This window comes from Petromyzon marinus, chromosome 8 (assembly GCF_048934315.1).
Source record: "Petromyzon marinus isolate PM22_M1 ecotype Great Lakes invasive population chromosome 8, UKy_Petmar_22M1.pri1.0, whole genome shotgun sequence".
NCBI classification, from domain to species: Eukaryota; Metazoa; Chordata; class Hyperoartia; order Petromyzontiformes; family Petromyzontidae; genus Petromyzon; species Petromyzon marinus.
Genome location: NC_133674.1, coordinates 302848 through 374494, shown reverse-complemented (window position 1 = coordinate 374494; position 71647 = coordinate 302848). Strand labels below are relative to the sequence as shown.

The 71647-nt window shown below is 51.8% G+C and overlaps 1 protein-coding gene across 3 annotated transcripts; it reads right to left on the bottom strand.

Annotated features, from left to right (window-relative positions):
• Window positions 1-11034: 11034 nt before the first annotated feature.
• LOC142924059 (fructosamine-3-kinase-like) lies at window positions 11035-71273 on the bottom strand. Of its 3 annotated transcripts, XR_012941195.1 has the most exons (5): window positions 28940-29350; window positions 18226-18317; window positions 13964-14086; window positions 12952-13109; window positions 11035-12211 (listed from the first exon to the last, which is right to left on the bottom strand). XR_012941195.1 is itself a non-coding variant. In XM_076065508.1 (4 exons), exons 2-4 carry the CDS (start codon window positions 14018-14020, stop codon window positions 12193-12195), a joined length of 234 nt encoding a protein of 77 aa, XP_075921623.1. In that variant the 5' UTR covers window positions 14021-14086; window positions 71069-71273; the 3' UTR covers window positions 11035-12192. The 3 variants fall into 3 exon arrangements, 1 of the variants encoding a protein (XP_075921623.1); XR_012941196.1 differs by lacking the exon at window positions 18226-18317 and having other exon boundaries at window positions 28940-29341; XM_076065508.1 differs by lacking the exons at window positions 18226-18317; window positions 28940-29350 and adding an exon at window positions 71069-71273.
• Between the last annotated feature and the right edge of the window lie 374 nt (window positions 71274-71647).

Genomic DNA, 71647 nt, shown 5'->3' with positions numbered 1-71647 from the left:
TTTTGCATGCCGTTTCTATTTGAAACTAATTTTTACATCAATAATCAGTCACATAAAACGACGATGTCAGAAATATCCACATCAATATTAATTCTACCGTCAAGAATCCAAGAATCACAATATCCACGACATTGCAGTTTGATTTTCTGATAACATATGCTAAAATTGTATATTCAAAAGTATTTGTTACAACACGTTACCTTAAGCTAAGCTAAACCCCCAAACCCCTCATGCTCATGTAGTGAGTGAGACCCCCACACCCTTGAAAGCTTCAATAATAAACCCGATTAACACGCAAACAATCCTTAAACCAGCCCTTTCAGTTTGATTTTCTAATAACATTTGCTAAAATTATATATTTAAACGTATTTGTTACAACACGTTACCATAAGCTGAGCGAAACCCCCAAACCCCTCATGCTCATGTAGTGAGTGAGACTCCCACACCCTTGAAAGCCTCAATAATAAACCCCATTAACACGCAAACAATCCTTAAACCACCCCTTTCAGGCTCACTGGTTAAATGATGTGCAGGCTGACAACTGCTGAGATTAATTTCAGTTTCATCAACAGTAGTGGAGGCTTTAATAACCACGAGGCTAAATAATCTCACGTTTATTTTAGCTGAGACAAGAAACACAGCGACCAATAAACACAGCTCTTCCAATATGAATGACACGTGGTACATGACGTCATAGACATCATGATGTCAAAGGTACCACCCACATGACTGTGACACAGACTGGAGACAACTATGTCATCAGCCAGGATCTGACCTGAACAGCAGACCCCTTCCTAATGTTAAATGTAATGTAACTCAGATTATTTCGGGCACAATTGTCCCAGTAATAAGAAAATGATGATTGTGTACATTTTATTTGTAATCTAGATGACTTAAACAGGCTCGTTATCAACGTTTTGAATGGTTACACGGTTACGGTCTAAACAATGTTAGAAACAGCATAATATGAAGTGATATTCCAAGTTACGAATCTAATTGTCTTAATTTGATGGCAGACAATCCAATTACCACAATATTATGAATATTTGAGTCTAGTTTGAGGTGACAATGTAAAATTATATTTTTAAAATGGCACCTTATGAAAAAAACTATTGTAACATTTACAATATTATAGAAATTAAAGAGAAAATCATAAATTGTGTCAAGCAGATGATCATACACTGCTACACAAATTAACAATTGGGAATTGTTTAATGATTAATGTTCACCTTTTGCATGCCGTTTCTATTTGAAACTAATTTTTACATCAATAATCAGTCACATAAAACGACAATGTCAGAAATATCCACATCAATATTAATTCTACCGTCAAGAATCCAAGAATCACAATATCCACGACATTGCAGTTTGATTTTCTGATAACATATGCTAAAATTGTATATTCAAAAGTATTTGTTACAACACGTTACCTTAAGCTAAGCTAAACCCCCAAACCCCTCATGCTCATGTAGTGAGTGAGACCCCCACACCCTTGAAAGCTTCAATAATAAACCGGATTAACACGCAAACAATCCTTAAACCACCCCTTTCAGTTTGATTTTCTGATAACATATGCTAAAATTGTATATGTAAGAGTATTTGTTACAACACGTTACCTTAAGCTAAGCTAAACCCCCAAACCCCTCATGCTCATGTAGTGAGTGAGACCCCCACACCCTTGAAAGCTTCAATAATAAACCCCATTAACACGCAAACAATCCTTAAACCACCCCTTTCAGGCTCACCGGTTAAATGATGTGCAGGCTGACAACTGCTGAGATTAATTTCAGTTTCATCAACAGTAGTGGAGGCTTTAATAACCACGAGGCTAAATAATATCACGCATATTTTAGCTGAGACAAGAAACACAGCGACCAATAAACACAGCTCTTCCAATATGAATGACACGTGGTACATGACGTCATAGACATCATGATGTCAAAGGTACCACCCACATGACTGTGACATCACAGACTGGAGTCAACTACGTCATCAGCCAGGATCTGAATGTAATGCAACTCCTATTATTTAGGGCACAATTGTCCCAGAAATAAGAAAACGATGATGGTGAAAATTGTATTCATTTTCTAGATGACATAAACAAGCTAGTTAGCAAAAGTTTAAATAGATACACGCTTGCGGTCTAAACAAAATATCAGGGAATATGCGAAGCAACGAATCTAATTGTAATTTGGTGGCAGAAAATCAAATTATCACAATATCATAACCATTGTAGCCTAGTTTGTGGTGAAAATCAAATTATCACAATATCATAACCATTGTAGCCTTGTTTGTGGTGAAAATCTAATTATCACAATATCATAACCATTGTAATATAACCATAACCGTTGTTTCTCTTCAACGTGAATTTACCGAAAAAACTAAGAATATGAATTACTGCAGTCACGAAAGCTTTAAATCAAAATTCATTGTAGCCTAGTTTGTGGTGAAAATCTCACATAATTTTTTTTTCATTTTATTTTTATAGCACTACTGTAAAATGTACAATAATATAGAAATAAACGTGAGATCCTCAGAAATTGAGTCGAGCAGACAATCATACACTACAACACATAAATCAACAGTTGCAAATTGTTTCATAATTAACTGTAACCTTCTTTGCATGCCGTTTAAATTTGAACCTTTTTTTACATCAATAATCAGTGGCATGAAACGAGAATATAATAAATATTCGCAATAATATGAATTCTACCGTCAATAATCCAAACATCACAATATCCACGACATTGGAATTCGATTTTTTTAAAATAAAATATGCCAAAAAATAACCCGTACCCATGACCCAAGCCGAAACCTACAACCCCTCACTCTTATGTACTGAGAGAGGCCTTCACTTCTTTGAAACACTCAGCAACAGACCTCATAAATATCCATGAAATCATATTCTTTGGGTCTTTCGGTAGTCACGTAGATAAGTTGAAAGAAAATAATTTTTAAAAATAACAAAAAAACTACGACGTTTTGATCGTCATCAGGAGGAGAAAAGAGGAAAGCTGCTGAGGCAAAACAGTCTGCGACAATTCTGTAAGCAGCCAGGCACTTAAACGAAGGGCAGACCCCTTCCCAATGTTGAATGGAATGCAACTCGTATTATTTCTGGCACAATTATTCCAGAAATCAGAAAACGATGACTGTGGACATTTAATTCATATTCTAGATGCGAGTGGGGACCGGTGGCGCAGCGGTGAGCGCAGTGTGAGAATGTGGAGATTGGTGGCGTAGTGGTTTGCACATTGTGTGAGGGGGGAGTGGTGGCACCGCGGTTAGCACACCGAGTGAGTGGGGAGCGGTGGGCACGGTGGTTAGCTATAAATGCTCCGATACGTGTGGCATTGCCTTTGTACTGTTCGCCTTTTGGCGATCTCTGGTCTGACACTGGTGGTGAGACTGGGTCATAAAGAAGGCTGTCTCTGGTGTAGGCCAATCAGTTTCAAAGACAATGCAAATATTATCAGAGCATGTTTGTTTGCATATTCACCACAAGTACCGTGTGTGGTTAATGCAGACTTGATTCATTACAACAGGTTTCTAATTGGTTGTTTGAACATTTTAACACCACTTCCTGTTTTACTGCCAGAAAGGGTAAAACCTTTTGTTATTTTTCACACTGATTCTGGAAAAAGGTCCCATGATACAGCTTGTTTGGCTGGATGGGGCTAAATGGATGTGTCATAGGCTAGAAGAGAGATGGAATGATGTGGTACAGAAGGATGTGGATGGAGCTAATTGGACTTTGATGACTTGTACCAACAGTGTCTAAATCGGCCTCTGTGGAGGAGGTTTTCATATAAAGTCTTATAACTGTTTTCACAAGATCCCTAATCTCAAGCAAAAAGCCACCAGACACGAACATGTGACACATTTCAATGTTTATTTACCCGATTGCTACTAAGCATGCATCAATTTCCAATTGCAGTCCACAGACACATTATGGTTTGATGTGGAAAATAGACTGTTGCAGAGTGTGAATACGATCTTCAAATATATATATTTTTGAGAGCAGCTTACAGTCTTTTACATGATGAAGGATCATTGCCATTTATCATCCCGACCAGTAAACCATCTTAACCAATCAAATATGCTATGATTTTTGGAATACCATGAAACACTATTAAAGTGTTCATTTTTGTACATATTTTCATGAAATGTTTCCAATAGATGTTTATATAGTTTTCTTACACGCGTCATGTAGTTCACTATGATAATGGTTTTGATATCACGCCATTTACACAGGAGCGTCTCAGATAAGGGGCGTCTCAGATAAGTGCCATGCAGCACATTTCATGAGGTTATCTAAATTAAATTTTTTGCAGGCTCCTTGTGCAAACCAGTCTTGTTTTCACGTCGTTAGTAAAGCAAAACTCACAAACTCATGGACTGTGTTGACCGGGGGAGGTGAAGATAATCACCAATAACCTTGCCATGGACATACTCTAAGACAACCTCTGTAAAGGACGTTCTCCCTGTGGAACTCATCATCCCTTCTGGATGCCCCGATCATTGCAGTGGTCCCCTAGAAGGCCAATAGACCCCCTCTGAGTACCCCGACTGCTCAACATCCATGGCAATTAATGTATGGGAGATGCGAGTTGATGACCCAGGTGAAAATAAAACAAGAATATAAATGTATCATACGTAGTTTGGACAACACTCACTTTGCTATCATGTATAATCAGGTTGGGCCAAATATTTAGACAGTGCATTCATTGTCCATTGTGTCAGTTTTGAAAGAATTAAGCAACATTGAAAAATAGCAAGCTCTGTCTTCATCTTCTGCCAATGCCAACATCATGCTCATGTTTGCTTTGCCAGGCCCGTTGACATGTGTGGCAAACCCAAAAGTTAAAAACGCTATTGACAACGCATGTAAAAAAAAGACTTTCCTGATTTGACCCAAAATCCGTGTTCACTTGGAAATCATTTTTGCATTATGGTGCAGTTAAAATATAGTATTCAGCTCATTAAATTAACCTTTAAACATTAACTTTAAATCAGTTTTTGAAAAATATATTTATTGCCTTAATTAATTATTTTGATGTATAGTTCCCATAATATTTATATCCCTGGTCTATAGTATTCTGCTTGTGCAGAAATGTGTAAGAGACTACTGCATGTTCTGGTGAATCCAGTCCATGAACTTGGCGACGGTGCGCTAGACACCTGGCTGGTAAGCCCGTGCACAGCCAACGCCCCAGCTGGCGATTCCAGAAAGGAACCAGCGGCCGTTTGAGTCCTGGCAAACAAAGGGCCCCCCAGAGTATCCCTGCAACAGACACACACGACACCAATGTTAGAAGTTTACTGACTGACAAGGAGGCATGATGGAGCGCTGATTACAATGACCCAGTATAGGAAATGGCATGTCATGATACCAAAGAAGGCATATCAGAAGGTCCAATAAGTAGGTTTAAATGTTCAGTGCAAAGAGCAGTAGAACTGAGAGGCAGGCTTGAAATGTTGTGGGACTGGGATCCTGAATGAGGACTTTGTTGTGGAAGGCCCATTCAGGACATGGCATTAAAACTCCGCTCTCCTCTTACTTAAAAACAAACAAATGTCACAAAGGGTGATTAATGCACTCAGCAGTGACTTATCTGTGTGCTCCAGTTTCCTTCCACATATATACACTCACTAATTGGCTGGCAACATCTGGACATATATAGAAATGCAGGGCAATTGTTGGCGCAGGCTCACCTCCCTTGCAATATTCCAGCTTGGTCTTTGGCTTCTCAGCAATTCTGAGATGCAATTATCATGAACGACGCTATATAAAATGAATCGCTATATATACTTTTAAATAGCTTAGCAAATGTGCTAAATTATCAGTGACAATTTGCTTCATTCGGAAAAGCCACATAGATCAGAAGGCTGGGAATGCGTTCACGTCATGCTGAACAGGGAGCTGTGCGAGTGACTCGAAGCGTGGCTGCCCCTGTGGCGCCCCAGCTGATGCCCGCATCGCTCGTGCCACTCTCCTGGACCACCGAGTCGTGGAACTACCCGCGGGACCCTGAGTCAATGCGACTCGTGTCATTGAGGGAGTGGCCGCAGGGCAAGTGAATGTCGGGTGCCCACAACTTGATCGGCATTATTTTCTATTGGCAAGCTTTAGGCAACCCTGTGATGAATTTGTATGTTTGTCTATAGGATACATTCATCATAGTAACAGGACTTTTCTTACCAAAATTTGTTCTTAATTATCATGGGAACTCAACACGTTCGTAAATAACAATGACCTTAAAATTAAATAAAAATGGAAAAATGTAGACTTTTGGGCAATGGCCCTTTTTCATTGTACAAATGGGAGACGGACCATTGCCCGAAACGTTGCATATAATGTTGTGTCTATTGAGGCCACAACATTACTGACTAATGTGTTGAGCTTTTTAGTTAATTGTTCTTGGGCACCACTGCCAACGCAGCAACAGCATTGCCAAATAATAATGTATCATCGGGTTAACTTATTAGCACTCTATACTGCTCAGTCTGGGTCAGCGAAGCATTGAACCAGTTCAGATTTTGCTTTCCACTGATACTAGCCATGACTGGTTATCAAACTCATGTGGCTGGCTTCCACAGCAGAGCACGCTGAACAACACTGCCATTGCCGTGAATATTACATGTTTATATTATTATTATAACATACGATACTTGTTTCCTACCACGTGTGTTGATTTCGATTTAAAGCTTTCGTGACTGCAGGGATTAATCTTCTTGGTTTTTTCGGTAAAGTCACGTAAAAGGGAAATAATAAAATAATAATAAAAAACATAATAAAATAAAATTATCACGACGTTTTGACCACAACACAAGCAGCCGTCCTCAGGGGAAGAAACAGAGCTGTCGGAAAGACAGTGCTCCAATGAACACTGCTAAGCTTGGCAGCGTATTTTAAGCTGGATGGGAGGAGCAGAGCGCCTTGACAAAGGAGTTTACATATCAACAGAATAATTTTGCATTGAAGTAGCTATGTTAATGTGAGAGATTAGCAGGATGTTAAAGTCAGAAATTAGCATGTAACCGGGAGATTAGCATAATGTTAATGTGACGAATTAGCATGTAACTGGTCACGGAAGTGGCTATGTTAAAGTCAGAGTTTACATATCAACAGAAGAATTTAGTATACATTGAGGGAAAAAAGTATTTGATCCCCTGCTGATTTTGTACGTTTGCCCACTGACAAAGAAATTATCAGTCTATAATTTTAATGGTAGGTTTTTTTGAACAGTGAGAGACAGAATAACAACAACAAAAATCCAGAAAAACGCATGTCAAAAATGTTATAAATTGATTTGCATTTTAAGAGGGAAATAAGTATTTGACCCCCTCTCAATCAGAAAGATTTCTGGCTCCCAGGTGTCTTTTATACAGGTAACGAGCTGAGATTAGGAGCACACTCTTAAAGGGAGTGCTCCTAATCTAAACTTGTTACCTGTATAAAAGACACCTGTCCACAGATGCAATCAATCAATCAGATTCCAAACTCTCCACCATGGCCAAGACCAAAGAGCTCTCCAAGGAAGTCAGGGACAAGATTGTAGACCTACACAAGGCTGGAATGGGCTACAATACCATTGCCAAGCAGCTTGGTGAGAAGGTGACAACAGTTGGTTTGATTATTCGCAAATGGAAGAAACACAAAAGAACTGTAAATCTCCCTCGGCCTGGGGCTCCATGCAAGATCTCACCTCGTGGAGTTGCAATGATCATGAGAACCGTGAGGAATCAGCCCAGAACTACACGGGAGGATCTTGTCAATGATCTCAAGGCAGCTGGGGCCACAGTCACCAAGAAAACAACTGGTAACACACTACGCCGTGAAGGACTGAAATCCTGCAACGCCCGCAAGGTCCCCCTGCTCAAGAAAGCACATATACATGCCCGTCTGAAGTTTGCCAATGAACATCTGAATGATTCAACTCGCCGTGTTTGGAGGAGGAATGCTGCCTATGACCCCAAGAACACCATCCCCACCGTCAAACATGGAGGTGGAAACATAATGCTTTGGGGGTGTTTTTCTGCTAAGGGGACAGGACAACTTCACCGCATCAAAGGGACGATGGACAGAGCAATGTACCGCCAAATCTTGGGTGAGAACCTCCTTCCCTCAGCCAGGGCATTGAAAATGGGTCGTGGATGGGTATTCCAGCATGACAATGACCCAAAACACACGGCCAAGGCAACAAAGGGGTGGCTCAAGAAGAAGCCCATTAAGGTCCTGGAGTGGCCTAGCCAGTCTCCAGACCTTAATCCCATAGAAAATCTCTGGAGGGAGCTGAAGGTTCGAGTTGCCAAAAGTCAGCCTCAAAACCTTAATGACTTGGAGAAGATCTGCAAAGTAGAGTGGGACAAAATCCCTCCTGAGATGTGTGCAAATCTGGTGGCCAACTACAAGAAACGTCTGACCTCTGTGATTGCCAACAAAGGTTTTGCCACCAAATACTAAGTCATGTTTTGCAGAGGGGTCAAATACTTTTTTCACTCATTAAAATGCAAATCAATTTATAACATTTTTGACATGCGTTTTTCCGGATTTTGTTGTTGTTATTCTGTCTCTCACTGTTCACATAAACCTACCATTAAAATTATAGACTGATAATTTCTTTGTCAGTGGGCAAGCGTACAAAATCAGCAGGGGATCAAATACTTTTTTGCCTCACTGTATATATAAATAAATAGTGCATATTTAGTGTATCATTGAGTGCATGTTTACGTGCTCTAACCCAAAAATCTCGATTATGGACTCAAAAAACCGCTGGGAGACTTCTCACTCAGACCCATAGCAAGACGATATCTCCCCAATATTCAAATTGTTCAAATATCCCCCGAACCAGCCCAGGATAAATTAAAAGATCATACTCGGCATTCTGAAGGTCCACCGTGTCCTGACAATGATCACGTTGCCATGTTTACGCTTCTTACAAATATTTTTGCCCTGTTGAATCGATCACCAAACCCAAGTGACGGTAATGTTACGGTAAAAAAAACTCAGTGGGTGACCTCTGGGCACAGCATGACCTTGCAAACAGACGACCAATCGAGTGAAATAAACATGGGAAACGCACCTCGATGAACAGGCTGACTTCCCTGTGTGTTCGGACAAACTCGCAGGCAAAACGAACATGTCCCGGATGCCCACGTCCTTCAGGAACTGCATCTGGAGGTGTTGGCACACCAATTGCATCACCTAGCAAAAGAGGAAAACAGCAGGAACGACGTGAATACATCATCGCCATGCAGCAGTCTACGCCCGTCAATTTCTCACAGCGGTAGTAAGGTCCTTAGGTGTCTGGGAGCACAAGGCAGGTGCAGGTGGGTGAGTCATAATTTCCATCCCTGACGCCAAAACTTATTTCAGGCTGTGCAAGAGATAATGACATGGGTTAATTGTCACACAAGCCAATTAGAAAGCTGCCATGATGTTAATGGTTAGTAAACTGAACTCACAGACCAGAGGTCGCTAAATGGGTACACCACAGTTAGCTGATCGGCAAGTCGTGTGTGATGCAGCAAAGTGTGGCTTTCAGCCGGCTCTTCCAACACATCTGGTCAACGTGGAAAAGGAATATGGGACCTTCCTGGTGTGGACTAATCAGTTTCAAAGACAATGCATATATTATCAGAGCATGTTTCCATGTTCACCACAAGTACGTGTGGTTAATGCAGACAGGATTCCTTGAATAAGGATTCTGTTTGGTGTTTTAACATCTTGACACCTGTTGTATTGCCAGAAAGGGTAAACCCTATTGTTATATGGAAAAGTAGACCAAATACTCGTAAAGAGTTCGCTCTCATGAAGGTCTTTTCACCAGTGGTGGTGTGACCAAGCAATTGCAGAGCTGCACTTTTATATAAGTCAGGTCAGAGCCAGATACACATTGGAGGATAAACATCCCACGGTGGCTGGGCAATTGTTGTGCAATAATGTCAGGTCAAACTTACTTAGAATATTTACAGGTGCATTTTATTCATACCGTATATATTAATGCACACATTGTGTAGTGGTATTATTATTAAACTCACCTTTAATGACGATGACCATAAACATGATTAAGAGTGTGACTATTAATGAATGTGCAACTGTACGATGTGGACGTAGCGGAGGGGCCCCCCACGGTGAGCGGTGACGCAACGCGCGCAGTGGCCCGCGTCACGTGGTTGACACCTCACGTGCACAGAGCGAGGCAGGCAGAGCCAGAGGGGGGGGGGCATTGCCTAGGCGACGTTGGCGTCCTCGCGATCTACTCCACGGTCAAGCTGCGTGTCACTTGGTGACCCCCCCACCGCCTCACTGCGCAGTCAGAATTGGGTTACAAACAACTTGAGGGGACGCCGCCGCGTTACCGTCTCGTCTCGCTCAACCGCGCAGTTCAAGAAAGTAGTTCGGCGTCGACCGCTCACAAGTCGCCTTATGGCGGTGCGCGTTCCCTAAATGAAGGCAACCGCGTTATAGCGTGAACACGCGGGACAGACCCAGTTGTCGTGTGCGGGTCAACTCCCTGAGATAAACTTGCTGCCGACTTCATGCGTTGTATACGCCCAGTGCTCAGCCAATTGTTGTGAGTGTCGCTCCTCTGCCCTCTGTTGTTAATGGAGGGAGACTGCACCCAACTGCCAAGTATCATCCTTCGCGAGCCTCTTCAAAACGCTCATCTTGACACCGCTGCAAGCAGACATCGGCCTTGACCTCACCCCACAACAGTGCAAGTTTAACTGCTCAACATTAAAACACAACGATGGGGTCGCTTGCACCAATCGCACAACATCACAGCATTGACTCTCAACTGTTACTTGTGTAGAGGGGGTCACATGTGTCACCATAATTGTCCTAATCGTGCTGCGAAATATTTTCCTTGCCATATTACCTGTGACAAACAGAATGAGTACAACTGGTAAGTTAAATAAAACCAGAGGTGGGCAACCTGTACTTTAAAATATTATTCATAGCAGGCAATTTGAATACGACTTATAGAAACACCGATGCAGCTATACACAGGCCAGATTGTCCGGATATTCGGTTGACACTAATAGGGTTTATTTGCCAGTATTGTAGATTATTTGAATTACATTTGTTTGGGCGTCAGGGTGGTGCAGTGGTCACGCCCGTGCATGGCATCTTCTGAAGGAGTGCCTGGTTTCGCTTTCCTAATTCTGGTCCCTTTCTCTGCATGGGTTTACTCCCATAGCAAAACAACAACAAAAACATACACTGTAACTGGTACTAGCCAAACATCTGGGATTGTTTTTGTTATACTGCATTGCCCAAAATGGCATTTGGTGATAAAAAAATTTGGCAGGAATTGATGCACTAATGCAATTTGAACTCTTACATATTTTTATTTCATGACTTGCTTAGCGTTCATATTCTTGGTAAAGTCACGTAAATAAAGTCACGTAAATAGAAAACAAGAAATCAAATTCAAATTAAATAATTAAATACATAAACCAAATAAAAAATAAATTGAAAATAATAAAAGCAAAAAACCCAGGACGTTTCAATCGCAACACAAGCGGTCTTTATTTTATTGTTTTTTGTTTTCTATTTACGTGACTTTACCGAAAGAACCAAGAATATGAATTCCTGCAGTCACGAAAGTTTTAAGTCAAAATTTGCTTCGCGTTCCTTTACTTTGCCCTCCTATCTGTTTGTACTGTTGTTTGTTGTTGTAACTTTCTGACTCGCCCCGACTGGACATCTGTGAAAAAAAGAGCTTCATAGCTCATCAGATTCGTCCAGCCTAATTAAAGATTCTGATTCGGACATTAACTGACCCAGTTTTCGCGTGGAGATCACGGCCAGGATGTGGAACAAAGGGACCCCCGGTCACACTCACGTGGAATGCCTAGGGCATTGCACAGCATTTAAATGGACTAGTTTTGTGAGATTGAGTGGTGGCTTAGGGAAGGCCTTTATTCAACAATGTATATCATGGCCGATAATAATTTTTATAGTCATACACCATAGCCCACGATTTCCTGCACCGTTCATTCACTTGAGGAGACTGCGCATGGTGGAGATGGATGACCCTCGGTATCCTGTCCCAAAGTGATTCCAGTGGTTCAGGTAGTGGAAGAGTTGCTAGAGCTTCTGGCTCTTGCCGAAGCCTTGTGACTTTGGGATGAGAGCGTGGTAGGATGAGTGAAGCGTGGTAGGATGAGTGAAGCGTGAAGCTAAAGCTCCTGGAACATCCTGTACCCAAACAACACCAAACATTCAAAATCTTACAATGCTGCTGTTCCAGTATGAACAACATAACAATGAACAACATTTTCACAAATTCAACGTAATGCAGGACATTGAGTGGCTCGAGGTTAATTTCAATGTCAGAGCACCGAGCCAATGCCATTGAGGTCCTCCGTTCAAAATTCAGTGAGCCATCTATCAACAAACGTTCCTGCGAATTGAGGGCAGGAATGCTGTGGTCTCAACTTAGTCACCAATGGCTGCACAGTAAACATCATGTCAAATGTGTTTTTGTTCACTGAAGCATATCCCAGCTCTGAGGGTTTGAATTCCATTTGACGTGTAATGAATTATCTTCAGCTTGGATTTCTGGTAAAGCACATCAGTGGCAACTTGTCTTCCTTGTTCGACAAACTGTGTTTCTGGAACATTCAAGCATCCTCAAGTGCCGTGGATAAGTAAGAGTTTTATCGTTCCACTAGTGTTTTGTGCACCGTATCAGCTTTAACAGGATTTGCCCAAAAAGCCTTAGCAAGGAAGGATGAGTCTTTGTAAGTTAGCAAATAGAGAGGGTGGAGACCTCAGCATGTAGACATCTCAACCACAACTCTACCTGGTCTCTGTTATTTATTTAATGAGCCAGCCCTTGCCACACTGAGGTTATACGAATGAACCTTGCATGCCACAGACAGGGCAGTGAACGGCAGTTGCTGCTATTGTTTTGGTTGTTTGTAGTTTTTTCTTACCCAGCGATGGCAAGCTCGTACTCCGAGTGCCCATAGAAGGAGGCTGGGTCAAAGATGACGGGCCCTTCATTAATCTCTGCAGCGTTCCCAGTCCATAGGTCACCGTGGAGCAGTGCCGGAACCACCTCTACGTCCCGGAAAAATTCCCCCAACCGAAGCTGCACACCACGCAAAAAACAACACCACTTTATTCATGATAACGTTTTTTTAGAGTTAGATCGCATAAATTTACATGCGTCGTACACCCACTCCAATTGCCATTAGGCAATTGCCAGAAGTCAGAACGCTTCTGGCAATTGCTTGATGATGCTGGGTGTAATCACCAGCGAAAGGTCGTACTCGTTTGAAAATGTTCTGCGTTTCATCTCTAACACACCAGAGTGCCGAAGCAATAACATAAATGGCACGTTCTGTTCATGTCAGAAACATTACTAATGGGCTGTGTTGGGTGGATGTGGGTGTACGACGCATTTACACTTACGCGATCTAAGCCAAAAAAACTTTATCATGAATAATATTGGTCGCGAAAGCCTGCGTGTGAAACACGTTACCTTTAAAGTCCCCTCGAAAACCCACTGCGATCAAATGGGTTTCCCATATGGCTGTGCACATGATGAGCTACACTGCTGCATGTATTAACTCTTTCCTGTTCCGAGATGACTGCAAGTTGCGGGGTGCATCCCGTTCACCGCTGAATCTCGTGTACGTCATCGGAACGTAATAGGAAGTAAATATTAAATAACTTTATCGGTACCGAGGATCCCACAAGGCCGTGCGGGAAAGTGTGTAGCACAGTTTGGTACCAGCTATAATAGAGTGCTGTCCTGTCGCTACGGTGCTCTGCGGCTAGTACAATGTCTTTAAAAACAACGGCGCTATGCCTCTCTAAATAAAATTACCGCTGAACCGCTTGCGCGTTCCGAGATTCGGTGGTGAACGAGACCCATTCTGAAATGAGCAGTCGTCTCGGAACGGGAAAGGATTAAGGGCGAGAGTGAAACAGCTTACGAACCTGAAGCCGAGACCAGAGCTCGTGGGTTTCCCGTTCACCGTAGTCCTTCTCTATCATGTCCAGCTGAAGCTGCAGTCGCTGCCGTGAGAAGAACGTCACCCAGTCCTCCTGCCACTCATTCAGCTGGTGGCATTAATATAGTTTTATTACGGACATTTAAAAACATAAGCAAATAATACCTACTTTATTTGGCCAATCCTTGACCTAAAACAGTGATATTCACTCATTTTCGGAGGGGGGCCACTTTCGCGAATAAGACATTATCAGTGAAAGAGCCATCTCACATTTGAAACCATTGGGGGGTTTGACAGCATGATGGGGTGTTTTCACTTGTGTGTATTGTCGGGGACTGCACGTCAGAGGTCGCAGTAAAAAGGACACCAGGGACTGCCACCGGCCCGCGGGCCTTGCAATGAAGAACACGGACTTAAGATGTCACCCAGAAACGTTGAATTGTACGTACAAATGGCTGGGTAATTCTTAAGACATAATTCGACACTCATGTTATGTACCGATTATCATGCTGTAGTCTTTGAACATCTCATTTCAGCCACCAATTGATATCCTCATAAAAAAAGACAACAGCATTGATCCTAACGATAGGTTCTGCGCTTAATTCCCGCAACTCCGCTTAGCACGGTTGGCTATGTACGGTGGAAAGGAAGTTCAACATACATTCATACAAGTCTGTCAAACCCGGCTCTGAGTGTAATTGGTAATTAGCGAAAACATAACTAATTATGTGAACACTGGTTATGCAAGATCGATCTCTGAGGGAACTTCAGTGACATCTGGTGGTGTCAGTTGTAACTGTGTGCCCTGTTATCAATGGTACAACTGTGTGCAATGGAAGAAAATATATGCATTTTTTTATCAGATATATTGTTTTATAAATTTGTGTACTTATGCAAAATTCGTGATCTGATCCCATCCGTGAAGGATGTCATTCCTGATTTACAGTACCCCGGGGTTTACAAATTGAGTTGTACCTGCGGTTATTGCTACATCGGTGAGACAAAGCGACATGTCTCTGACCGAATTCGCGAGCACAAATCAGATTTGAAACACGGCAAAACGAATTCTTCTGCCGTAGCTGATCACTGTTACAACGCTGTGGGGGATCACGATATATTTTTTTCCGATACCAAGGTTCTTTGCAAACCCACGGGCTTTTATCAGAGATTTGTTCATGAAGCAATTCAGATCTACAAACACAGACACAATTTCAACCGAGAGGATGGTTTCAAATTAAGCAACCATTGGAAAGATGTTCTAAATCGAACTAAACATTAAACTAATTTCAATGGTACAGTATATTTTTCGAGTAGTGGTACCCCAAACTTTCGCAGCTCTTATAAATTCCCATTTTCACACCATCAACGGGTAAAATCCCCCTCCCTCCTTTCCCCCCCCCCCCTCGCCAAACTGCAAGTCCACCGGCACGTACACCACCTCTTTGCTCGCACACAGGTCCGATGTCTGAGCGTGGTTGTGTTTCGCTAAATTCTCCTGTTTGATGAGTACTAGGTGCCTCGGTGAATGTATATACTCTGACTTTAACATAGCTATTTCTGTGACCAGTTACTAGCTAATCACTAAACTATTTAAATGCTAAATTCTATGCTAATTTCCTTTGTCAAGGGGCACCTCTGCGGATGTGTATACTTTAACTTAGCTATTTCAATGAGCCATTTCAATGCTAATTTATATGCTAATTCCTTTGTCAAAGCCCGTGGTCTTCTTCTTCTTCTCACACAGCTTAAATGTCGTGATCTAAGCGTGGCTTCTTCCACTCCAGCGCTGTCCTCCAGACAGGCTCGTCCCTTCACCTGATGAAGGCCGCTTGTGTTGTGGCCGAAACGTCGTGATTATTGTTGTTTTATTATTTACCTACATGACTTTACCGAACAGAACCAAAGAGTATAAAATGTACGCCAATCTAGTTCTTCTTAAAATGTAACCTTAAACCAATGTTACCATCATCAGTGGTTAATAGACTATTACACAAAGGACTCTCATATTTCTACGATGTAATACTAATTAGACTGACATCTGAACAACAGCTGATTTCACCGCTCCATGATAAAACTAATTTAATCAAGTAAACATTATTGCCGTTCCTATAAAACTTTGGTCACCTAGGCTGTCCTTCAACAAAAGGGTATATTAAATCTATAATATAGTTTTTCTGGGTTAGATCGCATAAAAATAAATGAGCCGTTAAACCCACCACCACCTAACAGCCAATTAGTAAGGTTGTCACGTAAACGGAACATGCCAATCCGCTACTTGTACAGCAAACCGAAGTGATGGAGAGAAAATCCACAACATTTACAATCTGAGTATGACGTTTCGCCAGTAATTACAACTATCATCATTAGGTGGACAGCCAAATTCGTAGAGAAATCCTCCTGTTTCATTCCTTGGAGGGATAGATGTGATGACGTCACTTGTGAGCCCTTCACGAATTGGAATGTTCTGTTTACGTGACAAACCTTACGAATTGGCTGTGTCGGTGGTGGCGGGTTTAACGACAGATTTATATTTCAACGATCTAACCCAAAAAAAACGATATTATGGATGATATTGGCCGCGAAAGCCTACGTGTTCAACGGGTATATTAAAATTTAAATGGGCTACAACCAGTTTCATGACTTTAAAGCGGAGATCACATGTGGGATGTAACCACAGCATATAGCCGTATGAAACCCACATACTCTACACCTCCTGCCCAGGGTCCATACCTGTTGGGAGAAATTAAAGACTGAAATTTTTATCAAAATCTGTAAAGCACATGAGAACCTTAATTTAGCAGTCTCAAACTGACTGGGAGCCCTGTCGTGACGGAGCAGCTGAACAATGCACAAAATCATCAACGCATATACAGATATATACCAAGGGTGACCAACTTTCCTGACCCTACCAGCAGCATATCATAATCTTCAGATGGCCGCGGGAGCCACAAGAGATAAAGATTAGCCATACAGAAGTTGACTCGTGTCGACTGGCTGTGGAATTTTGAGTTTAGAAATCTCAGTGCCCTGGGAGTACTCATGGCCTGCCTCCGATACCAGATTGTTCTCACTTCATATAAAGTTAAATTGAAGAGTTACAAATTAGCAGCACCTCTACAGAGCCACACTTGAACTGCCCAGGAGCCACATGCAGAAGCCGAGCAATGGTCTGGCCAACCATGGTATTTTCTGTACATTATAGACTTGTAAATCTAGCGTATATAAAAAATTAGCTGAAAACATTTATTTGAGCATTTACTCTATTGCCCTTTAATGAATGAATAGCAAAACTACATGAACTCTCTCCTAAAGCCTTCTTTTGGCTAGCAGACCTTGACATTTATCTCCTGAACATATTGCGATTATATTCTTGGTTGTTTCAGCAAAGTCACGTAGAAGGGAAATAATACAAATAAAACATATAATAACATTTTCACGACGTTTCGGCCACAACGCAAGCAGACGTCCTCAGATGAAGAAACAGAGCTGTCGGAAAGACAGCGTCTTAATGAACACTGGGCAGTGAACACTGGGCAGTGTTCATTAAGACGCTGTCTTTCCGACAGCTCTGTTTCTTCACCTGAGGACCGCTGCTTGCGTTGTGGCCGAAACGTCGTGAAAATTTTATTATATGTTTTATTTGTATTATTTTATTATTTCCCTTCCACGTGACTTTACCGAAAGAACCAAGAATATGAATCCCTGCAGTCACGAAAGCTTTAAATCGAAAAATAATGCGATTAGCAAAAATATAAAGGGACGCAATGTTGAATGCTCTAAGTCTCCTTTGCAGAAGAGTTTGCCCTGATGGACTTAAATACAGATACTTTTAATAGCCATAATTCATATATTACCCAACATAATTCATATTCTGAAAAGTACATTGCACACACATGAACAATACAGTTCCCTTCATCACAAAGATGGCTAAAACAAAGAGATGAATGTGATTAGGTGTGGAAAATCATGACCGCTGGCTGGTTGGCTGTGTTCATGTATGAAATAATGACAGCATGTGTCTATCTCATTCACTAGCTCAATCACTTGATTTTTACGATTAATAAACAGCTGTATGAAATGTGTGTTTGTTTACACACACATCGCCTGTTTACACATATTCATTCGATCCGATTAGCATGCCTACTCTCAGTGCGAAGGAATGTCAACATAATACATAGTTGACATGATGCTAGGGTTGGATCGGTGGGCCTAGTTTTCCACATGTTTTACATTTTCATGATTCAATACCGATAGTTTTCTCTTCCTTGTGAAGCCTCTCTCCAATCTTCCTGTTGTGAAAGTGCATTTCAGCCAGATGCTGCCCCAACAAGCCTGAGCCCCTGTCAGAGTGTACAACACAATAGACCTGTCAAAGAAAACATTAACTTTATCATGCCAACAAACCCCAAGTATCGATTTAAAGCTTTCGTGACTGCAATGATTCATCTTCTTTGGTTCTTTCGGTAAAGTCACGTAGAATGAGAATAAAATAATAAATTGATAAAATAAAATAACACAATAATATTCTCACGACGTTTCGGCCACAACACAAGCGGCCTTCATCAGGTGAAGGGAGCGAGACTGTCTGGTAGGACAGCGCTGGAGTGAGAGAGCCACGTTCAGATCACGGCTTTTTAAGCTGTGTGAGAGGAACAAAGAGCCTTGGCGAAGGAATTAGCATAAAATTTAGCATTGAAATGGCTGAATGATTAGCTTGTGACTGGTCACAGAAATAGCTATGTTAAAAGTTAAAGCATACACATCCGCAGAGGCACCCATTGTTAAAAGGAATTAGCATAGAATTTAGCATTGAAATAGCTAAATTAAGGCATACACATCCGCAGAGGCACCCCTTGATAATGGGATTAGCATAGAATTTAGCATTGAAATGGCTGAGTGATTCGCTTGTAACTGCTACAGAAATAGTTACGTTGAAGTCAGAGCATACACATTCACCGAGGCACTTAGTACAAATCAAACAGGAGAATTTAGCATTGAAATAACTAGGCGAATTTAGCATTGAAATAACTGGGTGATTTGCTAGTGACTGGTCACAGAAATGACTACACATCTGAGCTATTCACAGTACTATATAGTGAACCAATAAAAACTAAAATATAAATTACCTTCATGTTATCAATAAACTCTATATTCTCCAATCAGCTAAGCTACCAACCATAAGTCGTTATATATCACAATGCTATATGGCGAAAAAATGGGTGGATTCTTACCCTCAAATTTCCGTACCACGGATAGCTACGGGCCCCGTTCAGACGGACGAGTTCGTCCATGGTCGGAACAGAGGAGGGGGAGAGAGACAGCTGCGAAGCCCTAGTATACTCCATGTTGTAAACCATACCATTAACCGTGGTGTGAGAGGTATTAAGAGGCAATGCTGGCGAAAGAGCTGCGGTCTGAAGGTCATCGTAAAATTACAATTAATTAAGAACAGAAATGATTTAACACATCTTTCCAGTGGTTACTAAGCCTGAATCCATCTTCTCGGTTGAAATTGTCTCTGTGCTTGTATATGTGAATGGCCTCATGAACGAATCTCTCATGGTAGCCAGTTGGTTTGCAAAGAACCTCCGTCTTGGAGAAGTCAATGTCATGTGAGCCCACTGAATTGTAACAGTGATCTGCCACGGCAGAGGAGTTCGTCTTACCGTGTTTCAAGTCTGCTTTATGTTCGCGGATGCGGTCCGAGATATGTCTTTTGGTTTCTCCAATGTAGCTACTACCACAGAGGCACTTTAGTTTGTAAACGCCCGGGTACTGTATGTCTGGAAGAGCATCTTTTACAGATGGAACTAAATCACGGATTTTGTGTACTGTGTTGAATCGGACCTGGATCTTGTGTTTATTCAGGATTTTGGAGATCTTTTTAGTGACCCCTGCAATGTAGGGTAAGGTGATGGTTTTGAGTGGCTCAACAAGAGGATCCTTCTTCATGACTGGAGTGATGGCTTTGCGGATTGTGTAGTCGGAGTAGCCATTAGCCCTGAGAGCCTGGTGTACGTGCTTGAGTTCACTGGTAATGTGTTCCTGGTCGGAAATACATTGGGCTCTATGGTATAGAGTCTTGATGAGGCAGTTCTTCTGGGATGGATGGTGGTGGGAATCCGGTTTCAAGTAAGCATCTGTATGGGTAGCTTTCCTGTAGACAGAGTGGCTCATTGAACCATCATGTCTCCTTTTAATTAAGACATCCAGAAAGGGTAGTTTGCCATCTTTTTCGACCTCCATGGTAAATCTGATGGCTGGGTGTATGGAATTGATGTGGTCGCGGAATTGGTCTAGAGCAGGCTGGCCATGTGGCCAGATGACAAAGGTGTCATCAACGTACCTCTTCCATAAGGTCGGGCGTAGAGTGGCAGTCTGGATGACGCCATCCAGACTGCCACTCTACGCCCGACCTTATGGAAGAGGTACGTTGATGACACCTTTGTCATCTGGCCACATGGCCAGCCTGCTCTAGACCAATTCCGCGACCACATCAATTCCATACACCCAGCCATCAGATTTACCATGGAGGTCGAAAAAGATGGCAAACTACCCTTTCTGGATGTCTTAATTAAAAGGAGACATGATGGTTCAATGAGCCACTCTGTCTACAGGAAAGCTACCCATACAGATGCTTACTTGAAACCGGATTCCCACCACCATCCATCCCAGAAGAACTGCCTCATCAAGACTCTATACCATAGAGCCCAATGTATTTCCGACCAGGAACACATTACCAGTGAACTCAAGCACGTACACCAGGCTCTCAGGGCTAATGGCTACTCCGACTACACAATCCGCAAAGCCATCACTCCAGTCATGAAGAAGGATCCTCTTGTGGAGCCACTCAAAACCATCACCTTACCCTACATTGCAGGGGTCACTAAAAAGATCTCCAAAATCCTGAATAAACACAAGATCCAGGTCCGATTCAACACAGTACACAAAATCCGTGATTTAGTTCCATCTGTAAAAGATGCTCTTCCAGACATACAGTACCCGGGCGTTTACAAACTAAAGTGCCTCTGTGGTAGTAGCTACATTGGAGAAACCAAAAGACATATCTCGGACCGCATCCGCGAACATAAAGCAGACTTGAAACACGGTAAGACGAACTCCTCTGCCGTGGCAGATCACTGTTACAATTCAGTGGGCTCACATGACATTGACTTCTCCAAGACGGAGGTTCTTTGCAAACCAACTGGCTACCATGAGAGATTCGTTCATGAGGCCATTCACATATACAAGCACAGAGACAATTTCAACCGAGAAGATGGATTCAGGCTTAGTAACCACTGGAAAGATGTGTTAAATCATTTCTGTTCTTAATTAATTGTAATTTTACGATGACCTTCAGACCGCAGCTCTTTCGCCAGCATTGCCTCTTAATACCTCTCACACCACGGTTAATGGTATGGTTTACAACATGGAGTATACTAGGGCTTCGCAGCTGTCTCTCTCCCCCTCCTCTGTTCCGACCATGGACGAACTCGTCCGTCTGAACGGGGCCCGTAGCTATCCGTGGTACGGAAATTTGAGGGTAAGAATCCACCCATTTTTTTGCCATATAGCATTGTGATATATAACGACTTATGGTTGGTAGCTTAGCTGATTGGAGAATATAGAGTTTATTGATAACATGAAGGTAATTTATATTTTAGTTTTTATTGGTTCACTATATAGTACTGTGAATAGCTCAGATGTGTAGTCATTTCTGTGACCAGTCACTAGCAAATCACCCAGTTATTTCAATGCTAAATTCGCCTAGTTATTTCAATGCTAAATTCTCCTGTTTGATTTGTACTAAGTGCCTCGGTGAATGTGTATGCTCTGACTTCAACGTAACTATTTCTGTAGCAGTTACAAGCGAATCACTCAGCCATTTCAATGCTAAATTCTATGCTAATCCCATTATCAAGGGGTGCCTCTGCGGATGTGTATGCCTTAATTTAGCTATTTCAATGCTAAATTCTATGCTAATTCCTTTTAACAATGGGTGCCTCTGCGGATGTGTATGCTTTAACTTTTAACATAGCTATTTCTGTGACCAGTCACAAGCTAATCATTCAGCCATTTCAATGCTAAATTTTATGCTAATTCCTTCGCCAAGGCTCTTTGTTCCTCTCACACAGCTTAAAAAGCCGTGATCTGAACGTGGCTCTCTCACTCCAGCGCTGTCCTACCAGACAGTCTCGCTCCCTTCACCTGATGAAGGCCGCTTGTGTTGTGGCCGAAACGTCGTGAGAATATTATTGTGTTATTTTATTTTATCAATTTATTATTTTATTCTCATTCTACGTGACTTTACCGAAAGAACCAAAGAAGATAAACCCCAAGTAATAATTCATATGCAAACTAAAGTACATCATATTTGTCCAGGTGGTCTGTGGCCGAGAACCTCGCTTGAAAATACGAATATATCAGTTCACATTCTGGTTTGGGTGACTCAAAACAATATTCTTCTGGGGTTTATACAATGAGTGTTACTTCCTGGGAAGTCAATCCTATGTAGACTATAAATGAAACCATTTTTTATTTTACCAGAGCTATTTTTCAGAACCGACCTGGCCACAAATGATAGCCTAACGAAGTGGCTTATCACAGGGAAATTTATAGCAGCCAAATGCTCAAAATACTCATGTTTCTAAATGTGCAGGGAAAAACTAGAGAAACTGGAGAAAAACCTGCACGACCACGGGGAAAACATGCAAACTTCAAAAATACAGCAGGCGTCAAGGTCGGGATCGAACCTACGAAGTTCAATATACCAGGCGAGGTAGTTAACATCTCCTAGCCACCATGGCGCCCCATTCTCTGACTTATCCACCCACCCACCCACTCGTAAAGCCACCCACCCACTCACTCACCCTGCCACGTACCGAATCTCTAAACCAACAACTCAACCACCCACCCACTCATCCAACCTCTCACTTACTAAACCAGCCACTCACCAACCCACCGACCCACTCATCCACCTATTCACTTAAAATAGTTCAACTACAATTGAATTATTTAAAATTCACCAGGTAAGGCCCACTGAGCTATATAGATCCTTGTCGGAAACGACGTGGCAAACAAATGATAGCTCAAAGAAGTGGCTTATCACGTGGACATTTATAGCAGCCAAAGCCTCTAAATGTATATTTCTAAATATGCATGAAAAACTCGGAGGTCCCAGAGAAAAATCCATGCAACCACAGGGAGAACATGCAAACTCCAAATATACAGGCGTCACGATCGGGATCGAACCCACGATGTCTTATACAAATGGCGAGGGAGTTAACATTCCGCTACCCTGGCGCTCCACTCTGACTCAGCCTCCCACCCACCCACTCAAACACCCAGCCAAGCACTCATGAACCCAATCACCGTGGCACCCACTCAATCGCGAAACCCACTCACTCATCAACACACCCAGCCACTCACTTAACCACTTACCTACGAACCCACCTGCATACCCCCCACTCACTAACTCAACGACCCACTCACTCAACACTCCACTAACCCACCCAATCACCTATTCATGCCCCAAATCACACACTGACCCATTCACCCACTTAATCTATAACTCATGCACTCACCCACCTACCTGCTCACCAGCCACTTATCTACTCACCCACCCACTCATCCTGCCACCTACTCAACCTCTAACCCACCCACGCACCGAACTACCCACCTACCCAATCACCCATCCAATAAACTACAACTAAACTATTTTGTATTTTACCAGGTAAGCCCCACAGAGCTATATAAAACATTTTAGAAGTGATCTGGTTACAACTGATACGTGAACGAAGTGGCTTATCAAGCTGACATTTCTTCTAAACAAATCTTGACTCTAAATGCGGAGGGATAAATCTGGAGGACCCGGAGAAAGATCTACGAGGACACAGGCAAAACATTAAAACTCATAATATACAGGCAGCAGGGTCAGAATCGAATACACGATTTCCTGTATACTCAGTGAGGTAGTTAATATCTCACCATAGTGGCACCCCGCTCTCTGACCCACTCACCCAATTACACACTAACTCACCCACTCAACCTCCCACATTAACTTACCCACCCACCAGTCACTCCCCCATTCACCCAACCACCCCCTCACTCACCCAACCACGCACCAACTCACCTACCCACTAACTCACCCACCCATCTTCTCCCGCACTCAGCCAGCCACCCGCTCAATCACGTGCCGACTAACTTACTCACACACTCACAGACCAATACACCCATTCACTTACCCACCCACAATCTCACTAGCCAAGCCAACCACCCAGCCCCTCACTCACCCACTTATTCAATCACTCACTACCCCACACACTCACCCAACCACTTGCTCACTTACCCATACGCTAACCCAACCACTCACTCACCGAATCACCCACCCACTAACTCATCAAAATTAATTCTCAACCACTCACCCAACCACCCACGCAATCTCATACCCACTAACTCACTCACCTACCCATTTATGCACTCACGCACCCACTAACTCACTCACTCACGCACCCACCAACCAACCCACCTACCCATCTCTTCACTCACTCACCCACCCACACAGTCAATCACTCACCTACATACCTACCCACTAATACTCACCCACTCATCCAACAACGAACTCACCAACCCACCCGCCGACTCACTCACTCAGGTACTAACCCACTCAACTTCTAACCCACACACTAACCACCTAACCACCTACCCACACACTCACTCACTCACCCAAACACTCACTCACTCATCCACCCACCCAAACATCCACTCACCCACCCACTAATTCACCCACCCACTCACTCCCTCATCCATCCACTCACCTACTCGCCCATCCACTCACTTACTCAATGAGCCACTCACCTTCTCACCCAGTACTTACACATCAACTGACCCTGCCACCCACTCAATTTCTAACCCACCCACTCACCCAACCAGCTGCCCACTCCCTCAGCCACTCACCTACTTACCCACCCCACTTACACATCCACTTACCCTGCAATCCACTCAATTTCTAATCCCCCACTCACCCAACCACCCGCCCACTCATCTACTCACCCATTACCACGGAATTATTCACCCACCCATCAGTCAACCACCCAATAATTCAACCACTCACAAACTAAATCGCCTATTAATTAAACCACCCACTACCTCAACCACCCACTAACTTAACCACAGAGCCACTCACCCACTCAGCAAGCCATCCACTACTATATCTCTAACCCAATATCTCACTCACCCACCGCCCACTCACCTACACACGTATGCACTCACTCACACGCCGCTCACTCACCTACACAATAAATTATGTTTATTTTACCAGGTTAGGCCCAATGAGCTACATAGCTCGTTTTCAAAACAACCTTCACCACAAATAAACCGACCATTAAAATTATAGACTGATCATTTCTTTGTCAGTGGGCAAACGTATAAAATCAGCAGAGGATCAAATACTTTTTTCCCCTCACTGTACATTGCGGGGGTCACAAAAATATCTCCAAAATCCTGAATAAACACAAGATCCAGGTCCGATTCAACACAGTACAAAAAATCCGTGATCTGGTTCCATCTGTAAAGGATGTGGTTCCAGACATACAGTACCTGGGCGTTTACAAACTAAAGTGCCTCTGTGGTAGCAGCTACATTGGAGAAACCATACGACATATATCGGATCCCATCCGCAAACATAAAGCAGACTTGAAACACGGTAGGACGAACGCCTCTGCCGTGGCAGATCACTGTTATAATTCAGTGGGCTCACATGACATTGACTTCTCCAAGACAGAGGTTCGTTGCAAGCCAACCAGCTACCATGAGAGATTCGTTCATGAGGCCATCCACATATACAAGCACAGAGACAATTTCAACCGAGAAGATGGATTCTGGCTTAGTAACCATTGGAAAGATGTTTTAAACCATTTCGGTTCTTAATTGATTGTATTTTATGGTGATTTTCAGACCGCAGCCCTTTCGCTGGCACTGCCTCTTAATACTTCTCACACCACGGTCAATGGTATGGTTTACAACATGTAGTATAATAATTAATAGTATAACATTGTAATGTTTAACATAACTCATAAGGCAATATATAGCATCGTAATTGCATAATGAATATACATCAGTGTGGTATATAGTTGGGTTCATAGAATAAGACAGTGTAATATCACAAGTCTAATAGTTTATAATCTAAAGTATAGGGTAGTGTAAAGTAACGCATTGTATAATTCAAAAGTGGAATTTGTCTATGATGTGATGTTATACCATGTAGTTTAGATTGGAAGGTATAATATTGTATTATATAGTAGTCCAGTTTACAGCATAGTCATAAGGCAACTCAGGAAACAACAGCGCACCTTGGCTGTTGCACTTGCCCCTTTTCTTGTTTCCTCTCTGCCTGTGTTCCCAGCCCCCTCCCTCCTCCTCTCCGGAGGTGATGCAGGTAACATGCAAATTCATATTTTTACTCCGCCCACACAGCTTAATAGACGCGGTCCTTGCATGTCAGCGTTCATTCAAGCTCTGTCTTCCGGACAGACCTGTCTCTTCACTTGAAGAAGGCCACTTGTGTTGTGGCCAAAACGTCGTGATAATTTTATTGTCTTATTTTATTTTATTATTTTATTCCCATTCTACGTGACTTTACCGAAAGAACCAAGAAGATGAATCCTTGCAGTCATGAAAGCTTTAAACTGAAATTTACTTTTTATTTCACCAGGCAAGGCCCATTAAGCTATATAGATCCTTTTCAGAATAGACCTGGCTACAAATGAAAGATATACGAGTGGCTTATCACAGATACATTTATTGCAGCCAAATCCTCTAAACGCATGTTGCTTCTAAATGCAGAGGGAAAACCCTGAGGATCTAGAACAAAATCCAGGCGACCACGGGTGAGAACTTGCAAACTCCAAATATACAGGCGACAGGGTCAGGATCGAATCTACCACCTCCTGTATACAAGGCAAAATAGTGAACATCTCACCACCTTGGCGCCTCACTCTCTGACTCAACCATCCACTCACTTACACGCTAACTTACCCACTCAATTTCCCATGTTAAATTTCGATTTAAAGCTTTCGTGACTGCAATGATTCATCTTCTTTGGTTCTTTCGGTAAAGTCACGTAGAATGAGAATAAAATAATAAATTGATAAAATAAAATAACATAACACAATAATATTCTCACGACGTTTCGGCCACAACACAAGCGGCCTTCATCAGGTGAAGGGACGAGACTGTCTGGTAGGACAGCGCCACTCCAGCGCTGTCCTACCAGACAGTCTCGTCCCTTCACCTGATGAAGGCCGCTTGTGTTGTGGCCGAAACGTCGTGAGAATATTATTGTGTTATGTTATTTTATTTTATCAATTTATTATTTTATTCTCATTCTACGTGACTTTACCGAAAGAACCAAAGAAGATTCCCATGTTAAATTACCCACCCAGCCGTCACTCACCCATTCACTCACTCACCCAACCCGTCACTCACCCCTCCGCTTACCCACCCACTCACTCATTAACTTGCCCACCTATCTTCTCAACCACTCACCCAGCATCCCACTCAATCTCATACCAAACTAATCTACACACACACAGCCACACACCCACTCACTGACCCACTCACCCAGCCACCCACTCAATCTCGTACCCACCAATTCAATCACTCACCCCCCATCCAAGCATTCAATCACCCATTCACTCACCATTTAAATCTCCCACTCATCCAATTACCCTCCCACTCATCCAATCACCCACCCACTAACTCAAACATAAACATCTATTCACTCACCCAATCCTCCGCTCACCTACTCAATCACATAACCACCAACTCAATATCTAACTCAAACACTCACCAACGAACTCTCAACCTCCCACACTCATGCACTCACCCACCTAACCAGTAACTCAACCACACAAATCCACTAATTCACCCCTTTGCTCAGCCAATCAATCACACAACCACCCACTCAATCTATAACCCATTCACTCACTCAACGACCCATCTTCTCACCCACTCAGACAACCACCCACTCAACCACACACTAACTGATCAATCCACTCATTTACCCACCCACCAACTCACCCAACCTCTCACCTCCACCCACCCAACCACCCACTCTCACCCTACTACTCAATCACCCACTCAATTTACAAACTCAATCACCGACTCCATCACCCATCCACCCATATTGACCCACCCCCTAACTCACCCGGACACCCACTCAGCCACCCAATAATTCACCCACTCACTCACCCCAATTATCCAACAACCTACCCACTCAACTCCCCCACCCCTTCACTCATTCACACACCCACTTAACTTCCCACGCTCACCCACCCATACAACCATTAAATTACACATCCACTCACCCCCTCAACCTCCCACAATCATCCACTCACCCACCCACTAACTCATACACACTCACTAAACCACAAACACTCATTCACCTACCCCTCCGTTCAACCATTCAATCACACGATGATTGATTAAATCACTAACCCGCCCACTCGCTCCCCCACTCACTCCCCCACCCACTTACGCACTCCCCAACCCACTCACGCACTCCCCAACCCACTCATCCTCTCACTTACCACCCATGCACGCACTCACTGACTCACCGAGCCATTTACACAATTAACAATGCACTTACCAAATCACCCACGCATCCACTCACCCACTCAAACTCCCCCACCCACTCACCATCCGTCTCACTCACCCAATCGACCCCCCTCACTCACCCACTCGACCTCCCACACTCACCCACCTACTCACCAACCCACTCTCTCATCCAACCATTCATTCACCCCCTCAACCTCCCACATTCACCCACTCGGCCACCTACCAACTAACTCAACCACATACACCCGCTCACTCAACATTACCCACTCACCCTCTACCCACGCAATCAATCAATGCCTCCTTCACTCACCCAACCTGTCACTCACCCAACCCCTCAGCCACCTACCTCCGTCTCAAGCCTCGTGCAGTCCAAGCTCCAGGAGGGCCTCCTCCTCGATCCCGCCGAGGTTGGGTCCCGTGTACGTGCCCTCGTGGCCCCGCACGCTCACGCGCACACGGGGTCGCGCGTTTGTTCTCGCCACGCGAACCTCGGCCGTTATCTCCCACCCGAGTCCCCGCCCACTGGGGCCCCATTAGGGTCCCCGTCGGGGGGAACAATGAGGTGTCCATCCGCTGTGTCTCCTCCCCTCTCGACCCCTCTAGGACCCCCTGCGCCGCTCACGATATCCCCCCAGGAGGACCCTGTCCCTCCTGTTTCCATCTCGCGGGGTCGCCTCTCCGCACTCCCGCGCTTCAGCAGGCTCAGTGCTTGCACCACCATGCGGCGCTCCTCAGAACCTGCGGGGGTGGACGAGGGTGGGGGGGATCATCATCGTCAGCAGCAGATGCAGCATCATTATTATTATAAGCAGCTACAGCAAGTCGCAGTATCATAATCATCATCTGAATTACCACCACCACCAGCAGGAGCACTATCATCACCATCTTCAACTTGCCAAGCCATCATCATTACATCATCACCAGATTAATAGATCTCTACCATCACCATGCATAAAGACATTAGCATTATATTCACTATCTCCTGCATATGCTAATCTCAACATAATTATCGTTAACATTATAATCAAGATCATATCGATCAACGCACCGGTGTAAATTGTTCTAGTTGTATTCAATACAAATCAGTTAATATTTGCATCACTCGAACGTGCCACACCACTGCTCCACTCCCCACTGCCCTTCTCCATCCTCCCCCTTGCTCCTTGGCCCCTTACCATCTGCCAACTGCCCCCTTGCTGCCCGGGCTCGTGGGTACCCTCAGAGGATTTGTATTCAGCTGTAATATCGAGGCTAGAATACATTTCCGCGTGATAAGCCACTTCGTTGAGTTATCATTTGTGATAGCCAGGTCGCTTCAGAGAAACATCTATGTAGCTCAGTGAGCTTTACCGGGTAAAATACAAAATTGTTTAGTTTTTTGTCTGATGGTAAGGTACCACGCAAACCACCACCATCATGACTGCTGTCAGGCTCCGTAGAGCAGGGTGCGTGTTTGTTGTCATCGTCTACAAGAGCTGCACGTGGCAAACCGGGGGTGCTGTCGCATGGCTCGGCGATTGCGCATTTGCAGAATTAATCTGGCAAGGGTCACATGATCAGAAAAGGGGCAGTCCAGCAACATGAACCCTTGCACTGTGCCGCTCCCCACACCTGCAACCAACCAGCGTGGTGAAGTATGGTCAAATACACCGCAACGATCCGCTAGGTTGTGGCGGTCCCCATACAGCAGCGGAATCGTGAAAGGGCCATAGCGTGGTCGCACATCCATCGTCCCACGTGATACCACCTGCGGGGCACGCCTCGCAACGCTCAGGTGAGCGTTACCTGCACTCGCTTCCTGCCGGATAGCTTCAACCACCTGCCAGCCATCGTATCCCGAGGGGAGGTCGGGTCGCTTCATTTGCTCGTCGCTCCACAATTGGAAGTTCCTGGCAAAGGTGCGCGAGGTGGATGAGCTGGAGTCCTGTCTGTGAGCGTGTGGGTTTAGCACGCTGCGCTACAATGAATCCGACGACCCGAGCTCGATTCACGCTTACAGCCACCATCACCAGTACGTCCTGGATCTCGAGAGGTCGGTTCAGCCTTAAATTAGTATCTGGTACGATGTGTACACATCGCAACTCGGGAGAAAAAGGCAGCTGAGGGTGGTCCCGGCCACCCACACAGAACATTTGTGAAACCCAGAGATTATGCGTGAAAAACGTGCAGATCATTAGAAAAACAGGCAAATATCTTGCGTGATATCAAATATGGATCATGCGTAAAACACATACCGATCATACGCAAGAAACACACACTCAGGCAATGTATGAAAACACACTCATATGCTGCTGTAGGATACGTTGGTTCAGCAGATGTACAGGGTGATGGATTACAATGTTAAGTTTTTTTAAAATGGCGATGAAGAATATTGTCCATTCATTTGCAGTCCAGCCGTACACTCATTCATTCACGTGCTATCTTTTCGTCTATGCATCGGTCAATCCGCAAGTCAATTATGCAAGAGGACTCAGTCCCCCCCTGCCCCGCCCCCCTCTGCAAGTAGTAGCAGCTCCCTGCACCACCCAGCTAACCCCACACTGCATGCCGCGTTCTGCGCGATGCCTCAAGTTCAAGGTCGTGTGGGTGACACATTACCGTGGTGATTATTTGAAATGTAACTTTTTATTTTACCAGGTAAGTGAGCCATATAGCTCTTTTTAAGAAGCGATCTGGTCACAAATGTTAGTTTTAACGGAGTGGCTCATCTTGTGGAAATTTATAGCAGTAAAATACTCTAAACCAGGGGTCTCAAACTCGCGGCCCGCAGGCCAATTATGGCCCGCGGAACGATATTTTGTGGCCCACTATTTGGCATCATTTTTTTAATTATATTTTTTTACCGTAGCTCAGGCTCGTGACAGCTTCCGGTGTTTGTTGACAAGTTAGCCAACGCGAATTAGCAACGTTAGTCACTTGGTTGAAACGTGATTCCGGAGTGACACCAAGTGGAAGGAAAATATATCCTGTCACCCTGTGCAAGGTACAGAAGACTCAGGAAGTGAGCGGACTCAACAAGTGTAATCAGTGACCTAATAAAGACAACAGAGTGTTGCAATAGGAAAGGGAAAATAATTACATGGATAGCAAATAGCATGAGATGGGTGGCAAGAACAAAAGCCAAATGTTGGTTAGAACCTGAATATTATAAAGAAGTTATAGATTATTATTACAAGAGAAACAAAGAAAAGGAAAAAGGACAGATATGTGCAATCGCAAAAGAAAATAATTTACCAAGAACAATTTAATCAAAAAGAGCAAGAAATTAAAAGATATAAAACATGAGACAATGCACTTGATGTTAAGAATTAAGACAGGTGGAGTAACATGGACACCAGAGTTAGCTCAATGGCATCCAGAGAGATTCGGTAGAGCAGAAGGATATGTAGGATGTGAACAAAAAGAAGAAAATCTAGATCACTTTATTTATGAATGTGAAAGGTATAAACACCTGAGAGAGAACACGATTGATGAATTTAATAATGATAAGAAAAACGAAGTGCTCAAAAAAAGCATGAACAATGATAAAGTTTTCAAATACCTCTCAGAATATATAGAAAGGGCATGCTAAATAAGATCCCAAATACTCAGGTATTGGGATAAAAACATGTAAATATATCACCCCCACCTTCCCTGAGCTTTCCAGGATGTTCAAGCGGACCATGTGCCTTTTTGGGAGCACATATCTGTGTGAAAAGCTCTTTTGCACCATGAACTTTAATAAGTCAAAGTACAGGTCCAAACTTACTGATGAGCATTTCAAGCCATACTGAGGGTCTCAATTGCTTCCTCCCTCAAGCCAAATGTGGCTCAGCTGTGTAAGAAGAGGAAGCGCTGCCAGGTCTCTGGAAGCATGGAGTAGGTAAGAGAAGCCTATGTTCTGAAGAACCGTTCATGTTCTGAACTGTTATTAATAAAGATTGAGAAGATTGGATCAGTTGCACTTTTTTTTGGAATACTTGATGCGGCCCAGCCTCACCCAGACTCTACCTCCAGCGGCCCCCAGGTAAGTTGAGTTTGAGACTCCTGCTCTGAACGCATGTTTCTAAATATGGAGGGAAAAACTGGAAGACCTGGAGAACAATCCACGCGACCACGGGAGAGAGAGAGACATGCAAACTCCAAATATACAGGCGTCAGGGTCCGGATCGAACCCACGACCTCTTGCATACCAGGTGAAGGAGTTAACATCCCACCACCGCGGCACCCTTATGTACCAGGTTACACAGTCACGGACTCAAATGAAGACACAGTCCCTTCATTAAACAGTCTGTTCGATAAATAAGTGCTGTTAGCGAGCACCTATTAAGGCTAGCATGCCACACGAGGGGGTGGGTGGTCAGTTTTACCCAGGATAGCCCTACTGGCTCTTTTCAGGAGGGTTCTACCACATTTCCCAGCAATGATTACTAGGCACAGTATATTCCAACTGGGTAATTTGCGGGCAATTGTATTTAATTCGGTTAATCTGGTCCATGACGCTGGGATCTTCAACGTCCACTGAAGCAGACGGCACATGGTGTCTTTGCGGTGAACACGCCTGTAGCATTAAACAGGGCGGCCGCTGGATTCAAACCGCGAACATCTACGACAAGCGGCACACGTACAACTGCTACAGACACACGCCGAGTGTGTAATCACTCAATATGTGAGTGATTACACGCAACATTGTTGCGTGATTAAACACAACGTTGTTGTGTGTGTAATCACACACAAAAATATTGATGAAACGCAACGACGTTGTGTTGAGTGTAATCACAAACAACAACGTTGTGTTGAGTGTAATCACTCAAAACGACGTTGTGTTGAGTGTAATTACACACAACGACGTTGTGTTGAGTGTAATTACACACAACGACGTTGTGTTGAGTGTAATCACTAACAACGACGTTGTGTTTAGTGTAATCACTAACAACGACGTTGTGTTGAGTGAATCACTCACAACGACGTTGTGTTTAGTGTAATCACTAACAACGACGTTGTGTTTAGTGTAATCACAAACAACAACGTTGTGTTGAGTGTAATCACACACAACGACGTTGTGTTGAGTGTAATCACACACAACGACGTTGTGTTTAGTGTAATCACTAACAACGACGTTGTGTTTAGTGTAATCACTAACAACGACGTTGTGTTTAGTGTAATCACTAACAACGACGTTGTGCTGAGTGTAATCACAACAACAACAACGTTGTGTTGAGTGTAATCACAGGCAACAATGTTGATGACACACAGCGTCCAACAGAGGGCGTCGTAGTCGTGCCATGGGGAGGCGGCGAGTGATGAACGCCACTGCGGCGCCGCAAAGAGATCAGAGCCGTGATATTTATTTATTTGTACACTGGAGGAGGAATCCGATGAGCTACGAAGTTCTTTATCACAAACGTCCAGCGTCTTGGCCGTCACGATAGAACGAGGCCGAAAACGTGGAGATATAAATGAGGGTGATGCTAAGTCGGTGTGCCGTGCCCTAAGTGAGGTTGCCATGGGCGTGTGTGTTGGCCGTGTCAGGAGCGGGTGAGGAGGACGAGGCAAGGGGTGAGGAGGACGAGGTGAAGGGTAAGAAGAACGAGGTCAGGAGGTGAGGGGTGAGGACGAGATGAGGTGTGAGGAGGACGAGGAGAGGGGTGAGGAGGACGAGGGGTGAGGAGGACGAGCTGAGGGGTAAAGCGGATGAGGTGAGGGGTGAGGAAGACGAGGTGATGGGTGAGGATGAGGTGAGGGGTGTGGACGAGGTGAAAGGTCAAGCGGACGATGTGAGGGGTGAGGACGAGGTGAGGAGGACGAGGTGAGGAGGACGAGGGGTGAAGAGGACGAGCTGAGGAGGACGAGGTGAGGGGTGAGGAGGACGAGGTGAGGGTGAGGAGGATGAGCTGAGGGGTAAAGATGACGAGGCAAGGGGTGAGGAGGACGAGGCGAGGACGAGGTGAGGGGTGAGGAGGACGAGGGGTGAGGAGGACGAGGCGAGGGGTGAGGAGGAGGCGAGGGGTGAGAACGAGGGTTGAGGAGGACGAGGCAATGGGTGAGGAGGACGAGGTGATGGGTGAGGAGGACGAGGTGATGGGTGAGGACGAGGTGAGGAGAGCGAGGGGTTAGAGAAGGACGAGGTGAGGGTGAGGAGGATGAGCTAAGGGGTAAAGATGACGAGGCAAGGGGTAAAGATGACGAGGCGAGGACGAGGTGAGGGGGACGAAGTGAGGGGTGAGGAATACGAGCTGAGGGATGAGAAGGACGAGGTGAGGGGTGAGGAGGACGAGGCGACCCGAGCTCGAGTCCCGCTTACAGCGACCATCACCACTGCGTCCTGGATCTCGAGAGGTCGGTTCAGCCATAAATTAGTATCTGGTACGATGCGTACACATCGCAACTCGGGAGAAAAAGGCAGCTGAGGGTGGACCCGGCCACCCACACAGAACATTTGTGAAACCCAGAGATTATGCGTGAAACACGTGCAGATCATTAGAAAAACAGGCAAATATCTTGTGTGATATCAAATATGGATCATGCGTAAAACACATACCGATCATACGCAAGAAACACACACTCAGGCAATGTATGAAAACACACTCATATGCTGCTGTAGGATACGTTGGTTCAGCAGATGTACAGGGTGATGGATTACAATGTAAAGTTTTTTTAAAATGGCGATGAAGAATATTGTCCATTCATTTGCAGTCCAGCCGTACACTCATTCATTCACGTGCTATCTTTTCGTCTATGCATCGGTCAATCCGCAAGTCAATTATGCAAGAGGACTCAGTCCCCCCCTGCCCCGCCCCCCTCTGCAAGTAGTAGCATCTCCCTGCACCACCCAGCTAACCCCACACTGCATGCCGCGTTCTGCGCGATGCCTCAAGTTCAAGGTCGTGTGGGTGACACATTACCGTGGTAATTATTTGAAATGTAACTTTTTATTTTACCAGGTAAGTGAGCCATATAGCTCTTTTTAAGAAGCGATCTGGTCATAAATGTTAGTTTTAACGGAGTGGCTCATCTTGTGGAAATTTATAGCAGTAAAATACTCTAAACCAGGGGTCTCAAACTCGCGGCCCGCAGGCCAATTGTGGCCCGCGGAACGATATTTTGTGGCCCACTATTTGGCATCAATGTTTTATTTATTTTTTAATTATTATATTTTTTTAGCATAGCTCAGGCTCGTGCCAGCTTCCGGTGTTTGTTGACAAGTTAGCCAACGCGAATTAGCAACGTTAGTCACTTGGTTGAAACGTGATTCCGGAGTGACACCAAGTGGAAGGAAAATATATCCTGTCACCCTGTGCAAGGTACAGAGGACTCAAGAAATGGGCGGACTCAACAAGTGTAATCAGTGACCTAATAAAGACAACAGAGTGTTGCAATAGGAAAGGGAAAATAATTACATGGATAGCAAATAGCATGAGATGGGTGGCAAGAACAAAAGCCAAATGTTGGTTAGAACCTGAATATTATAAAGAAGTTATAGATTATTATTACAAGAGAAACAAAGAAAAGGAAAAAGGACAGATATGTGCAATCGCAAAAGAAAATAATTTACCAAGAACAATTTAATCAAAAAGAGCAAGAAATTAAAAGATATAAAACATGAGACAATGCACTTGATGTTAAGAATTAAGACAGGTGGAGTAACATGGACACCAGAGTTAGCTCAATGGCATCCAGAGAGATTCGGTAGAGCAGAAGGATATGTAGGATGTGAACAAAAAGAAGAAAATCTAGATCACTTTATTTATGAATGTGAAAGGTATAAACACCTGAGAGAGAACACGATTGATGAATTTAATAATGATAAGAAAAACGAAGTGCTCAAAAAAGCATGAACAATGATAAAGTTTTCAAATACCTCTCAGAATATATAGAAAGGGAATACTAAATAAGATCCCAAATACTCAGGTATTGGGATAAAAACATGTAAATATATCACCCCCACCTTCCCTGAGCTTTCCAGGATGTTCAAGCAGACCATGTGCCTTTTTGGGAGCACATATCTGTGTGAAAAGCTCTTTTGCACCATGAACTTTAATAAGTCAAAGTACAGGTCCAAACTTACTGATGAGCATTTCAACCCATACTGAGGGTCTCAATTGCTTCCTTCCTCAAGCCAAATGTGGCTCAGCTGTGTAAGAAGAGGAAGCGCTGCCAGGTCTCTGGAAGCATGGAGTAGGTAAGAGAAGCCTATGTTCTGAAGAACCGTTCATGTTCTGAACTGTTATTAATAAAGACTGAGAAGATTGGATCAGTTGCACTTTTTTTTGGAATACTTGATGCGGCCCAGCCTCACCCAGACTCTACCTCCAGCGGCCCCCAGGTAAGTTGAGTTTGAGACTCCTGCTCTGAACGCATGTTTCTAAATATGGAGGGAAAAACTGGAAGACCTGGAGAACAATCCACGCGACCACGGGAGAGAGAGAGACATGCAAACTCCAAATATACAGGCGTCAGGGTCCAGATCGAACACACGACCTCTTGCATACCAGGTGAAGGAGTTAACATCCCACCACCGCGGCACCCTTATGTACCAGGTTACACAGTCACGGACTCCAATGAAGACACAGTCCCTTCATTTAACAGTCTGTTCGATAAATAAGTGCTGTTAGCGAGCACCTATTAAGGCTAACATGCCACACGAGGGGGTGGGTGGTCATTTTTAGCCAGGATAGCCCTACTGGCTCTTTTCAGGAGGGTTCTACCACATTTCCCAGCAATGATTACTAGGCACAGTATATTCCAACTGGGTAATTTGCGGGCAATTGTATTTAATTCGGTTAATCTGGTCCATGACGCTGGGATCTTCAACGTCCACTGAAGCAGACGGCACATGGTGTCTTTGCGGTGAACACGCCTGTAGCATTAAACAGGGCGGCCGCTGGATTCAAACCGCGAACATCTACGACAAGCGGCACACGTACAACTGCTACAGACACACGCCGAGTGTGTAATCACTCAATATGTGAGTGATTACACGCAACATTGTTGCGTGATTAAAGACAACGTTGTCGTGTGTGTAATCACACACAAAAATATTGATGAAACGCAACGACGTTGTGTTGAGTGTAATCACAAACAACAACGTTGTGTTGAGTGTAATCACTCAAAACGACGTTGTGTTGAGTGTAATTACACACAACGACGTTATGTGTAATCACTAACAACGACGTTGTGTTGAGTGTAATCACTTACAACAACAACGTTGTGTTGAGTGTAATCACAGGCAACAATGTTGATGACACACAGCGTCCAACAGAGGGCGTCGTAGTCGTGCCATGGGGAGGCGGCGAGTGATGAACGCCACTGCGACGCCGCAAAGAGATCAGAGCCGTGATATTTATTTATTTGTACACTGGAGGAGGAATCCGATGAGCTACGAAGTTCTTTATCACAAACGTCCAGCGTCTTGGCCGTCACGATAGAACGAGGCCGATAAACGTGGAGGTATAAATGAGGGTGATGCTAAGTCGGTGTGACGTGCCCTAAGTGAGGTTGCCATGGGCGTGTGTTGGCCGTGTCAAGAGCGGGTGAGGAGGACGAGGCAAGGGGTGAGGAGGACGAGGTGAAGGGTAAGAAGAACGAGGTCAGGAGGTGAGGTGTGAGGAGGACGAGATGAGGTGTGAGGAGGACGAGGAGAGGGGTGAGGAGAACGAGGAATGAAGAGAACGAGGGGTGAGGAGGACGAGGGGTGAGGAGGACGAGGGGTGAGGAGGACGAGGGGTGCCGAAGACGAGGGGTGAGGAGGACGAGGGGTGAGGAGGACGGGAGTGAGGAGGACGAGGGGTGAGGAGAGTGAGGGGTGAGGAGGACGAGGGGTGAGGAGGACGAGAGTGAGGAGGACGAGGGGTGAGGAGAGTGAGGGGTGAGGAGTAAGAAGAACGAGCTGTGGGGGTGAGGACGAGGTGAGGGGTGAGAACGAGGTGAGGGTTGAGGACAAGTGAGGTGGACGAGGTGAGGGGTGAGAATGAGGTGAGGGGTCAAGAGGACGAGGTGAGGGGTCAAGCGGACGACGTGAGGGGTAAGGAGGACGAGGTGAGGGTGAGGAGGATGAGGAGCAGGGTGAGGTGGACGAGCGAGGGGTGAGGAGGACGGGGGGTGAGAAGTAAGAAGAACGAGGTGTGGGGGTGAGGAGGACGAGGGGTGAGGAGGACGAGGTGAGGGCTGAGGAGAGCGAGGCGTGAGAGCTAGGGTTGAGGAGAGCGAGGGGTGAGGACAGCGAGGGGTGAGGAGGACGAGGGGTGAGGAGGTGAGGAGCAGGGTGCGGTGGACGAGCGAGGGGTGAGGACGGGGGGTGAGAAGAAAAACGAGGTGTGGGGTGAGGACGAGGGTTGAGAGCGAGGGGTGAAGAGAGCGAGGGGTGAAGAGAGCGAGGGGTGAGGAGAGCAAGGGGTGAGGAGGACGAGGGGTGAGGAGGACGAGGGGTGAGGACGAGTCGAGGGGTGAGGAGGAAGAGGTGAGGGGTAAGAAGAACGCGGTGTGGGTGAGAAGGACGAGGTGAGGGGTGAGGCGGGCGAGGCGTGAGGATGACGAGGCGCGGGGTGCGGTGGACGAGGTGAGGTGAGGGGTGAGGATGACGAGCTGAGGGGTGAGGAGAACGAGGGGTGAGGAGAACGAGCGGTGAGGAGGACAATGTGTGAGGAGGACAATGGGTGAGGAGGACAATGGGTGAGGAGGGTGAGGTGAGGGGTGAGTAGCACGAGTCGAGTGGTGAGGAGGACAAGGTGAGGGGTAAGAAGAACGAGGTGTGGGGTGAGGAGGACGAGGTGAAAGGTGAGGCGGACGAGGGGTGAGGAGGATGGGTGAGGATGAGGCGAGGGGTGAGGAGGATGAGAGGTGAGGAGGACGAGGGGTGAAGAGGACGAGCTGAGGAGTGAGGAGGATGAGCTGAGGGGTAAAGCGGATGAGGTGAGGGGTGAGGAAGATGAGGTGATGGGTGAGGATGAGGTGAGGGGTGTGGACGAGGTGAAAGGTCAAGCGGACGACGTGAGGGGTGAGGACGAGGTGAGGAAGACGAGCTGAGGAGGATGAGGTGAGGGGTGAGGAGGACGAGGTGAGGGTGAGGAGGATGAGCTGAGGGGTAAAGATGACGAGGCAAGGGGTGAGGAGGATGAGGCGAGGACGAGGTGAGGGGTGAGGACGAGGTGAGGGGTGAGGAGGACGAAGTGAGAAGTGAGTACGAGGCGAGGGGTGAGGAGAACGAGGGGTGAGGAGGACGAGGCGAGGGGTGAGGAGGAGGCGAGGGGTGAGGAGGGTGAGGGGTGAGGAGGGTGAGGTGAGATGAGGGGTGAGAAGGATGAGTCGAGTGGTGAGGAGGACAAGATGAGGGGTAAGAAGAACGAGGTGTGGGTTGAGGAGGACGAGGCAAATGGTGAGGACAGCGAGGGGAGGACGAGGAGTGAGGACGAGCTAAGGGTGAGGAGGACGAGGCGAGGGCGAGGTGAGCGGTGAGGAGGACGAGGTGAGCGGTGAGGACGACGACGGGTGAGGAGGACGAGCTGAGGTGAGGAGGAGTCAAGGGGTGAGGAGGACGAGGGGTGAGGACGACGAGGGGTGACGATGACGAGAGTGAGGAGGACGAGGGGTGAGGAGTAAGAAGAACGAGCTGTGAGGGTGAGGAGGACGAGGTGAGGGGTGAGAACGAGGTGAGGGTTGAGGACAAGTGAGGTGGACGAGGTGAGGGGTGAGAACGAGGTGAGGGGTCAAGCGGCCGACGTGAGGGGTAAGGAGGACGAGGTGAGGGGTGAGGAGGATGAGGAGCAGGGTGCGGTGGACGAGCGAGGGGTGAGGACGGGGGGTGAGAAGAAAAACGAGGTGTGGGGGTGAGGACAAGGGTTGAGTAGAGCGAGGCGTGAAGAGAGTGAGGGGTGAGGAGAGCGAGGGGTGAGGAGGACGAGGGGTGAGGAGGAAGAGGTGAGGGGTAAGAAGAACGCGGTGTGGGTGAGAAGGACGAGGTGAGGGGTGAGGCGGGCGAGGCGTGAGGATGACGAGGCGCGGGGTGGGGTGGACGAGGCGAGGTGAGGGGTGAGGAAGACGAGCTGAGGGGTGAGGAGAACGAGGAGTGAGGAGAACGAGGGGTGAGGAGAACGAGCGGCGAGGAGGACAATGGGTGAGGAGGACAATGGGTGAGGAGGACGAGGGGTGAGGAGGGTGAGGTGAGGGGTGAGTAGGACGAGTCGAGTGGTGAGGAGGACAAGATGAGGGGTAAGAAGACGGAGGTGTGGGGTGAGGAGGACGAGGCAAATGGTGAGGACAGCGAGGGGAGGACGAGCTAAGGGTGAGGAGGACGAGGCGAGGGAGAGGTGAGGGGTGAGGAGGACGAGTTGAGCGGTGAGGACGACGACGGGTGAGGAGGACGAGCTGAGGTGAGAGGTGAGGACGAGTCGAGGGGTAAGGAGGACGAGAGGTGACGATGACGAGAGTGAGGAGGACGAGGGGTGAGTAGAGTGAGAGGTGAGGAGTAAGAAGAACGAGCTGTGGAGGTGAGGAGGACGAGGTGAGGGTTGAGGACAAGTGAGGTGGACGAGGTGAGGGGTGAGAAAGGGGTGAGGGGTCAAGAGGACGAGGTGAGGGGTCAAGGGGACGTGAGGGGTAAGGAGGACGAGGTGAGGGGTGAGGAGGATGAGGAGCAGGGTGCGGTGGACGAGCGAGGGGTGAGGAAGACGAGAAGTGAGGAGGACGGGGGGTGAGAAGTAAGAAGAACGAGGTGTGGGGGTGAGGAGGACGAGGGATGAGGAGGACGAGGCGAGGGCTGAGGAGAGCGAGAGGTGAGGAGAGCGAGGGGTGAGGACAGCGAGAGGTGAGGAGGACAAGGGATGAGGAGGTGAGGAGCAGGGTGCGGTGGACGAGCGAGGGGTGAGGACGGGGGGTGAGAAGGAAAACGAGGTGAGGACGAGGGTTGAGGAGAGCGGGGGGTGAAGAGAGCGAGGGGTGAGGAGAGCGAGGGGTGAGGAAGACGAGGGGTGAGGAGGACGAGAGGTAAGGAGGTGAGGGGTGCGAAGGACGAGTCGAGGGGTGAGGAGGAAGAGGTGATGGGTAAGAAGAACGCGGTGTGGGTGAGAAGGACGAGGCGCGGGGTGCGGTGGACGAGGTGAGGGGTGAGGAAGACGAGCTGAGGGGTGAGAACGAGGGGTGAGGAGAATGAGCGGTGAGGAGGACAATGTGTGAGGAGGACGAGGGGTGAGGAGGACGAGGGGTGAGGAGGACGAGGGGTGAGGAGGGTGAGGTGAGGGGTGAGTAGAACGAGTCGAGTGGTGAGGAGGACAAGATGAGGGGTAAGAAGACCGAGGTGAGGGGTGAGGAGGACGAGGTGAGCGGTGAGGACGACAACGGGTGAGGACGAGCTGAGGTGAGAGGACGAGTCGAGGGGTCAGGAGGACGAGGTAAAAGGTGAGGCGGACGAGGGGTGAGGAGGACGATGGGTGAGGATGTTGAGGCGAGGGGTGAGGAGGACGAGGGGTGAGGAGGACGAGGGGTGAGGAGGATGAGGGGTGAGGAGGACGAGGTGAGGGGTGAGGAGGACGAGGGGTGAGGAGGACGAGCTGAGGGGTAAAGCGGATGAGGTGAGGGGTGAGGACGAGGTGAGGAAGACGAGCTGAGGGGTGAGGAGGACGAGGTGAGGAGGACGAGGGGTGAAGAGGACGAGCTGAGGAGGACGAGATGAGGTGTGAGGAGGACGAGGAGAGGGGTGAGGAGAACGAGGAGTGAAGAGAACGAGGGGTGAGGAGGACGAGGGGTGAGGAGGACGAGGGGTGAGGAGGACGAGGGGTGAGGGGGACGAGGGGTGAGGGGGACGAGGGGTGAGGAGGACGAGGGGTGAGGAGGACGAGGGGTGAGGAGGACGAGGGGTGAGGAGGACGAGGGGGGCCGAAGACGAGGGGTGAGGAGGACGAGGGGTGAGGAGGACGAGGGGTGAGGAGGACGAGGGGTGAGGAGGACGAGGGGTGAGGAGGACGAGAGTGAGGAGGACGACGGGTGAGGAGAGTGAAGGGTGAGGAGTAAGAATAACGAGCTGTGGGGGTGAGGACGAGGTGAGGGGTGAGAACGAGGTGAGGGTTGAGGACAAGTGAGGTGGACGAGGTGAGGGGTGAGAATGAGGTGAGGGGTCAAGAGAGCGAGGTGAGGGGTCAAGCGGACGACGTGAGGGGTAAGGAGGACGAGGTGAGGGGTGAGGAGGATGAGGAGCGGGGTGCGGTGGACGAGCGAGGGGTGAGGAGGACGAGGGGCGAGGAGGACGAGATGAGGGCTGAGGAGAGCGAGGCGTGAGGAGAGCGAGGGGTGAGGAGAGCGAGGGGTGAGGAGAGCGAGGGGTGAGGACAGCGAGGGGTGAGGAGGACGAGGGGTGAGGAGGTGAGGAGCAGGGTGCGGTGGACGAGCGAGGGGTGAGGACGGGGGGTGAGAAGAAAAACGAGGTGTGGGGGTGAGGACGAGGGTTGAGGAGAGCGAGGGGTGAGGAGGACGAGGGGTGAGGAGAGCGAGGGGTGAGGAGAGTGAGGAGTGAGGAGAGCGAGGGGTGAGGAGGACGAGTCGAGGGGTGAGGAGGAAGAGGTGAGGGGTATGAAGAACGCGGTGTGGGTGAGAAGGACGAGGTGAGGGGTGAGGCGGGCGAGGCGTGAGGATGACGAGGCGTGGGGTGCGGTGGACGAGGTGAGGGGTGAGGAGAACGAGCGGTGAGGAGGACAATGGGTGAGGACGAGGGGTGAGGAGGGTGAGGTGAGGTGAGGGGTGAGTAGGATGAGTCGAGTGGTGAGGAGGACAAGATGAGGGGTAAGAAGAACGAGGTGAAGGGTGAGGAGGACGAGGTGAGCGGTGAGGACAACGACGGATGAGGAGAACGAGCTGAGGTGAGAGGTGAGGACGAGGTGAAAGGTGAGGCGGACGAGGGGTGAGGAGGACGATGGGTGAGAAAGATGAGGCGTGGGGTGAGGACGAGGGGTGAGGAGGACGAGGGGTGAAGAGGACGAGGGGTGAAGAGGACGAGGGGTGAGGAGGACGAGGGGTGAGGAGGACGAGGGGTGAGGAGAGTGAGAGGTGAGGAGTAAGAAGAATGAGCTGTGGGGGTGAGGAGGACGAGGTGAGGGGTGAGAACGAGGTGAGGGTTGAGGACAAGTGAGGTGGACGAGGTGAGGGGTGAGAAAGGGGTGAGGGGTCAAGAGGACGAGGTGAGGGGTCAAGCGGACGACGTGAGGGGTAAAGAGGACGAGGTGAGGGGTGAGGAGGATGAGGAGCAGGGTGCGGTTGACGAGCGAGGGGTGAGGAGGACGAGAAGTGAGGAAGACAGGGGGTGAGGAGGACGAGGGGTGAGGGGGACGAGGGGTGAGGGGGACGAGGGGTGAGGGGGACGAGGGGTGAGGGGGACGAGGGGTGAGGGGGACGAGGGGTGAGGAGGACGAGGGGTGAGGAGGACGAGGGGTGAGGAGGACGAGGGGGGCCGAAGACGAGGGGTGAGGAGGACGAGGGGTGAGGAGGACGAGGGGTGAGGAGGACGAGGGGTGAGGAGGACAGGAGTGAGGAGGACGAGAGTGAGGAGGACGACGGGTGAGGAGAGTGAAGGGTGAGGAGTAAGAATAACGAGCTGTGGGGGTGAGGAAGAAGTGAGGGGTGAGAACGAGGTGAGGATTGAGGACAAGTGAGGTGGACGAGGTGAGGGGTGAGAATGAGGTGAGGGGTCAAGAGGGCGAGGTGAGGGGTCAAGCGGACGACGTGAGGGGTAAGGAGGACGAGGTGAGGGGTGAAGAGGATGAGGAGCGGGGTGCGGTGGACGAGCGAGGGGTGAGGAGGACGAGGGGCGAGGAGGACGGGGGGTGAGAAGTAAGAAGAACGAGGTGTGGGGGTGAGGAGGACAAGGGGTCAGGAGGACGAGGTGAGGGCTGAGGAGAGCGAGGCGTGAGGAGAGCGAGGGGTGAGGAGAGCGAGGGGTGAGGACAGCGAGGGGTGAGGAGGACGAGGGGTGAGGAGGTGAGGAGCAGGGTGCGGTGGACGAGCGAGGGGTGAAAAGGGGGGTGAGAATAAAAACGAGGTGTGGGGGTGAGGACGATGGTTGAGGAGAGCGAGGGGTGAGGAGGACGAGGGGTGAGGAGAGCGAGGGGTGAGGAGAGCGAGGGGTGAGGAGAGCGAGGGGTGAGGAGGACGAGGGGTGAGGAGGACGCGGGGTGAGGAGGACGAGGGGTGAGGAGGACGAGGGGTGAGGAGGACGAGGGGTGAGGAGGACGAGGGGTGAGGACGACGAGGGGTGAGGAGGACGAGGGGTGAGGAGGACGAGGGGTGAGGAGGACGAGGGGTGAGGAGGACGAGGGGTGAGGAGAGTGAGGGGTGAGGAGTAAGAAGAACGAGCTGTGGGGGTGAGGACGAGGTGAGGGGTGAGAACGAGGTGAGGGTTGAGGACAAGTGAGGTGGACGAGGTGAGGGGTGAGAATGAGGTGAGGGGTCAAGAGGGTGAGGTGAGGGGTCAAGCGGACGACGTGAGGGGTAAGGAGGACGAGGTGAGGGGTGAGGAGGATGAGGAGCGGGGTGCGGTGGACGAGCGAGGGGTGAGGAGGACGAGGGGCGAGGAGGACGAGATGAGGGCTGAGGAGAGCGAGGCGTGAGGAGAGCGAGGCGTGAGGAGAGCGAGGCGTGAGGAGAGCGAGGGGTGAGGAGAGCGAGGGGTGAGGAGAGCGAGGGGTGAGGAGGACGAGGGGTGAGGAGGTGAGGAGCAGGGTGCGGTGGACGAGCGAGGGGTGAGGACGGGGGGTGAGAAGAAAAACGAGGTGTGGGGGTGAGGACGAGGGTTGAGGAGAGCGAGGGGTGAGGAGGACGAGGGGTGAGGAGGACGAGGGGTGAGGAGAGCGAGGGGTGAGGAGAGTGAGGAGTGAGGAGAGCGAGGGGTGAGGAGGACGAGTCGAGGGGTGAGGAGGAAGAGGTGAGGGGTATGAAGAACGCGGTGTGGGTGAGAAGGATGAGGTGAGGGGTGAGGCGGGCGAGGCGTGAGGATGACGAGGTGCGGGGTGCGGTGGACGAGGTGAGGGGTGAGGAAGACGAGCTGAGGGGTGAGGAGAACGAGCGGTGAGGAGGACAATGGGTGAGGACGAGGGGTGAGGAGGGTGAGGTGAGGTGAGGGGTGAGTAGGATGAGTCGAGTGGTGAGGAGGACAAGATGAGGGGTAAGAAGAACGAGGTGAAGGGTGAGGAGGACGAGGTGAGCGGTGAGGACAACGACGGGTGAGGAGAACGAGCTGAGGTGAGAGGTGAGGACGAGGTGAAAGGTGAGGCGGACGAGGGGTGAGGAGGACGATGGGTGAGAAAGATGAGGCGTGGGGTGAGGACGAGGGGTGAGGAGGACGAGGGGTGAAGAGGACGAGGGGTGAAGAGGACGAGGGGTGAGGACGACGAGGGGTGAGGACGACGAGGGGTGAGGACGACGAGGGGTGAGGAGGACGAGGGGTGAGGAGGACGAGGGGTGAGGAGGACGAGGGGTGAGGAGGTGAGGAGCAGGGTGCGGTGGACGAGCGAGGGGTGAGGACGGGGGGTGAGAAGAAAAACGAGGTGTGGGGGTGAGGACGAGGGTTGAGGAGAGCGAGGGGTGAGGAGGACGAGGGGTGAGGAGGACGAGATGAGGGCTGAGGAGAGCGAGGCGTGAGGAGAGCGAGGGGTGAGGAGAGCGAGGGGTGAGGAGAGCGAGGGGTGAGGACAGCGAGGGGTGAGGAGGACGAGGGGTGAGGAGGTGAGGAGCAGGGTGCGGTGGACGAGCGAGGGGTGAGGACGGGGGGTGAGAAGAAAAACGAGGTGTGGGGGTGAGGACGAGGGTTGAGGAGAGCGAGGGGTGAGGAGGACGAGGGGTGAGGAGAGCGAGGGGTGAGGAGAGTGAGGAGTGAGGAGAGCGAGGGGTGAGGAGGACGAGTCGAGGGGTGAGGAGGAAGAGGTGAGGGGTATGAAGAACGCGGTGTGGGTGAGAAGGACGAGGTGAGGGGTGAGGCGGGCGAGGCGTGAGGATGACGAGGCGTGGGGTGCGGTGGACGAGGTGAGGGGTGAGGAGAACGAGCGGTGAGGAGGACAATGGGTGAGGACGAGGGGTGAGGAGGGTGAGGTGAGGTGAGGGGTGAGTAGGATGAGTCGAGTGGTGAGGAGGACAAGATGAGGGGTAAGAAGAACGAGGTGAAGGGTGAGGAGGACGAGGTGAGCGGTGAGGACAACGACGGATGAGGAGAACGAGCTGAGGTGAGAGGTGAGGACGAGGTGAAAGGTGAGGCGGACGAGGGGTGAGGAGGACGATGGGTGAGAAAGATGAGGCGTGGGGTGAGGACGAGGGGTGAGGAGGACGAGGGGTGAAGAGGACGAGGGGTGAAGAGGACGAGGGGTGAGGACGACGAGGGGTGAGGACGACGAGGGGTGAGGACGACGAGGGGTGAGGACGACGAGGGGTGAGGAGGACGAGGGGTGAGGAGGACGAGGGGTGAGGAGGACGAGGGGTGAGGAGAGTGAGAGGTGAGGAGTAAGAAGAATGAGCTGTGGGGGTGAGGAGGACGAGGTGAGGGGTGAGAACGAGGTGAGGGTTGAGGACAAGTGAGGTGGACGAGGTGAGGGGTGAGAAAGGGGTGAGGGGTCAAGAGGACGAGGTGAGGGGTCAAGCGGACGACGTGAGGGGTAAAGAGGACGAGGTGAGGGGTGAGGAGGATGAGGAGCAGGGTGCGGTTGACGAGCGAGGGGTGAGGAGGACGAGAAGTGAGGAAGACGGGGGGTGAGGAGGACGAGGGGTGAGGGGGACGAGGGGTGAGGGGGACGAGGGGTGAGGGGGACGAGGGGTGAGGGGGACGAGGGGTGAGGGGGACGAGGGGTGAGGGGGACGAGGGGTGAGGAGGACGAGGGGTGAGGAGGACGAGGGGTGAGGAGGACGAGGGGGGCCGAAGACGAGGGGTGAGGAGGACGAGGGGTGAGGAGGACGAGGGGTGAGGAGGACGAGGGGTGAGGAGGACAGGAGTGAGGAGGACGAGAGTGAGGAGGACGACGGGTGAGGAGAGTGAAGGGTGAGGAGTAAGAATAACGAGCTGTGGGGGTGAGGAAGAAGTGAGGGGTGAGAACGAGGTGAGGATTGAGGACAAGTGAGGTGGACGAGGTGAGGGGTGAGAATGAGGTGAGGGGCCAAGAGGGCGAGGTGAGGGGTCAAGCGGACGACGTGAGGGGTAAGGAGGACGAGGTGAGGGGTGAAGAGGATGAGGAGCGGGGTGCGGTGGACGAGCGAGGGGTGAGGAGGACGAGGGGCGAGGAGGACGGGGGGTGAGAAGTAAGAAGAACGAGGTGTGGGGGTGAGGAGGACAAGGGGTCAGGAGGACGAGGTGAGGGCTGAGGAGAGCGAGGCGTGAGGAGAGCGAGGGGTGAGGAGAGCGAGGGGTGAGGACAGCGAGGGGTGAGGAGGACGAGGGGTGAGGAGGTGAGGAGCAGGGTGCGGTGGACGAGCGAGGGGTGAAAAGGGGGGTGAGAATAAAAACGAGGTGTGGGGGTGAGGACGATGGTTGAGGAGAGCGAGGGGTGAGGAGGACGAGGGGTGAGGAGAGCGAGGGGTAAGGAGAGCGAGGGGTGAGGAGAGCGAGGGGTGAGGAGGACGAGGGGTGAGGAGGACGAGGGGTGAGGAGGACGAGGGGTGAGGAGGACGAGGGGTGAGGAGGACGAGGGGTGAGGAGGACGAGGGGTGAGGACGAGGGGTGAGGAGGACGAGGGGTGAGGAGGACGAGGGGTGAGGAGGACGAGGGGTGAGGAGGACGAGGGGTGAGGAGGACGAGGGGTGAGGAGAGTGAGGGGTGAGGAGTAAGAAGAACGAGCTGTGGGGGTGAGGACGAGGTGAGGGGTGAGAACGAGGTGAGGGTTGAGGACAAGTGAGGTGGACGAGGTGAGGGGTGAGAATGAGGTGAGGGGTCAAGAGGGTGAGGTGAGGGGTCAAGCGGACGACGTGAGGGGTAAGGAGGACGAGGTGAGGGGTGAGGAGGATGAGGAGCGGGGTGCGGTGGACGAGCGAGGGGTGAGGAGGACGAGGGGCGAGGAGGACGAGATGAGGGCTGAGGAGAGCGAGGCGTGAGGAGAGCGAGGCGTGAGGAGAGCGAGGCGTGAGGAGAGCGAGGGGTGAGGAGAGCGAGGGGTGAGGAGAGCGAGGGGTGAGGAGAGCGAGGGGTGAGGAGGACGAGGGGTGAGGAGGTGAGGAGCAGGGTGCGGTGGACGAGCGAGGGGTGAGGACGGGGGGTGAGAAGAAAAACGAGGTGTGGGGGTGAGGACGAGGGTTGAGGAGAGCGAGGGGTGAGGAGGACGAGGGGTGAGGAGGACGAGGGGTGAGGAGAGCGAGGGGTGAGGAGAGTGAGGAGTGAGGAGAGCGAGGGGTGAGGAGGACGAGTCGAGGGGTGAGGAGGAAGAGGTGAGGGGTATGAAGAACGCGGTGTGGGTGAGAAGGACGAGGTGAGGGGTGAGGCGGGCGAGGCGTGAGGATGACGAGGCGCGGGGTGCGGTGGACGAGGTGAGGGGTGAGGAAGACGAGCTGAGGGGTGAGGAGAACGAGCGGTGAGGAGGACAATGGGTGAGGACGAGGGGTGAGGAGGGTGAGGTGAGGTGAGGGGTGAGTAGGATGAGTCGAGTGGTGAGGAGGACAAGATGAGGGGTAAGAAGAACGAGGTGAAGGGTGAGGAGGACGAGGTGAGCGGTGAGGACAACGACGGGTGAGGAGAACGAGCTGAGGTGAGAGGTGAGGACGAGGTGAAAGGTGAGGCGGACGAGGGGTGAGGAGGACGATGGGTGAGAAAGATGAGGCGTGGGGTGAGGACGAGGGGTGAGGAGGACGAGGGGTGAAGAGGACGAGGGGTGAAGAGGACGAGGGGTGAGGACGACGAGGGGTGAGGACGACGAGGGGTGAGGACGACGAGGGGTGAGGAGAACGAGGGGTGAGGAGGACGAGGGGTGAGGAGGTGAGGAGCAGGGTGCGGTGGACGAGCGAGGGGTGAGGACGGGGGGTGAGAAGAAAAACGAGGTGTGGGGGTGAGGACGAGGGTTGAGGAGAGCGAGGGGTGAGGAGGACGAGGGGTGAGAAGGACGAGGGGTGAGGAGAGCGAGGGGTGAGGAGAGCGAGGGGTGAAGAGGACGAGTCGAGGGGTGAGGAGGAAGAGGTGAGGGGTATGAAGAACGCGGTGTGGGTGAGAAGGACGAGGTGAGGGGTGAGGCGGGCGAGGCGTGAGGATGACGAGGCGCGGGGTGCGGTGGACGAGGTGAGGGGTGAGGAAGACGAGCTGAGGGGTGAGGAGAACGAGCGGTGAGGAGGACAATGGGTGAGGACGAGGGGTGAGGAGGGTGAGGTGAGGTGAGGGGTGAGTAGGATGAGTCGAGTGGTGAGGAGGACAAGATGAGGGGTAAGAAGAACGAGGTGAAGGGTGAGGAGGACGAGGTGAGCGGTGAGGACAACGACGGGTGAGGAGAACGAGCTGAGGTGAGAGGTGAGGACGAGGTGAAAGGTGAGGCGGACGAGGGGTGAGGAGGACGATGGGTGAGAAAGATGAGGCGTGGGGTGAGGACGAGGGGTGAGGAGGACGAGGGGTGAAGAGGACGAGGGGTGAGGACGACGAGGGGTGAGGACGACGAGGGGTGAGGACGACGAGGGGTGAGGAGGACGAGGGGTGAGGAGGACGAGGGGTGAGGAGGACGAGGGGTGAGGAGAGTGAGAGGTGAGGAGTAAGAAGAATGAGCTGTGGGGGTGAGGAGGACGAGGTGAGGGGTGAGAACGAGGTGAGGGTTGAGGACAAGTGAGGTGGACGAGGTGAGGGGTGAGAAAGGGGTGAGGGGTCAAGAGGACGAGGTGAGGGGTCAAGCGGACGACGTGAGGGGTAAAGAGGACGAGGTGAGGGGTGAGGAGGATGAGGAGCAGGGTGCGGTTGATGAGCGAGGGGTGAGGAGGACGAGAAGTGAGGAGGACGGGGGGTGAGAAGTAAGAAGAACGAGGTGTGGGGGTGAGGAGGACGAGGAGTGAGGAGGACGAGGCGAGGGGTGAGGAGAGCGAGGGGTGAGGACGAGGGGTGAGGAGGACGAGGGGTGAGGAGGACGAGGGGTGAGGAGAGCGAGGGGTGAGGAGGACGAGGGGTGAGGAGGTGAGGGGTGTGGAGGACGAGTCGAGGGGTGAGGAGGAAGAGGTGAGGGGTAAGAAGAACGCGGTGTGGGTGAGAAGGACGAGGTGAGGGGTGAGGCGGGCGAGGCATGAGGATGACGAGGCGCGGGGTGCGGTGGACAAGGTGAGGGGTGAGAATGACGAGCTGAGGGGTGAGGAGAACGAGGGGTGAGGAGAACGAGCGGTCAGGAGGACAATGGGTGAGGAGGACAATGGGTGAGGACAATGGGTGAGGAGGGTGAGGTGAGGTGAGGGGTGAGTAGGACGAGTCGAGTGGTGAGGACAAGATGAGGGGTAAGAAGAACGAGGTGTGGGGTGAGGAGGACGAGGCAAATGGTGAGGACAGCGAGGGGAGGGGAGGACGAGGAGTGAGGACGAGCTAAGGGTGAGGAGGACGAGGCGAGGACGAGGTGAGCGGTGAGGACGACGACGGGTGAGGAGGACGAGCTGAGGTGAGGACGAGTCGAGGGGTGAGGAGGACGAGGTAAAAGGTGAGGCGGACGAGGGGTGAGGAGGACGATGGGTGAGGAAGATCAGGCGAGGGGTGAGGAGGACGAGGGGTGACGATGACGAGAGTGAGGAGGACGAGGGGTGAGGAGGACAGGAGTGAGGAGAGTGAGGGGTGAGGAGTAAGAAGAACGAGCTGTTGGGGTGAGGACGAGGTGAGGGGTGAGAACGAGGTGAGGGTTGAGGACAAGTGAGGTGGACGAGGTGAGGGGTGAGAATGAGGTGAGGGGTCAAGCGGACGACTTGAGGGGTAAGGAGGACGAGGTGAGGGGTGAGGAGGATGAGGAGCCGGGTGCGGTGGACGAGCGAGGGGTGAGGAGGACGAGGGGCGAGGAGGACGAGGTGAGGGCTGAGGAGAGCGAGGCGTGAGGAGAGCGAGGGGTGAGGACAGCGAGGGGTGAGGAGGATGAGGGGTGAGGAGGACGAGGGGTGAGGAGGTGAGGAGCAGGGTGCGGTGGACGAGCGAGGGGTGAGGACGGGGGGTGAGAATAAAAACGAGGTGTGGGGGTGAGGACGAGGGTTGAGGAGAGCGAGGGGTGAAGAGAGCGAGGGGTGAGTAGGTGAGGGGTGTGGAGGACGAGTCGAGCGGTGAGGAGGAAGAGGTGAGGGGTAAGAAGAACGCGGTGTGGGTGAGAAGGACGAGGTGAGGGGTGAGGCGGGCGAGGCGTGAGGATGAACGAGGCGCGGGGTGGGGTGGACGAGGTGAGGGGTGAGGAAGACGAGCTGAGGGGTGAGGAGAACGAGGGGTGAGGAGAACGAGCGGTGAGGAGGACAATGGGTGAGGAGGACAATGGGTGAGGAGGACGAAAGGTGAGGATGGTAAGGTGAGGGGTGAGTAGGACGAGTCGAGTGGTGAGGAGGACAAGATGAGGGGTAAGAAGAACGAGGTGTGGGGTGAGGAGGACGAGGCAAATGGTGAGGACAGCGAGGGGAGGGGAGGACGAGGAGGACGAGCTAAGGGTGAGGAGGACGAGGCGAGGGAGAGGTGAGGGGTGAGGAGGACGAGGTGAGCGGTGAGGACGACGACGGGTGAGGAGGACGAGCTGAGGTGAGAGGTGAGGACGAGTCGAGGGTTGAGGAGGACGAGGTGAAAGGTGAGGCGGACGAGGGGTGAGGAGGACGATGGGTGAGGAAGATGAGGCGTGAGGGGTGACGAGGGGTGAGGGGTGAGGAGGACGAGAAGTGAGGAGGACGGGGGGTGAGAAGTAAGAAGAAGGAGGTGTGGGGGTGAGGAGGACGAGGCGAGGGCTGAGGAGAGCGAGGGGTGAGGAGGACGAGAGGTGAGGAGGACGAGGGGTGAGGAGGACGAAGGATGAGGAGGTGAGGAGCAGGGTGCGGTGGACGAGCGAGGGGTGAGGACGGGGGGTGAGAAGAAAAACGAGGTGAGGACGAGGGTTGAGGAGAGCGAGGGGTGAAGAGAGCGAGGGGTGAGGAAGACGAGGGGTGAGGAGAGCGAGGGGTGAGGAAGACGAGGGGTGAGGAAGACGAGCTGAGGGGTGAGGAGAACGAGGGGTGAGGAGAACGAGCGGTGAGGAGGACAATGGGTGAGGAGGACAATGGGTGAGGAGGACAATGGGTGAGGAGGACGAAGGGTGAGGAGGGTAAGGTGAGGGGTGAGTAGGACGAGTCGAGTGGTGAGGAGGACAAGATGAGGGGTAAGAAGAACGAGGTGTGGGGTGAGGAGGACGAGGCAAATGGTGAGGACAGCGAAGGGAGGGGAGGACGAGGAGGACGAGCTAAGGGTGAGGAGGACGAGGCGAGGGAGAGGTGAGGGGTGAGGAGGACGAGGTGAGCGGTGAGGACGATGACGGGTGAGGAGGACGAGCTGAGGTGAGAGGTGAGGACGAGTCGAGGGTTGAAGAGGACGAGGTGAAAGGTGAGGCGGACGAGGGGTGAGGAGGACGATGGGTGAGGAAGATGAGGCGTGAGGGGTGACGAGGGGTGAGGGGTGAGGAGGACGAGAAGTGAGGAGGACGGGGGGTGAGAAGTAAGAAGAAGGAGGTGTGGGGGTGAGGAGGACGAGGCGAGGGCTGAGGAGAGCGAGGGGTGAGGAGGACGAGAGGTGAGGAGGACGAGGGGTGAGGAGGACGAAGGATGAGGTGAGGAGCAGGGTGCGGTGGACGAGCGAGGGGTGAGGACGGGGGGTGAGAAGAAAAACGAGGTGAGGACGAGGGTTGAGGAGAGCGAGGGGTGAAGAGAGCGAGGGGTGAGGAAGACGAGGGGTGAGGAGAGCGAGGGGTGAGGAAGACGAGGGGTGAGGAAGACGAGGGGTGAGGAGAGCGAGGGGTGAGGAGGACGAGGGGTGAGGAGAACGCGGGGTGAGGAGAACGAGCGGTGAGGAGGACGAGGGGTGAGGAGGACGAGGGGTGAGGAGGACGAGGTGAGCGGTGAGGACGACGACGGGTGAGGAGGACGAGCTGAGGTGAGAGGACGAGTCGAGGGGTGAGGAGGACGAGGTAAAAGGTGAGGCAGACGAGGGGTGAGGAGGACGATAGGTGAGAAAGATGAGGCGAGGGGTGAGGAGGACGAGGGGTGAGGAGGACGAGCGGTGAGGAGGACAATGGGTGAGGAGGACAATGGGTGAGGAGGACAATGGGTGAGGAGGACGAAGGGTGAGGAGGGTAAGGTGAGGGGTGAGTAGGACGAGTCGAGTGGTGAGGAGGACAAGATGAGGGGTAAGAAGAACGAGGTGTGGGGTGAGGAGGACGAGGCAAATGGTGAGGACAGCGAAGGGAGGGGAGGACGAGCTAAGGGTGAGGAGGACGAGGCGAGGGAGAGGTGAGGGGTGAGGATGACGAGGTGAGCGGTGAGGACGATGACGGGTGAGGAGGACGAGCTGAGGTGAGAGGTGAGGACGAGTCGAGGGTTGAGGAGGACGAGGTGAAAGGTGAGGCGGACGAGGGGTGAGGAGGACGATGGGTGAGGAAGATGAGGCGTGAGGGGTGACGAGGGGTGAGGGGTGAGGAGGACGAGAAGTGAGGAGGACGGGGGGTGAGAAGTAAGAAGAAGGAGGTGTGGGGGTGAGGAGGACGAGGCGAGGGCTGAGGAGAGCGAGGGGTGAGGAGGACGAGAGGTGAGGAGGACGAGGGGTGAGGAGGACGAAGGATGAGGAGGTGAGGAGCAGGGTGCGGTGGACGAGCGAGGGGTGAGGACGGGGGGTGAGAAGAAAAACGAGGTGAGGACGAGGGTTGAGGAGAGCGAGGGGTGAAGAGAGCGAGGGGTGAGGAAGACGAGGGGTGAGGAGAGCGAGGGGTGAGGAAGACGAGGGGTGAGGAAGACAAGCTGAGGGGTGAGGAGAACGAGGGGTGAGGAGAACGAGCGGTGAGGAGGACAATGGGTGAGGAGGACAATGGGTGAGGAGGACAATGGGTGAGGAGGACGAAGGGTGAGGAGGGTAAGGTGAGGGGTGAGTAGGACGAGTCGAGTGGTGAGGAGGACAAGATGAGGGGTAAGAAGAACGAGGTGTGGGGTGAGGAGGACGAGGCAAATGGTGAGGACAGCGAAGGGAGGGGAGGACGAGGAGGACGAGCTAAGGGTGAGGAGGACGAGGCGAGGGAGAGGTGAGGGGTGAGGAGGACGAGGTGAGCGGTGAGGACGATGACGGGTGAGGAGGACGAGCTGAGGTGAGAGGTGAGGACGAGTCGAGGGTTGAGGAGGACGAGGTGAAAGGTGAGGCGGACGAGGGGTGAGGAGGACGATGGGTGAGGAAGATGAGGCGTGAGGGGTGACGAGGGGTGAGGGGTGAGGAGGACGAGAAGTGAGGAGGACGGGGGGTGAGAAGTAAGAAGAAGGAGGTGTGGGGGTGAGGAGGACGAGGCGAGGGCTGAGGAGAGCGAGGGGTGAGGAGGACGAGAGGTGAGGAGGACGAGGGGTGAGGAGGACGAAGGATGAGGTGAGGAGCAGGGTGCGGTGGACGAGCGAGGGGTGAGGACGGGGGGTGAGAAGAAAAACGAGGTGAGGACGAGGGTTGAGGAGAGCGAGGGGTGAAGAGAGCGAGGGGTGAGGAAGACGAGGGGTGAGGAGAGCGAGGGGTGAGGAAGACGAGGGGTGAGGAAGACGAGGGGTGAGGAGAGCGAGGGGTGAGGAGGACGAGGGGTGAGGAGAACGCGGGGTGAGGAGAACGAGCGGTGAGGAGGACGAGGGGTGAGGAGGACGAGGGGTGAGGAGGACGAGGTGAGCGGTGAGGACGACGACGGGTGAGGAGGACGAGCTGAGGTGAGAGGACGAGTCGAGGGGTGAGGAGGACGAGGTAAAAGGTGAGGCAGACGAGGGGTGAGGAGGACGATAGGTGAGAAAGATGAGGCGAGGGGTGAGGAGGACGAGGGGTGAGGAGGACGAGCGGTGAGGAGGACAATGGGTGAGGAGGACAATGGGTGAAGAGGACAATGGGTGAGGAGGACGAAGGGTGAGGAGGGTAAGGTGAGGGGTGAGTAGGACGAGTCGAGTGGTGAGGAGGACAAGATGAGGGGTAAGAAGAACGAGGTGTGGGGTGAGGAGGACGAGGCAAATGGTGAGGACAGCGAAGGGAGGGGAGGACGAGGAGGACGAGCTAAGGGTGAGGAGGACGAGGCGAGGGAGAGGTGAGGGGTGAGGATGACGAGGTGAGCGGTGAGGACGATGACGGGTGAGGAGGACGAGCTGAGGTGAGAGGTGAGGACGAGTCGAGGGTTGAGGAGGACGAGGTGAAAGGTGAGGCGGACGAGGGGTGAGGACGATGGGTGAGGAAGATGAGGCGTGAGGGGTGACGAGGGGTGAGGGGTGAGGAGGACGAGAAGTGAGGAGGACGGGGGGTGAGAAGTAAGAAGAAGGAGGTGTGGGGGTGAGGAGGACGAGGCGAGGGCTGAGGAGAGCGAGGGGTGAGGAGGACGAGAGGTGAGAAGGTCGAGGGGTGAGGAGGACGAAGGATGAGGTGAGGAGCAGGGTGCGGTGGACGAGCGAGGGGTGAGGACGGGGGGTGTGAAGAAAAACGAGGTGAGGACGAGGGTTGAGGAGAGCGAGGGGTGAAGAGAGCGAGGGGTGAAGAGAGCGAGGGGTGAGGAAGACGAGGGGTGAGGAGAGCGAGGGGTGAGGAAGACGAGGGGTGAGGAAGACGAGGGGTGAGGAGAGCGAGGGGTGAGGAGGACGAGGGGTGAGGAGAACGAGGGGTGAGGAGAACGAGCGGTGAGGAGGACGAGGGGTGAGGAGGACGAGGGGTGAGGAGGACGAGGTGAGCGGTGAGGACGACGACGGGTGAGGAGGACGAGCTGAGGTGAGAGGACGAGTCGAGGGGTGAGGAGGACGAGGTAAAAGGTGAGGCAGACGAGGGGTGAGGAGGACGATAGGTGAGAAAGATGAGGCGAGGGGTGAGGAGGACGAGGGGTGAGGAGGATGAGGGGTGAGAAGGACGAGTCGAGGGGTGAGGAGGACGAGGTGAGGGGTGAGGAAGACGAGCTAAGGGGTGAGGAGGACGAGGGGTGAGGAGGACGAGCTGAGGGGTAAAGCGGATGAGGTGAGGGGTGAGGAAGACGAGGTGATGGGTGAGGATGAGGTGAGGGGTGTGGACGAGGTGAAAGGTCAAGCGGACGACGTGAGGGGTGAGGACGAGGTGAGGAAGACGAGCTGAGGGGTGAGGAGGACGAGGTGAGGAGGACGAGGGGTGAAGAGGACGAGCTGAGGAGGACGAGCTGAGGAGGACGAGGTGAGGTGTGAGGAGGACGAGGTGAGGGTGAGGAGGATGAGCTGAGGGGTAAAGATGACGAGGCAAGGGGTGAGGAGGACGAGGCGAGGACGAGGTGAGGGGTGACGAGGACGAAGTGAGGGGTGAGTACGAGGCGAGGGGTGAGGAGAACGAGGGGTGAGGTGGACGAGGCGAGGCGTGAGGAGGAGGCGAGGGGTGAGAACGAGGGTTGAGGAGGACGAGGCGATGGGTGAGGAAGACGAGGCGATGGGTGAGGAGGACGAGGTGATGGGTGAGGACGAGGTGAGGAGAGCGAGGGGTTAGAGAAGGACGAGGTGAGGGTGAGGAGGATGAGCTAAGGGGTAAAGATGACGAGGCGAGGACGAGGTGAGGGGTGAGGAGGACGAAGTGAGGGCGAGGTGAGGGGTGAGGAATACGAGCTGAGGGATGAGAAGGACGAGGTGAGGGGTGAGGACGAGGCGAGGACGAGGTGAGGGGTGAGGAGGACGAAGTGAGGGCGAGGTGAGGGGTGAGGAATACGAGCTGAGGGATGAGAAGGACGAGGTGAGGGGTGAGGAGGACGAGGCGACCCGAGCTCGATTCCCGCTTACAGCCACCATCACCACTGCGTCCTGGATCTCGAGAGGTCGGTTCAGCCTTAAATTAGTATCTGGTACGATGTGTACACATCGCAACTCGGGAGAAAAAGGCAGCTGAGGGTGGTCCCGGCCACCCACACAGAACATGTGTGAAACCCAGAGATTATGCGTGAAACACGTGCAGATCATTAGAAAAACAGGCAAATATCTTGTGTGATATCAAATATGGATCATGCGTAAAACACATACCGATCATACGCAAGAAACACACACTCAGGCAATGTATGAAAACACACTCATATGCTGCTGTAGGATACGTTGGTTCAGCAGATGTACAGGGTGATGGATTACAATGTAAAGTTTTTTTAAAATGGCGATGAAGAATATTGTCCATTCATTTGCAGTCCAGCCGTACACTCATTCATTCATGTGCTATCTTTTCGTCTATGCATCGGTCAATCCGCAAGTCAATTATGCAAGAGGACTCAGTCCCCCCCTGCCCCGCCCCCCTCTGCAAGTAGTAGCATCTCCCTGCACCACCCAGCTAACCCCACACTGCATGACGCGTTCTGCGCGATGCCTCAAGTTCAAGGTCGTGTGGGTGACACATTACCGTGGTGATTATTTGAAATGTAACTTTTTATTTTACCAGGTAAGTGAGCCATATAGCTCTTTTTAAGAAGCGATCTGGTCACAAATGTTAGTTTTAACGGAGTGGCTCATCTTGTGGAAATTTATAGCAGTAAAATACAGGCCAATTGTGGCCCGCGAAACGATATTTTGTGGCCCACTATTTGACACCTATTATTTATTTATTTTTAAATTATTATATTTTTTTTACCATAGCTCAGGCTCGTGACAGCTTCTGTTTGTTGACAAGTTAGCCAACGCGAATTAGCAACGTTAGTCACTTGGTTGAAACGTGATTCCGGAGTGACACCAAGTGGAAGGAAAATATATCCTGTCACCCAGTGCAAGGTACAGAGGACTTAGGAAGTGGGCGGACTCAACAAGTGTAATCAGTGACCTAATAAAGACAACAGAGTGTTGCAATAGGAAAGGGAAAATAATTACATGGATAGCAAATAGCATGAGATGGGTGGCAAGAACAAAAGAACCTGAATATTATAAAGAAGCTATAGATTATTATTACAAGAGAAACAAAGAAAAGGAAAAAGGACAGATATGTGCAATCGCAAAAGAAAATAATTTACCAAGAACAATTTAATCAAAAAGAGCAAGAAATTAAAAGATATAAAACATGAGACAATGCACTTGATGTTAAGAATTAAGACAGGTGGAGTAACATGGACACCAGAGTTAGCTCAATGGCATCCAGAGAGATTCGGTAGAGCAGAAGGATATGTAGAATGTGAACAAAAAGAAGAAAATCTAGATCACTTTATTTATGAATGTGAAAGGTATAAACACCTGAGAGAGAACACGATTGATGAATTTAATAATGATAAGAAAAACGAAGTGCTCAAAAAAAGCATGAACAATGATAAAGTTTTCAAATACCTCTCAGAATATATAGAAAGGGCATACTAAATAAGATCCCAAATACTCAGGTATTGGGATAAAAACATGTAAATATATCACCCCCACCTTCCCTGAGCTTTCCAGGATGTTCAAGCGGACCATGTGCCTTTTTGGGAGCACATATCTGTGTGAAAAGCTCTTTTGCACCATGAACTTTAATAAGTCAAAGTACAGGTCCAAACTTACTGATGAGCATTTCAAGCCATACTGAGGGTCTCAATTGCTTCCTCCCTCAAGCCAAATGTGGCTCAGCTGTGTAAGAAGAGGAAGCGCTGCCAGGTCTCTGGAAGCATGGAGTAGGTAAGAGAAGCCTATGTTCTGAAGAACCGTTCATGTTCTGAACTGTTATTAATAAAGATTGAGAAGATTGGATCAGTTGCACTTTTTTTTGGAATACTTGATGCGGCCCAGCCTCACCCAGACTCTACCTCCAGCGGCCCCCAGGTAAGTTGAGTTTGAGACTCCTGCTCTAAACGCATGTTTCTAAATATGGAGGGAAAAACTGGAAGACCTGGAGAACAATCCACGCGACCACGGGAGAGAGAGAGACATGCAAACTCCAAATATACAGGCGTCAGGGTCCGGATCGAACCCACAACCTCTTGCATACCAGGTGAAGGAGTTAACATCCCACCACCGCGGCACCCTTATGTACCAGGTTACACAGTCACGGACTCAAATGAAGACACAGTCCCTTCATTTAACAGTCTGTTCGATAAATAAGTTCTGTTAGCGAGCACCTATTAAGGCTAGCATGCCACACGAGGGGGTGGGTGGTCAGTTTTACCCAGGATAGCCCTACTGGCTCTTTTCAGGAGGGTTCTACCACATTTCCCAGCAATGATTACTAGGCACAGTATATTCCAACTGGGTAATTTGCGGGCAATTGTATTTAATTCGGTTAATCTGGTCCATGACGCTGGGATCTTCAACGTCCACTGAAGCAGACGGCACATGGTGTCTTTGCGGTGAACACGCCTGTAGCATTAAACAGGGCGGCCGCTGGATTCAAACCGCGAACATCTACGACAAGCGGCACACGTACAACTGCTACAGACACACGCCGAGTGTGTAATCACTCAATATGTGAGTGATTACACGCAACATTGTTGTGTGATTAAACACAACGTTGTTGTGTGTGTAATCACATACAAAAATATTGATGAGACGCAACGACGTTGTGTTGAGTGTAATCACAAACAACAACGTTGTGTTGAGTGTAATCACTCAAAACGACATTGTGTTGAGTGTAATCACTCACAACGACGTTGTGTTGAGTGTAATTACACACAACGACGTTGTGTTGAGTGTAATCACTTACAACAACAACAATGTGTTGAGTGTAATCACAGGCAACAATGTTGATGACACACAGCGTCCAACAGAGGGCGTCGTAGTCGTGCCATGGGGAGGCGGCGAGTGATGAACGCCACTGCGGCGCCGCAAAGAGATCAGAGCCGTGATATTTATTTATTTGTACACTGGAGGAGGAATCCGATGAGCTACGAAGTTTTTTTTTATCACAAACGTCCAGCGTCTTGGCCGTCACGATAGAACGAGGCCGATAAACGTGGAGGTATAAATGAGGGTGATGCTAAGTCGGTGTGCCGTGCCCTAAGTGAGGTTGCCATGGGCGTGTGCGTTGGCCGTGTCAGGAGCGGGTGAGGAGGACGAGGCAAGGGGTGAGGAGGACGAGGTGAAGGGTAAGAAGAACGAGGTCAGGAGGTGAGGGGTGAGGAGGACGAGATGAGGGGTGAGGAGGACGAGATGAGGTGTGAGGAGGACGAGGGGTGCGGAGGACGAGGGGTGAGGAGGACGAGGGGTGAGGAGGACGAGGGGTGAGGAGGACGAGGGGTGCCGAAGACGAGGGGTGAGGAGGACGAGGGGTGAGGAAGACGAGGGGTGAAGAGAACGAGGGGTGAGGAGGACGGGGGGTGAGGAGGACGAGGGGTGAGGAGGACGAGGGGTGAGGAGGACGAGGGGTGAGGAGGACAGGAGTGAGGAGGACGAGGGGTGAGTAGAGTGAGGGGTGAGGAGTAAGAAGAACGAGTTGTGGGGGTGAGGACGAGGTGAGGGGTGAGAACGAGGTGAGGGTTGAGGACAAGTGAGGTGGACGAGGTGAGGGGTGAGAATGAGGTGAGGGGTCAAGAGGGCGAGGTGAGGGGTCAAGCGGACGACGTGAGGGGTAAGGAGGACGAGGTGAGGAGTGAGGAGGATGAGGAGCGGGGTGCGGTGGACGAGCGAGGGGTGAGGAGGACGAGGGGCGAGGAGGACGGGGGGTGAGAAGGAAGAAGAACGAGGTGTGGGGGTGAGGAGGACGACGGGTGAGGAGGACGAGGTGAGGGCTGAGGAGAGCGAGGCGTGAGGAGAGCGAGGGGTGAGGAGAGCGAGGGGTGAGGAGGACGAGGGGTGAGGAGGACGAGGGGTGAGTAGGTGAGGAGCAGGGTGCGGTGGACGAGCGAGGGGTGAGGACGGGGGGTGAGAAGAAAAACGAGGTGTGGGGGTGAGGACGAGGGTTGAGGAGAGCGAGGGTTGAGGAGAGCGAGGGTTGAGGAGAGCGAGGGGTGAGGAGAGCGAGGGGTGAGGAGAGCGAGGGTTGAGGAGAGCGAGGGGTGAGGAGAGCGAGGGTTGAGGAGAGCGAGGGTTGAGGAGAGCGAGGGTTGAGGAGAGCGAGGGTTGAGGAGAGCGAGGGTTGAGGAGAGCGAGGGTTGAGGAGAGCGAGGGGTGAGGAGAGCGAGGGGTGAGGAGAGCGAGGGGTGAGGAGAGCGAGGGGTGAGGAGGACGAGGGGTGAGGAGGACGAGGGGTGAGGAGGACGAGGGGTGAGGAGAACGAGTCGAGGGGTGAGGAGGAAGAGGTGAGGGGTATGAAGAACGCGGTGTGGGTGAGAAGGACGAGGTGAGGGGTGAGGCGGGCGAGGCGTGAGGATGACGAAGCGCGGGGTGCGGTGGACGAGGTGAGGGGTGAGGAAGACGAGCTGAGGGGTGAGGAGAACGAGCGGTGAGGAGGACAATGGGTGAGGACGAGGGGTGAGGAAGGTGAGGTGAGGGGTGAGTAGGATGAGTCCAGTGGTGAGGACAAGATGAGGGGTAAGAAGAACGAGGTGAGGGGTGAGGAGGACGAGGTGAGCGGTGAGGACGACGACGGGTGAGGAGGACGAGCTGAGGTGAGAGGTGAGGACGAGTCGAGGGGTGAGGAGGACGAGGTGAAAGGTGAGGCGGACGAGGGGTGAGGAGGACGATGGGTGAGAAAGATGAGGACGAGGGGTGAGGAGGACGAGGGGTGAGGAGGACGAGGGGTGGGGAGGACGAGGGGTGAGGAGGACAAGGGGTGAGGAGAGTGAGAGGTGAGGAGTATGAAGAATGAGCTGTGGGGGTGAGGAGGACGAGGTGAGGGGTGAGAACGAGGTGAGGGTTGAGGACAAGTGAGGTGGACGAGGTGAGGGGTGACAAAGGGGTGAGGGGTCAAGAGGACGAGGTGAGGGGTCAAGCGGACGACGTGAGGGGTAAGGAGGACGAGGTGAGGGGTGAGGAGGATGAGGAGCAGGGTGCGGTGGACGAGCGAGGGGTGAGGAGAACGAGAAGTGAGGAGGACGGGGGGTGAGAAGTAAGAAGAACGAGGTGTGGGGGTGAGGAGGACGAGGGGTGAGGAGGACGAGGCGAGGGCTGAGGAGAGCGACGCGTGAGGAGAGCGAGCGGTGAGGAGAGTGAGGGGTGAGGAGGACGAGGGGTGAGGAGGACGAGGGGTGAGGAGGACGAGGGGTGAGGAGGACGAGGGGTGAGGAGGACGAGGGGTGAGGAGGACGAGGGGTGAGGAGGACGAGGGGTGAGGAGGGTGAGGTGAGGGGTGAGTAGGACGAGTCGAGTGGTGAGGAAGACAAGATGAGGGGTAAGAAGAACGAGGTGTGGGGTGAGGAGGACGAGGCAAATGGTGAGGACAGCGAGGGGAGGGGAGGACGAGGAGGACGAGCTAAGGGTGAGGAGGACGAGGCAAATGGTGAGGACAGCGAGGGGAGGGGAGGACGAGGAGTGAGGACGAGCTAAGGGTGAGGAGGACGAGGCGAGGGAGAGGTGAGGGGTGAGGACGAGGTGAGCGGTGAGGACGGCGACGGGTGAGGAGGACGAGCTGAGGTGAGAGGTGAGGACGAGTCGAGGGGTGAGGAGGACGAGGTGAAAGGTGAGGCGGACGAGGGGTGAGGAGGACGATGGGTGAGGAAGATGAGGCGTGAGGGGTGAGGAGGACGAGGGGTGAGGGGTGAGGAGGACGAGAAGTGAGGAGGACGGGGGGTGAGAAGTAAGAAGAACGAGGTGTGGGGGTGAGGAGGACGAGGCGAGGGCTGAGGAGAGCGAGGGGTGAGGAGGACGAGGGGTGAGGAGGACGAGGGATGAGGAGGTGAGGAGCAGGGTGCGGTGGACGAGCGAGGGGTGAGGACGGGGGGTGAGAAGAAAAACGAGGTGAGGACGAGGGTTGAGGAGAGCGAGGGGTGAGGAAGACGAGGGGTGAGGAAGACCAGGGGTGAGGAGAGCGAGGGGTGAGGAGGTCGAGGGGTGAGGAGGACGAGTCGAGGAGTGAGGAGGAAGAGGTGAGGGGTAAGAAGAACGCGGTGTGGGTGAGAAGGACGAGGTGAGGGGTGAGTAGGACCAGTCGAGTGGTGAGGAGGACAAGATGAGGGGTAAGAAGAACGAGGTGTGGGGTGAGGAGGACGAGGCAAATGGTGAGGACAGCGAGGGGAGGGGAGGACGAGGAGTGAGGACGAGCTAAGGGTGAGGAGGACGAGGCGAGGGAGAGGTGAGGGGTGAAGACGACGACGGGTGAGGAGGACGAGCTGAGGTGAGGACGAGTCGAGGGGTGAGGAGGACGAGGTGAAAGGTGAGGCGGACGAGGGGTGAGGAGGACGATGGGTGAGGAAGATGAGGCGAGGGGTGAGGAGGACGAGGGGTGAGGAGGACGAGGTGAGGGGTGAGGAAGACGAGCTGAGGGGTGAGGAGGACGAGGGGTGAGGAGGACGAGCTGAGGGGTAAAGCGGATGAGGTGAGGGGTGAGGAAGACGAGGTGATGGGTGAGGATGAGGTGAGGGGTGTGGACGAGGTGAAAGGTCAAGCGGACGACCTGAGGGGTGAGGACGAGGTGAGGAAGACGAGCTGAGGGGTGAGGAGGACGAGGTGAGGAGGACGAGGGGTGAAGAGGACGAGCTGAGGAGGACGAGGTGACGGGTGAGGAGGACGAGGTGAGGGTGAGGAGGATGAGCTGAGGGGTAAAGATGACGAGGCAAGGGGTGAGGACGAGGCGAGGACGAGGTGAGGGGTGAGGAGGACGAAGTGAGGGGTGAGGAGAATGAAGTGAGGGGTGAGTACGAGGCGAGGGGTGAGGAGAACGAGGGGTGAGGAGGACGAGGCGAGGGGTGAGGTGAAGAGGACGAGCTGAGGAAGACGAGGTGAGGGGTGAAGAGGACGAGGTGAGGGGTGAGGAGGACGAGGTGAGGAGGACGAAGTGAGGGGTGAGGAGAACGAGGGGTGAGGAGAACGAGGGGTGAGGAGGACGAGGCGAGCGGTGAGGAGGAGGCGAGGGGTGAGAGCGAGGGTTGAGGAGGACGAGGCGATGGGTGAGGAGGACGAGGTGATGGGTGAGGACGAGGTGAGGAGAGCGAGGGGTTAGAGAAGGACGAGGTGAGGGTGAGGAGGATGAGCTAAGGGGTAAAGATGACGAGGCAAGGGGTGAGGACGAGGCGAGGACGAGGTGAGGGGTGAGGAGGACGAAGTGAGGGCGAGGTGAGGGGTGAGGAATACGAGCTGAGGGATGAGAAGAACGAGGTGAGGGGTGAGGAGGACGAGGTGAGGGGTGAGAACGAGGGGTGAAGGAGAACGGGGTGAGGAGGACGAGGCGAGATGCGAGGACGGGGTGAGGACGAGGTGAAGGGTGAGGAGGAGGTGATGTTTGATTCGTGACAAAACATGTAATAAAGTTATTAATAACAATCTGAATTATAGTCAATTATTCACGTCTACTACAGAGAGTGCAGGTAGCCGTGTGAGGATGAGGTGAGAACGAGGTGAGGGGTAACGACGAGGTGAGTAGAACGAGAGGCGAGGGGTGAGAACGGGGTGAGGGTTGAGGACGACGGGTGAGGTGGACGAGGTGAGGGGTGAGGATGAGTCGAGAGGTGAGGGGTGAGGATGAGTCGAGGGGTGAGGAGGACGAGGTAAAACGTGAGGCAGACGAGGAATGAGGAGGACGATGGGTGAGAAAGATGAGGCGAGGGGTGAGGAGGACGAGGGGTGAGGAGGACGAGGGGTGAGGAGGACGGGAGTGAGGAGGACGAGGGGTGAGGAGAGTGAGGGGTGAGGAGGACGAGGGGTGAGGAGGACGAGAGTGAGGAGGATGAGAGTGAGGAGGACGAGGGCTGAGGAGAGTGAGGGGTGAGGAGTAAGAAGAACGAGCTGTGGGGGTGAGGACGAGGTGAGGGGTGAGAACGAGGTGAGGGTTGAGGACAAGTGAGGTGGACGAGGTGAGGGGTGAGAATGAGGTGAGGGGTGAGAATGAGGTGAGGGGTCAAGAGGACGAGGTGAGGGGTCAAGCGGATGACGTGAGGGGTAAGGAGGACGAGGTGAGGGGTGAGGAGGATGAGGAGCAGGGTGCGGTGGACGAGCGAGGGGTGAGGAGGATGAGAAGTGAGGAGGACGGGGGGTGAGACGTAAGAAGAACGAGGTGTGTGGGTGAGGAGGACGAGGCGAGGGCTGAGGAGAGCGAGGGGTGAGGAAGACGAGGGGTGAGGAGAGCGAGGGGTGAGGAGGACGAGGGGTGAGGAGAACGAGGGGTGAGGAGGACGAGAGGTAAGGAGGACGAGGGGTGAGGAGAACGAGGGGTGAGGAGGACGAGAGGTAAGGAGGTGAGGGGTGCGAAGGACGAGTCGAGGGGTGAGGAGGAAGAGGTGAGGGGTAAGAAGAACGCGGTGTGGGTGAGAAGGACGAGGTGAGGGGTGAGGTGGGCGAGGCGTGAGGATGACGAGGCGCGGGGTGCGGTGGACGAGGTGAGGTGAGGGGTGAGGAAGACGAGCTGAGAGGTGAGGAGAACGAGGGGTGAGGAGAACGAGCGGTGAGGAGGACGATGTGTGAGGAGAACGATGGGTGAGGAGGACGAGGGGTGACGAGGGGTGAGGAGGGTGAGGTGAGGGGTGAGTAGGACGAGTCGAGTGGTGAGGAGGACAAGATGAGGGGTAAGAAGAACGAGGTGTGGGGTGAGGAGGACGAGGCAAATGGTGAGGACAGCGAGGGGAGGGGAGGACGAGGAGTGAGGACGAGCTAAGGGTGAGGAGGACGAGGCGAGGGAGAGGTGAGGGGTGAGAAGGACGAGGTGAGCGGTGAGGACGACGACGGGTGAGGAGGACGAGCTGAGGTGATAGGACGAGTCGAGGGGTGAGGAGGACGAGGGGTGAGGAGGACGATGGGTGAGGAAGATGAGGCGAAGGGTGAGGAAGATGAGGCGAGGGGTGAGGAGGACGAGGGGTGAGGAGGATGAGGGGTGAGAAGGACGAGTCGAGGGGTGAGGAGGACGAGGTGAGGGGGGAGGAAGACGAAGTGATGGGTGAGGATGAGGTGAGGGGTGTGGACGAGGTGAAAGGTCAAGCGGACGACGTGAGAGTTGAGAGGACGAGCTGAGGAGGACGAGGTGAGGGGTGAGGAGGACGAGGTGAGGAGGATGAGCTGAGGGGTAAAGATGACGAGGCAAGGGGTGAGGAGGACGAGGCGAGGACGAGGTGAGGGGTGAGGAGGACGAAGTGAGGGGTGAGGAGAACGAGGGGTGAGAACGAGGGTTGAGGAGAACGAGGCGATGGGTGAGGAGGACGAGGTGATGGGTGAGGACGAGGTGAGGAGAGCGAGGGGTTAGAGAAGGACGAGGTGAGGGTGAGGAGGATGAGCTAAGGGGTAAAGATGACGAGGCAAGGGGTGAGGACGAGGCGAGGACGAGGTGAGGGGTGAGGAGGACGAAGTGAGGGGTGAGGAGAACGAGGGGTGAGAACGAGGGTTGAGGAGAACGAGGCGATGGGTGAGGAGGACGAGGTGATGGGTGAGGACGAGGTGAGGAGAGCGAGGGGTTAGAGAAGGACGAGGTGAGGGTGAGGAGGATGAGCTAAGGGGTAAAGATGACGAGGCAAGGGGTGAGGACGAGGCGAGGACGAGGTGAGGGGTGAGGAGGACGAAGTGAGGGCGAGGTGAGGGGTGAGGAATACGAGCTGAGGGATGAGAAGGACGAGGTGAAGGGTGAGGAGGACGAGGCGAGGGGTGAGAACGAGGGGTGAAGGTGAACGGGGTGAGGAGGACGAGGCGAGATGCGAGGACGGGGTGAGGACGAGGTGAAGGGTGAGGAGGAGGTGATGTTTGATTCGTGACAAAACATGTAATAAAGTTATAAATAACAATCTGAATTATATTCTTAGTTTAGTTATTTTGTTGTTTTTCTCTTCAACGTGACTTTACCGAAAAAACTAAGAATATGAATTACTGCAGTCACGAAAGCTTTAAATCAAAATTTAATCTGAATTATAGTCAATTATTCACGTCTACTACATAGAGTGCAGGTAGCCGTGTGAGGATGAGGTGAGAACGAGGTGAGGGGTAAGGACGAGGTGAGTAGAACGAGAGACGAGGGGTGAGAACGAGGTGAGGGTTGAGGACGACGGGTGAGGTGGACGAGGTGAGGGGTGAGGATGAGGCGAGGGGTGAGGATGAGGCGAGCGGTGAGGACGAGGTGAGTAGAACGGGGGTGAGGACGAGGCGAGGGGTGAGGAGAACGAGGTGAGAAGATGAGGGGTGAGGAGGGCGAGGGGTGAGGAGGGCGAGGGGTGAGGAGGGCGAGGGGTGAGGAGGGCGAGGGGTGAGGAGGGCGAGGGGTGAGGAGGGCGAGGGGTGAGGAGGGCGAGGGGTGAGGAGGGCGAGGGGTGAGGAGGGCGAGGGGTGAGGAGGGCGAGGCGTGAGGAGGTCGAGAGGTGAGGAGGGCGAGGGGTGAGGAGGGCGAGGGGTGAGGAGGGCGAGGGGTGAGGAGGGCGAGGGGTGAGGAGGGCGAGGGGTGAGGAGGGCGAGGGGTGAGGAGGACGAGGGGTGAGGAGGACGAGAGTGAGGAGGACGAGGGCTGAGGAGAGTGAGGGGTGAGGAGTAAGAAGAACGAGTTGTGGGGGTGAGGACGAGGTGAGGGGTGAGAACGAGGTGAGGGGTGAGGACAAGTGAGGTGGACGAGGTGAGGGGTGAGAATGAGGTGAGGGGTGAGAATGAGGTGAGGGGTCAAGAGGACGAGTTGAGGGGTCAAGCGGACGACGTGAGGGGTAAGGAGGACGAGGTGAGGGGTGAGGAGGATGAGGAGCAGGGTGCGGTGGACGAGCGAGGGGTGAGGAGGATGAGAAGTGAGGAGGACGGGGGGTGAGACGTAAGAAGAACGAGGTGTGTGGGTGAGGAGGACGAGGCGAGGGCTGAGGAGAGCGAGGGGTGAGGACGGGGGGTGAGAAGAAAAACGAGGTGAGGACGAGGGTTGAGGAGAGCGAGGGGTGAGGAAGACGAGGGGTGAGGAGAGCGAGGGGTGAGGAGGACGAGGGGTGAGGAGAACGAGGGGTGAGGAGGACGAGAGGTAAGGAGGTGAGGGGTGCGAAGGACGAGTCGAGGGGTGAGGAGGAAGAGGTGAGGGGTAAGAAGAACGCGGTGTGGGTGAGAAGGACGAGGTGAGGGGTGAGGTGGGCGAGGCGTGAGGATGACGAGGCGCGGGGTGCGGTGGACGAGGTGAGGTGAGGGGTGAGGAAGACGAGCTGAGGGGTGAGGAGAACGAGGGGTGAGGAGAACGAGCGGTGAGGAGGACGATGTGTGAGGAGGACGATGGGTGAGGAGGACGAGGGGTGACGAGGGGTGAGGAGGGTGAGGTGAGGGGTGAGTAGGACGAGTCGAGTGGTGAGGAGGACAAGATGAGGGGTAAGAAGAACGAGGTGTGGGGTGAGGAGGACGAGGCAAATGGTGAGGACAGCGAGGGGAGGGGAGGACGAGGAGTGAGGACGAGCTAAGGGTGAGGAGGACGAGGCGAGGGAGAGGTGAGGGGTGAGAAGGACGAGGTGAGCGGTGAGGACGACGACGGGTGAGGAGGACGAGCTGAGGTGAGAGGACGAGCTGAGGTGAGAGGACGAGCTGAGGTGAGAGGACGAGTCGAGGGGTGAGGAGGACGAGGGGTGAGGAGGACGATGGGTGAGGAAGATGAGGCGAGGGGTGAGGAAGATGAGGCGAGGGGTGAGGAGGACGAGGGGTGAGGAGGATGAGGGGTGAGAAGGACGAGTCGAGGGGTGAGGAGGACGAGGTGAGGGGGGAGGAAGACGAAGTGATGGGTGAGGATGAGGTGAGGGGTGTGGACGAGGTGAAAGGTCAAGCGGACGACGTGAGGGTTGAGAGGACGAGCTGAGGAGGACGAGGTGAGGGGTGAGGAGGACGAGGTGAGGAGGATGAGCTGAGGGGTAAAGATGACGAGGCAAGGGGTGAGGAGGACGAGGCGAGGACGAGGTGAGGGGTGAGGAGGACGAAGTGAGGGGTGAGGAGAACGAGGGGTGAGAACGAGGGTTGAGGAGAACGAGGCGATGGGTGAGGAGGACGAGGTGATGGGTGAGGACGAGGTGAGGAGAGCGAGGGGTTAGAGAAGGACGAGGTGAGGGTGAGGAGGATGAGCTAAGGGGTAAAGATGACGAGGCAAGGGGTGAGGACGAGGCGAGGACGAGGTGAGGGGTGAGGAGGACGAAGTGAGGGGTGAGGAGAACGAGGGGTGAGAACGAGGGTTGAGGAGAACGAGGCGATGGGTGATGAGGACGAGGTGATGGGTGAGGACGAGGTGAGGAGAGCGAGGGGTTAGAGAAGGACGAGGTGAGGGTGAGGAGGATGAGCTAAGGGGTAAAGATGACGAGGCAAGGGGTGAGGACGAGGCGAGGACGAGGTGAGGGGTGAGGAGGACGAAGTGAGGGCGAGGTGAGGGGTGAGGAATACGAGCTGAGGGATGAGAAGGACGAGGTGAAGGGTGAGGAGGACGAGGCGAGGGGTGAGAACGAGGGGTGAAGGTGAACGGGGTGAGGAGGACGAGGCGAGATGCGAGGACGGGGTGAGGACGAGGTGAAGGGTGAGGAGGAGGTGATGTTTGATTCGTGACAAAACATGTAATAAAGTTATTAATAACAATCTGAATTATAGTCAATTATTCACGTCTACTACATAGAGTGCAGGTAGCCGTGTGAGGATGAGGTGAGAACGAGGTGAGGGGTAAGGACGAGGTGAGTAGAACGAGAGGCGAGGGGTGAGAACGAGGTGAGGGTTGAGGACGACGGGTGAGGTGGACGAGGTGAGGGGTGAGGACGAGGCGAGAAGATGAGGGGTGAGGAGAACGAGGGGTGAGGAGGGCGAGGGGTGAGGAGGGCGAGGGGTGAGGAGGGCGAGGGGTGAGGAGGGCGAGGGGTGAGGAGGGCGAGGCGTGAGGAGGGCGAGGGGTGAGGAGGGCGAGGGGTGAGGAGGGCGAGGGGTGAGGAGGACGAGGGGTGAGGAGGACGAGGGGTGAGGAGGACGAGGCTAGGGGTGAGGAGGACGAGGCTAGGGGTGAGGAGGACGAGGCTAGGGGTGAGGAGGACGAGGCTAGGGGTGAGGAGGACGAGGCTAGGGGTGAGGAGGACGAGGCTAGGGGTGAGGAGGACGAGGCTAGGGGTGAGGAGGATGAGGTGAGGTCGGTAAGGGAGGTGTCCGTCTCCGGAGTGTTGCATGATATTTGTTGCTATGCTCGATGTTTGGTTGGTGACATAACATTCAATAAAGTTCTAAATAACATCCTGAAAGATAATAAATTACTCGTGTCTGCTGCATAGAGGCCAGGTACCCGCGTTTGCCTTCTGCGTGTGCGTGTAGATAAATCAGAATCTGTATTTTACATGAGTTTTGACGTTCTCATTCACACACGTCCAGAAGGGTCGGGTTAGCCAGTTGCATCAACAACAAAATGCAATTAAAGATACTCGAGTAAGGATTGAGAAAATGTAGTCAAGTCACGAATAAATGTCATGTAAAATCAAACTGTGCAAGCTCATACCTTCTTGTAGATTTGTCAACATCAAATCCAAGCTTGGGCAAGATGGCAAAACACCAACAGTCAAAGTACCATACCAAGACAGTGGCCTCGATTAAATTGCATTCAAACATTGAACTCTCGACACGTGGGTGAAGAGGTTCCGAGTTTCAAATCGCAGACGCAAAAGCCGCGTCGAGAACTTTGAGCACTGGCTGATACGAAGGCAGCTTCCTCTGCCCCCATAGGGTGCCTGGGGGCACGTGATCTGGCTCCGCCCATGGTAGGCGGGGCCAATTGCGTCACTTCCTGCGCACTCACCTCCGACCCCAATGGCGTTACGTCACTCCGGCAGGGCGAGCGAGCTGAGCGGCTGCGTTTGTCTCTTGCGCCCCCAACAGGAGCCATGAAGTTCTTCAAGAGACGGCAGCAGATGCAAGCGACGCTGGAGACTCCAAATTCGTCAACAGTGGAGGTGAGTGGCGCCACCTCTTGCGTTGGAGTTATACGAAGTAACAAATAGAGTACTGCGATCACATCGAGAAAAAATATTATTTTTTAAAATATTTAAATTTTACTTTAAATTGAGCGCTTGATGCGTGG

Coding starts and splice junctions, on each gene's coding strand:
- LOC142924059 (XM_076065508.1), bottom strand. CDS start 14,020: ATGATAGAGAAGGACTACGGTGAACGGGAAACCCACGAGCTCTGGTCT. Junction 13,110..13,963: donor AGCTCTGGTCTCGGCTTCAG/GTTCGTAAGCTG, acceptor CGTGGTGTGCAG/CTTCGGTTGGGGGAATTTTT.